This window comes from Parus major, chromosome 3 (assembly GCF_001522545.3).
Source record: "Parus major isolate Abel chromosome 3, Parus_major1.1, whole genome shotgun sequence".
NCBI classification, from domain to species: domain Eukaryota; kingdom Metazoa; phylum Chordata; class Aves; order Passeriformes; family Paridae; genus Parus; species Parus major.
Genome location: NC_031770.1, coordinates 97,323,186 through 97,395,274, shown reverse-complemented (window position 1 = coordinate 97,395,274; position 72,089 = coordinate 97,323,186). Strand labels below are relative to the sequence as shown.

At 38.7% G+C, this 72,089-nt stretch overlaps 1 long non-coding RNA gene across 1 annotated transcript; it reads right to left on the bottom strand.

The window, feature by feature from the left end:
* Positions 1–21,142: 21,142 nt before the first annotated feature.
* On the bottom strand, positions 21,143–50,779 carry LOC117244091. Its single transcript, XR_004496519.1, has 4 exons — positions 50,315–50,779; positions 42,093–42,309; positions 35,551–35,818; positions 21,143–22,773 (listed from the first exon to the last, which is right to left on the bottom strand). It is a non-coding gene; the product is annotated as an uncharacterized LOC117244091 (long non-coding RNA).
* Between the last annotated feature and the right edge of the window lie 21,310 nt (positions 50,780–72,089).

Here is a 72,089-nt window from a genome sequence, read left to right as displayed (position 1 = left end):
GCTTGTGTACACCTCTGCATAAATCAGTGATGAAACAGAGGCCAGCAACAATGAATGCATGGCTCACACTTGATGTAAGCCTATTGCTGAGATCTGTAGCCTTCAATCCAAGCTTCCCTTCACAGTTCTTACAGATTATGTATTCAAAGGCACAGAGGAATATAGTTTTCAAACAAAGATCTTTTTTGGGGTGGAAAGAGGAATAGGAAGGATGCATGGCCTGTTAATAGATCACACGCTGTGAGCTAGGTTTTCTGTGTGGCATTAGTTTAAAAAAGAACTTGTGAAAAATATGCTTTAACAGAAAGCACAGTGTTGGGAGCTGGGAAGCCTGGTGTTTCCTAACTTTCTAGCATGACTACCAGGACAAATATCTTCACTTTTCTGTGCCTTACCTAGGCATCTACTTACCAGGGGAAAAAAAAAAAGGTTGGAGGGGCTTTCTCTCCTCACCAGTTTTCAATTGCCCATGGCATACTTTGGCAGGTGAGAACACTTTTCTGCTTCTTGGCCTACATCCCAGCCTGCTACCATTTTCCATGCCAAGCAAAGCTGGGGAGAGCCATCCCATAACAGGCATCTCCACAGAGATATCCCAGCTGGGGACACACCTCTGAAATATCATTCAGTGTGAGCATCTACAGAATGCATCTACATTGGCTTCATCCTATTACTCACCTCACTTGCTCATTTTGGACAAAAATGCTGTTTGAAACTGGGTCTGTCCCCCACTGTATGTTGCTACTTTAGATACCCATTGTAAATATAAAAAGTGAAGATAAGTTTCCAGGGTCTTTGTGATATGGCTGTGATGAATTGGGAATGGTAAAGTGTCAACTAACTCTAGGGAATCTTTTTTCATGCTTCACCTATGAATTTCCATTATATTTTATTGGATATTTGTTAATTCCCTTATTGCTTTCCTTTGTTTAACAATCTGTATAATCGCTTTAGCTTTCATGATCATTTTACCTCAGGTTTTATATGTTGTATTAGAGAGATTAAGAAACACACATACCATTGTCTCCATCCCCTGATTTGGGGAAATGAATTTTGATGAAGAGATGTCAAGAGGGCAGTGAGATTGTTACCTCCATCAATATTAGCACAAATGTGCTTGTAAATGTTTCAATGCACATGTGCATCCTTTGAACATATTAACAGCACAACATAACTACTGAATATTCAGGAAATAGAAAGTAATTGTATCCATGGTTTCTACTTTAACAAATAGACACAACCTTTTTTAATGCAACATTCATCCAACTATGTTGGATGCATCAAAATACATTTGGATTGTTTATGATTGATGTGGTCATCCTCTTATGGTTCCTGAGGGGTAGATGGAAATAGAAATGTAGGGCAGGAGTCTCCATTATTGTGCAGCTGCTTTTCTCTGCACTGTCAGCATAAACTCGAAAGCTGGAGGATCTGGCTCAGCATAAATTTAATTCTGAGATGATGAGCTGCTGTGGGGCACCTGGAATTCTCTCCCACAGTGTTGCTCAGATAGCATCAAAGGGGTGGCTGCCCAAAGGGAGAAGGCAATGGGAGGGGACACAATGTAGCATTTCATTCACACTCATTCATTTGACTGTTGGTTGTGGTTTGGTTTACAGTGTTATGGCCAAGCAGTAACTGGAGCAGCTTTTGAGCATTTCTGATAGAATGGAAAGCGAATGGCCCATTCACAAAGCAGCACCAAGTTAAGCAAGACTCAGACGTAGCCAGCCTGTAGGTGAGGTTAAGATGTTTTGAGGCCATAGCTCCATATTCTATAAAGAAGTTTCTGAAGACTCATATTACTTTCCAGTAATACCCGGTATTACTTTCCAATAGGGTTCATGACTGCAGACACACATTTCTGAAAAACACAAATAAAGTTATACCTGACTTCTGAAAGTGACCTAGGAGCCTGATTTTCCCTTTTTGGTGAAGCTTAGGCTCTTATTTTCTTGATTTTCAAATCCGGGCTTATCTATGGAACTTAGACTGCTAACAAGCTTAGGAGGCTCTGAAACTGTTGACCTCCAGACTGAAAAATGTTTGTATCTTTCTGTAGCTGTGATACATGCTGTCTGTAACTGTCCAGACCCCAGAATCTGTTCACTTTCTGTTTTGTAAATATATGTATTAGATAAAAATTAAATACTAGATGTATTTCTGAAGTTAAGGAAGAATGGAGAAAAGAAGTAGTGTTGCACTTCAGTGGAAGAAATTTGTGTGATATTATTGATGTACTTTTCACTAATGTAAATGTGTCTAATGGAAATGGATATTGAAGAGTTTTTTGTGCTCCATGACTTTGAATATTTTGCATTAATTAGTTGAGTCTCTTCATAGTTCTTATCCTCAGTAGAACCTGAATCCTTAACCAAAAAGTAATTAGGCTTTTAATGTGATTGTGAAGATTTAAACAAACATACAGGCAGCCACTGCTTTCCTTAATCAGAGTAACTCCTTTTTTTACCCCCTATTTTATGTAGTCTTTTAATCCTTCTAACATTCTCTAAGACAAGCTAACTACTATCTCTGTGTACCTGAGGGATTGTGCAATGCAGACAGAGTTTTCTGCAGCTTCCTTTCACTTCTGCAAAAAATCACAATCCACTTAATCTGACCAGTGAAACCTTTGATTACATTTTACCAACACAATACAACTTCTTTTTATGTTAAGGCAGGGAAGGAAATAAATGCAGAAATATATCTGCTAAATTTCCAAGTTAGCAATCTGTTGAAGAAAACCATGGTCCTGACAGGTGCAGATGCTGGACTCTCGGGCTTAGAGAGTCTCATGAGCCTTTCAGAGGTTTTTCACCTCACTGATCCAAAATAAACTTCAGTACTTAGGAAAAATCAAAACAAACAAAATGTTTAATGTAGCACAGTCTGGTACAGAGCAACGAATAGGAAGAGAGAAAGTCCATAATTTAACAATTTGTGCAATGATTGTCATGGACATGAATCCCTGTACCGTTGCCTTTCTTTACCAGAGGGATAATTTCAGGTTTTGATTCTTGACTAGCTTTTGAGGTTTGTACTGCTGTACATGTCTCATAGTTAAAAAAATATAGAGTGTAAAATGGAGTGATATGCATAAAGTTATATCACATGAGGTGATAGCCTCATGATAGGTGACAGCCTATCTGACAAATTACTCTGTGCACATCTCTTGTCTTTAGGTGCTAGTAGAAACTCTGCTTGGAACTTTAGCTAACAGTGACCTATAAGGGAAAGAAAAAACCCAACTTAACACTGTTTCACTGTTTACATTAAAGTAAAATCACTGATCAGCATCTTCTGCCTAAAAAATGTACTTTCACCACAGTCCTCAACCTCAGCCATCAAGTTTCAGTCATGGTACCACAGAGACATTAATACAAGCTTGTAGAATCATTGTGTATACCAATAATAACAGCAACAACAACAAGAAGAGAACAACAAAACAGCAAAACAGCAGAAGCAACAACAACAACAACAATAATAGCAACAACAATAGAAATAGCCTGCCTCTCTGAAGGGGCTTCTGAGATACTAGTCCAGTCCTGTGTATATCCAAAATTATCTGGGAGATAAATGTGTAATTCTCCCTGCCACGTGTATTTGCATGTATGTATACTCATGCAACAATTGCCTTAGTTTGTCACACATAATACATAAATCTCTCTCTCTCTACCTATGAATTTTTTTTCAGAAGTAAAAAAATATAATAGGGCCAACATACAATACAGAAATAGACCATCTTCCTGTATAAACTAGAATAAATTAGTGCTGAATGCCTAGGTTAATGTTCACTCTGAACTGGGGCCTGCACAGCTGGGATTCTCAGTGCTGTTTGATCTGCCCTTTCAAGCTCTGATGATCCCACTGAATTGCATTTAATGGACACAGGGCTGAAGTACAAAAAAATGAGAGGGCTTGTTATAAAACAGTAGAGACAACTTAGCTCACATGCACACCTGTTCTTTGTACTTCATGAAAGACTGTCCTGATGTGGGGGAAAAGATTCCATGAAGCACTCCCCTGGCATTGTTTGCTTGAACTTCATAAGTACAACAGCAATTTTGGGGTAATCAGATTTATAGTCAGTACAGCCGTGGATGAATTTTATGGGAGGCATTTGTGCTCAGCTAGTCACATCAGAACAGGATGTGACACACCTGCAACCAAACTAGTAGAATGGAAACTGTTTTGAACACTTATTAGATAGACATGTCTGAGTTAAACCAATTGATTTCACCCATGCAGGCTACTAAAGCTAGTGAAACTGCAGTAACGCTCCAGATTTTTCCTGTCCTGCAACATGACATAGAATTTACCCCAGCTGAAAAATGGGAATTTTATATGTGTTTTTTTGACAGCACCCTGGGATATTCATAATAGGAAGAGGTGCAAACTGAAAAGTATAACCTTTAATTTCTTTGAGGATTTCAGTAGATTTTATTAGATGTCTGTTTCTAAATATGCATGACAATTTTTTTTTTACTGGAATGATTGAATGCAATTTCCATCTTTTTAACTTTAGATTTCTATATCTATTAATCTATTCTTCACTAAATTTGTCTGTGTGCCCAAGATTGCTCTTGAGATCCAGTTGCTGGGCCTGGTCTTTAAATTCTGATAATAAAAATGGTCCTTGGCAAATCACTATGATACCAAAATCAACATGGTGCTATATAAATCTGGAAAGACAAAAGGCATGTAGTTATTAGAAAACAGTCATCATCTGACTCATCCATATTGAGTTATAATATAGAAATAACATGTATTGTCTTTCCCATTTTGCACATAATCCAGACAACAACATTCAGTCTGAAAATAATAATCTGAAGACTTTAGAGCTAAACTAGATGCGTATACAGAAAGCCAGGAAAATGTGCAGAGGAAGTATAGACAAATTTATGCTGATGTGCTGATTGCATAGAGACCAGGCCTCTAATATGTACTTGAAAGGGGAACAGCAAAGTCTGCATGTGTCCCTGTGTCACACGTATTGATTTCACTATGTGTGTAGAATTGTGTACACCTGTCTGAAGGATGTTTCCTGTCACAGCATGCTTGACTTTGCTCATAGAATCATAAAATGGTTTGGGTTGGAAGGGTCTTTAAACATCATTTAGTTCCAAGCTCCTGCCACAGGTAGGGAAACTTTCACTAGACCATGTTGCTCAGAGCTCCATCCATCCTCATCTTGAAAACTTCCAAGGATGTGGAGTTCACAGCCTGTATGGGTGACCTGTTCCAATGCCTCATCACCTTCACAGTAAATAAATTTTACACAATATCTTGTTTAAACTTACTCTCCTTTAGCTTAAGGCCACTCTTCCTTGAGTTAGTTGAGGAGAGTTTTGCAGACTGGCTAAGAAAAAAGGCGCTTTTTTTCTGTAATATTTTCCATGTGATAATAACAATGTTGGAGTACTTGAGTGATAGTATACACTGGTGATCTCTGTGGCTAGGAGGTGTGTCACAGCATGATATAATGTCCTGCAGGACAACAGGTTTACATTTTAAGCCTATGATCAGCCGTTATGACAATCCAATTTGACCTTTGGTATATTTTCTCCTTTCTCCTGACCTTGTTGTTAAATTTACCTGAATTAGTACCTGCTTCAAATCTATGACTTATGGCTATGTTGGAATATTAGATAAGTGCCTGTGTCCAGAGAAACCTGAGAAGAGGCTGTAATGAGATGTTTCCCAGAGAGCCCAAAAGTGGAGTTTTCTAGCTAGTCTTTATAATTATCCACCTGATAGTTTCCACTGAGAATAAGGAATAGTGCTCTTAAACTTTGCATTTCAGATCCTTAAAACTCACTCTGGAGAAACACCAGGGTGCTTTACCTCTCTTTCAAGGAAGGACTACATCATTCTGTGGTGGAGTGTTTTTTACTGGGAAGCTAATAGGAGACATGATTAGAAAATAGTCAGCAAAGCTGAAATGACAAGACAGAATCATAGGTTAAAAGCAATTATCTCAGCTACTGTAGGGAGATAATTTTATTAGATGATTCTGGGGAAAACAATTTCCTTTTCCTTTTCCTTTTCCTTTTCCTTTTCCTTTTCCTTTTCCTTTTCCTTTTCCTTTTCCTTTTCCTTTTCCTTTTCCTTTTCCTTTTCCTTTNTTCCTTTTCCTTTTCCTTTTCCTTTTCCTTTTCCTTTTCCTTTTCCTTTTCCTTTTCCTTTTCCTTTTCCTTTTCCTTTTCCTTTTCCTTTTCCCATTCTTCCTCTCAAGAATACAAAGCAGTGTCAGTAATAGGTAAATGCTTTGCTTTCTATGGTGACTGGTTTTGCAGCAAGTTGAAACTGTCAGGCTGAAAAAATTACAAAGAGGGGGGCTAAGGTTAAAAAAGAAATAGCATTGTTCTCAGGCATATTCTGTCTTGAATTTCAAATGTCTGCATATCATGGATTTAGTTTGGCCTATTAAATATCTAACTTTCAAATCTGGATTGAGATCCAAATCACTGCTGAATTTATGCTTCACTGAAAGGAAGAGATTAGATACAGATCAGTGATCAGCAGTGTTTGCTGTGGAGAAAATGCAGGTGTGTTTATTTAATGTATTAATTTATTAATCTTTACCTACTGCTTCCAAATAATCTGTTCTTAAAGGTGATCAGATATGACAATTATGAGAACAATAAGGTGCTCTGGACTGAAGCTTTCTGGGTGATTATCTGTAAGATACTGGTTGCTTAGTAAGACAAACATACCTGCTTCAAAGCTGGCCTCAGGCCACTGAAAGCAATAGAGTGTCTTCTATTGAAAATATTCTAATAAATGTTCAGAATTGTTTGAGAGAAAAGTTGCATGTTATCAATAAGCCACTGAGCCTAAAGCTTTGCAAAACATTAAAACTGATTTTCCTCCCTAGAAAATGATTTGATTCCACTTGCCATTTCTGTTTTGATGGTCACGTTTAGTTGTATAGTATGGAAATTACTTTTGATGCTAAGAATGGTAGGTGACATGTTAGAGCTCTATTTTTTGTCTTGTATTTTGTCTCCTTATTTACTATAATGGATACTCCAGGATGGAGTTTCCTCTAAATTAGAACAGCAATTGTATGCAGTGGCTGTTGTAGGGCTGCCTTGAGAACCTGCTTGGAGTGCTGGGCTTTGGGAGGGCACCTCCATGGAAAACACTGGTCCCTACAGAAGAGTGGGAGGCAGGAATGAAGTGGTGCACTTACCTTCTTTTATCCCTGCAGAGGTTCTCTAAGAGCTACAGGTGGTGGTAGATTACTGGTCTAATCTGCTCTTATGCTGTAAATTACACTTTCTATGAGAGGGACTGTTTTAATAATACACTAATTTATCAGATATTTAAAAGAACAGCAACTGGGTAGTTTAGTAAAGAGCAGTGGTATAACAGTGTAATAATTGTGTCACAAACGATAGTACTTTTACTACAGATACATGTAAGTTTAGGTAAAAACAATATGGTAGTTATGTGAAGTTCATTGTCAGCATTATCTAATTATAAAATATGCAAAAGTAGTAATCTGGATAGGGATCAAAGTACTTAATGAAATTTTTAATAAAAGAGAAGATGTAGTCAGCTTGTTGGGAATCACAATAATCATAGTGTCATTCACATCCCTGTGCAGATTTAGTGACCTTCCTTAGTCATTGAGGTGAAGATTTTCAAACACAGATGAAGTGCTTATGACCATGTTTTAGCATTTAATAAAAGTGGGTTGATTTTCAGAGTGTTTGTGTCTCCCCATCTCCTAATTCCAGTGCAAATCATGATTACTTGCAACTGAGGTGAATTGGCAGCTGGGACTGTAATTACCCTTCATCCTTCCCACTCAGTGCAACTGCAACTGATGTTTGTGGTGTTCTCTGGATTTACGGAGCAATATTTCACTCTTGGCTGAGCTCTTCAGACTAATATTTTCCAAGGCATCTACTGGGAGTTAATGTGCAGATCTCACTGAAAATCAGTATTGATAGTTTATTCCCTTAATTTCTTTTGGATAAAAGAAATTTCATTTGCAGACTCTCATGATTAAAATATATAGTGAAATTTCTTTTCACTCTCCAAGAAATCTTTATCAGGTCTTACTCAGAACTCAGACCTGAAATATTAAAAGTGATGCTGTATTAATGATGATACTATAACTATCTTAGACTCATAGAATGATTTGGGTTGGAAGAGACCTTAAAGATCATCTAGTTCCAGTCCCATGCTGTGGGGGTGTAATGTGATTTACTCCTAATCAAGAAAAGAAGCATATTTTTTTAGGCTAAGTGCAAAATCGTGTATTCTGCTAATGCAGTTCCACCCAGCAGTGGGAGAAGATTTTTTTCATTACCTCTTAAATTGCTATCCCAAAGGAATGAAATTTCATGTTTCTTCAGAATTGGGAGATGCCTTATTCTACAAAGAACTTGGCATTTAGGACTGATTTAGGAAAGAAGGATTGGCAGAGGAAGAACTGCAAGAACTCTGTTTTCATTATCACAGGTGTGGTGCATGTGGGACACCTGATGATGACTCCAGTGAAAGTTGCTGCCGCTCAGTCAACATCATGAGGAAGAATATCAACTCTCTGGTGTCTGTGGGTAGTTTTCTTCTCATTCTTCACCTGAAAAGAAGACAACTGTTTCCTTATCCCAGAGGGGTCTCTAACTTAAGGGTTGGATTTGATGGCCAACAGGGATCAGCTAAATGTGACTATCCTACATTTACAGATGCATGACATCTGTGTCCGAGCTGCTATCACAGGGCAGTTCGTGCAGAAACTTCTCAGAAAATTTCTGGTTTGTATGGTCAGGTACCATGGTCATGTGAGGTGATTCAAGGTAACTGGCTTTCTGGGAGACAATGCCATCCTTGTAAAAGGTCTGTAGCAGAAAAAAATGTGGGTTTTTTTACATTGCTTCAAATATGATATGCGGTTTTTCACTGTGAATAACATCCTTTAATATCTATATTTGGCTTAGCAACTACAATAAATCTGACTCTGGAACATAAGCCTAGAGACCGTCTGTTTCTTTTTGTTGGAAGGACTAAACATTATAGTTCTGTTTCTTTCATAGGATGTTTTTCAGCTTTCTTTGCAAAACTTTTCATTGCCTGTGAAGGGTTTTGTCTGTGTTTGCATCTATCACTGAAGCTTGGAAGTACTTTTACAATATGCCAGCAGTCATTTTCCTTTCAGTTCTGTCCATTTCTAGAAGAAAGAAAGAAAGTTGGCACGCTGTGGAGCTTGAATATGGTATGTTTCCTCTGTCATACTGTTCCAGCAGTCAGGCAAAGATCACAGATTTTTTTTCCTCTCAGATGGCCATAAACCATTTTACATTAGAAGTTTTCAGGTAACTATCTGTCACTAAACCAACATACAAGCAGTATGATTTATCACAGTGAACAGAGCTGGCTTGAAAATATTCATGAGTCGGTGAACGTTTAGAGCTTGATCTAAAAATGTTGCATGCAAGAGAAAAAGGAGAGCATTTAACAGAAACTTCAGGCTTTAATCTCTCTCGGCTTTACAGACATGCTAGCATATGGATTCACATGTGTCTGCCATGTGGTAGAGTTTGTACTTCTCAGAATCCAAAGCAAATAACATTTAAAGCTTTCTTTTTTAGGGGAAGAAAGGGACAAAACATTCACATACTAACAGCTCATACAGCTGAAGAGAAAAAATATGACTTCTTGATCCATGTGTATGGGGGGTGATATCCAAAGCACCATCTGGGGATGTTTAAATGGACTCTCATGTACCAGTGCTGAAGAAAGAGAGGTGAGGCCAGATAATGCTTCCCTGTGAAACCTTTGGAGCAGGAGATCTGGACAGGGAAGGTGAGCTGAAAGTCACTGGGCTGCTCCACTAAGGAGAAGATAAGTTCCTGAAAGGGCCCATTGCTCCAAAGGGGAGCTGGGCAAGGGAAGGCATGCTGCACCAGCTGGAGAGCATGGCCACAGCCCCATGCAGAGTTATCCTAAGCATCCTGTCTGAGACCATGCAGGGCTGAGCTCTGTCAACTGGCAGAGAGTAACTGGCAAATCCCAGTCTGATACATATATAAATATAGCAGTCAGCTCAGAGCAGGTGGACTCTTTGGCTTCCAGAAAGGAAGGGCCTGATAGGTCCGGTTGAAGGACTGGTTGTTCTTTAGTAAGAATTTATTTATAGCTATGTTTTGTAATGTTTTATTATTTAAATGCTGCTTGTGTATTTCAGAAGCAGAAAACAAAAACTCCATACAGTTCAGTGCTGTCTTATAAGACATCAGCTGTAGAAAATGCACCTCATTTGATTACAGTTCACTATTCAAAAAATCCCAGACAGTATATTTATTCCAAAACAAATTACCCTTAGGGATTTTTTTTAGATTATAATGTTCAGGGTGTTCCTATATAAACAGCTGAAGAGTTATTAAAAGTAAATCAGATTCTTAATAATGGAATCACTCCCTTGACTACAAGAGCTGAATGGCATTTTCCAGTTGAAGGATGAAACTTTCTGTCAAGGTGGAGATTCACAAACTTAACAAACCCAGTGAGGCTCCTTCTTCCTCCTCTCTTTCAGGAGAGAAACCCTAGTTAGCTGCCAACAGGAGGTGTATTTAAACCCACAATAATGGCAGTGCAATGGTTTGATAGGTGACAGCTCCATCAGAGCACTCTGATTGCATGACAGCTGCCTGGGGTCAGCCACACACTGTAGGTATAGATAGATGCATTCTCCCGGCGGGACCCTGCAGACAGTCACATTCTTCAAGTCTTGTGCTATAGTCAGCTCACTTTCAGAGGCTTATATTGTAATCAACTACATTCTGATATTAATATGTTATAGCCCTTCCTCCTCAGGGCCGTGTGTTGCCCAGCCAAAGTCACTTGCTGTAATCAATCAGACAGACATAGCCTGATAGGTGTGTGAAAGAGACAAAAGTATTACTGGGGGAGAAGCACATATGCTGGGGACTGCTGTAGCATTATAACCTCATGATATTACCAGACCTGTCCTTTAAAATATAATAAGGAGTCAGATGGCATAACCATATGCTGGCATCCATACATTTTCACTGAAGTCACTTTGCTATTAAGGACCATGCTGCCAGTTCCCAGGGGCCTCTTCTCCATCTGATTGCTGGATTCTCACACCTGATTTGTTGTTTGTCCCTAAGATATACCTCCCTTACTTACCTGCACACTGATGCCTGTGTAGATGTCACCTAATGAGCAACTGAGGCCTCTTAAAGTTTCTCAGTACATTTATATTAGCATCCTTCCCCTCTCCCCTGAATCTTGTTCCTCAGGTCTTATTTTAAGTACAGGAACATCCATTGAAAGAAAAAAGAAAATGGACAATTGCCTTTTTTAGGTAAAACCAAGTGAAAGCCCAGGATGGGGAAGAGCTACAAACTTCTGTGATCTTCAGATTTTAATGAATCTGTTAGTATGAGGAAATGTGCAGTGTGCTGACAAGCAGATATCATTCATTAGGTTGTCTTACTAGATATAGAAAGACATTGCTTAATGTCATAATGTCAACATATACTTGCATTAAAAAGCCAACAGTTTTGGAATTAAGCTGTTCGTTTTCTTCCTTTATGAGTTTATAAATTAGTGGTGGATTGTCTTTCAGACTGGAAGAGTGTTTCACAATCTAATATCGTCCTGCATAACACTTCACATGCTATAGAAGCACCTACAAAAGCCAAATATCTACCAGTGACAGCAATTATAACATTGGGATGCATCAGATATTCCCTAAGATGCTGCTGTATTTACACTGGTCTAACATAAGGGTTGCTGGAATATGAGAGATCTGCTGGAAGTAATATTGCTTCATTTATCTGTTCCTAATTCACCTCCCACTAATACAGTCAGCTATTCCTGTTTTGTCAACCATTATTTTCTTTGTTGTATTTAGGTCATCACTCTCTTCCTTCGAGATGTCAATAGCACTAACTTGCATGATCTTGGCTGTTCCCTTCAGTAAACAGTGCTATGCACCCTAATTAACTTATTTTATTTATCTTTTTTTAAAGACAAGAAGCTAGCCTAAATTTTGTTTAGCACCACATATATTTTTTTACTATATAGATCCTAGTATATTGAAATTTCAATATGTAATATAATTAGTAATTACCATACATACAATTACTATTCATAAGAATTACTTCAGCTAAGGAATGATAGTTCTTTGAGTGAGCAATACGCCTTTAGGACTATTTGCTTTCACCTCTGTGTCCTCACCTTTGTGACACTAAGCAAGATAAGCAGTCTTGTCTATATGGTAACAAAACAAGACCATTATTATGTGTGATCATTAAAGGCTCCAAAGGTACTTCTTACAGGACTAAAGGTGAAGTGCTTGTATACTGCCCAAATTCCTGTGCAGGTAGTTGTAGTCTGCTTCCCTAAAATTCCTGTTGCTTTAATAAAAGGTTTTATTGTTACATGACATTTCTGAGGCTGCTGGTTAAGAACTGTTAAACAGTAGATGCATGTAAATAAATCAGAGCCTTGTGTAGCATATCACTTTTCAGAGAACCTACAGATTCCATGGGGTTCAAAGGTGCTATCTAATTGTAAGCTCATTGTCACAAATAAAGTAGTCCAAGTCTTCCCTTATTTACACACACTGTAACCTTTTCTTACTGTAGCTGCATGTTGTGTAAATCAGACTAGAATCTGTTTCATGAATTCTAATTCTGTTCTGGCTGGACAAACAGACAATGCGCCCAGACAGAATTGTCATTGCATATAAAAGAAGTGCTTTACATATTTTCAAAGTATCATTAAGATGCTTATTTGGGCTGCAGTCTAGGAGCATCTCAGAACGCAACCTCAGTGACATTGCAGCTGTTGCGTTTGGACATTAAAAAGGCAGTCTTTCCTTTCATTGTAATCATTTAAAAATTACCAGTCATGTGCAGACTCTTAGAGCCTGACCCTCAGCCCATGTGAGCTAGGATGGAAGTCAGGGCATGTCTCTCCATTGAAGTGTGCATACTTTGAATCATTCTGTGGATTTTGAGTGCCTGGCCATGCACAACAGGTAGCAGACTGTTAATTGAAATAAGGTTAATATCTGAGACCAGCATTCATGATAGCAAGCAAAACATACATGGGAAAAGAGGCTTTTTAAGCCTTTCTGTTAGTGTAATGTTGGAATGCCTTCTCTCAAGTGAAATGAGGCAACTCTTTGGCACTGTTAGGAGCAGGACAGCCACCCCCACAGACTTCTATTCTTCAACAGCCCTTTGAATCTGCTGGAATAACGTAGCGGTTAATCTGTGATTCATTACAATGTGTGAGTGTGTCTGTGTTGGGAGGGGAAGGAATAACATCTCTATTCCTGAAAACAGCAATGCTGTGAGTGTTACGTTATGCTCCAAGCAGCATTCCCTTCCACCACATGCTGTATCTGTTGTTAAGTTTTGTCACCTTCCATAACTTTGTCAGCCCTATTTTTGTCACAAAGCGGGGATCCCATTCAGATATTACTCCAAATCAGTATTGCACAACTGTTGAACATGGCTGAGAACGGTGCTGTTCCTGGCAGTAAAACCCTTTCCTGCTGTAAAGCCCCAGGAAAGTTGCTTCATGTTCTATTTTCACGTGTGGGCTTCTGCTTAAGAGATGTAGTACAGTGCACAGACATTGCTAAATTGTCAGAGTTGCTTGGGGTTTATCTTAGCTCACACTGTTTTCAATAGATTTTGTTGTGTGGGTTATATAATGAATGATATTATTTATAACTTACAAGTGTATTAATTATAAAGACAAATATATTAGTATTTTGTGTGGAAAAGTATATTAGAGGAAGACAATTCGCATGATCAAGATGTGAGCCCATGCATTACCTCACCTCAGATGGCAGAACTGTAATAACAGCCTAGTAATAACACAGTAAATCCTCAGGTTCCTGCAGGAAAAGAGTCTCCTGTCTCATGTACTGCATCACCATCATGTCTCTCCAGTATCCCTGTAGGCAAACTCAGGAAGTGTGGACAGCGAGGTAGATTGAGAATTGACTAAACAACAGATCCCAGAGGATAATCAGTGGCACAGGGTCTAGCTGGAGTGTCATGAGCCTATGGCATGAGTGATGTCCCCCAAGGTTCAATATTGTTTAACTTATCAATGACTCGGATGAAGGAGCAGAAGCCTGCTCAGCAAGTTCCCTGATGAAAACTAAGCTGTGAGGAGAGGCCAATACCCCAAAGGGCTGTGCAGCCCTTCAGAAGGACCTCAATGGGTTTGAGAAAGGGGCAGAGAGGAACAGTTTCAAATTTAACAAAGGCAAATGCAGTGTCTTGCACCTGGGGAGGAATAACCCTGGGTACCAGCACAGGCTGGGGCTGGCCTGCTGGGAAGCAGCTCTGCAGAGGAGGACCTGGGGGTCCTGGTGGACAACAAGCTGTCCATGAGCTGGCAGTGTGTCCTTTTGGTTTAGAAGGGTGCATTAGGACAAGCATTTCCAGGCTGAAGGAGAACCCCTCAATACAAGAAAGACATGGAACTCCTGGACTGGGTCTAGCAGAGGCTACAAACACAATTAAAAGACTGGAGCACCTCTTACAAGGAAAGGCTGAGGGAGCTGACCCTATTCAGCCTCAAGAAGAGGTGACTGAGGGTTTATCTCATCAATAGATATTTAAGTATCTGAAGGGAGGTTCTTAAGAGGATGGAGCCAGAGTCCTCTTGATGGTGCCAAGCAATAGAAGAAGAGGCAAAGGGAAGAAACTGATACTCAGAAGATTCCATTTCATTTTGAGGAAGAACTTTACTGTGCATGTGACCAAGCACAAGATTGGCCAGAGAGGCTGTGGAGTCTCCCTCACTGGAGATATTAAAGAACTGTCTGGACACAATCCTGTGCAATGTCCTCTGGGATGACTCTGCTAAAGCAGGGATGGTGGACTGTATGGCCCCTGTGATCCACTCCAACCCAACTCATTCTGTGATTCTGCGACAGATTTAGAGCTATAGCCTTCTGAAGTCATTTAGTCCAATCTCTGCTTTACAGTTTTCTTTGCCACTTGCTATACAGAAAGTACATTCACAAAGGCAGAGTGGATCTGAAGTAGTTTCAGCAGTGAGTGGTGAGGTTTTTTCTCCCATAGTGATGCTTGGCAGTGGCTTGGTTATTGGGCAGTGGCTTACTTGTTCTGCAGGAATTAGTAGCCTTTAAAAGGACACAGCACATAAACATCTCTGTGACTGAACATAGAGATGACATTCTGGATATAAATATATGCAGAGAAGCCTACTGGTATTATGGAAAAAGTGTCTGGCATTCTTCTAGGATAAGTTCTTCAGAAAGATAAGTGATGTTTTAGGTTGTGAACAACAGCACATACAAAATTCTCTTTCTAATTCAATGCATCTGGATTTTTTTCTGACATGCATCTGTCTGAATGAAATATTTCAGTGTTTTCTCAAATATTTACTGTGTTCAAGTAAGGATGCAGAAGTACTTGTTGTAGGAACTGAAATCTAAGCTTTGCAAAGAAAAAAATGTAGTGAGTGTTACTGTAAGAAAACTAACCTTTCAATTTTTCATTTTGTCATATATATAAGGTTTATTAGGCATCACAGAACAATGCTTAAAGTCCAAATGTGCTGCTGTGCTAACTGGTTCAAAGAATTTCCACTTCTGCCCATTACATACACAGCTTTTTTTTCTTTCTTCTTCATCGATTTGCAGTTGAGGAAAACCCTGTAGGATCTCTTTTAGATCAACCAAGAACAATTAAATCATGGATCTAGAGGTCTACAACTGGACTGGTTGCTTTAATTTCCTGAGAGCTGATGGGTGAACCAACTGGGGAAAGTGCCCTTATGGACCTTATGTTTGTGAACTGAGCAGGACTAGTGGGTGCTGTGATGGTTAGAGGCTATCTGGGGCACAGCAATCACAAAATGATAGAATTTTTGATTCTTGGAGAAGTAAGGAGGAGGATCAGCAGAACTACCACTTTGGCAGACTGTGACCTGTTTAGGAGCCTTTAGGTTGACAGATTCCCTTGGAAAGCAGTCCTGAAGAGAAAGGAGTCCAGGAAGACTTTCTTCAAGAAAAGATATTCTTCATGAAAATCCCACAAGTACAGGACCAGGCCATCCCCATGTGCCAAAAGATGAGTCAGTGGGAAAGAAGATTGGCCTGCCTGAACAGAGAGCTTTAGCTGGAACTCAGGTAAAAAATGAGAGTTTATGACCATTGGAAGAAAGGGCAGGCAACTCAGGATGACTTCAAGGATGTCATGAGTTTATGTAGAGAGAGAATTAGAAGGGTTGAAGCCCAACTAGAACCTAATCTGCTAATGATATAAAAAACAACAAAAAATGTTTCTATAAATAGGTGAGCAACAGATGGAGGGCTAAGGACAATCTCCATGGGTTTTAGATGCAGGGGAAAACATAGTGACAAAGAATAAGGAAAAGTCTGAGGTAATAATGCCTTCTTTGCCTCAGTTTTTAACATAACACCAGTTGTTCTCAGGGTTAACCAGGTCCCCAAGCTGGAAGACATTGATGAAGAGCAGAATAAAGCCCCTTAATGCAGTGGAAAATAAAGGTGGAAATAGTTAAAAAACCTGCTACACCACTTAGACACACAAGGCTCAACGGGATCCACCCAAGTGTACAGAGGAAGCTGGTGGAAGTGCTCCCCTTCAATTATTTGTGAGCAATCCTGGTCAGCTGGGGAGGTTGCAGTTAACTGGAGCTCAGCAAATGTGGTCCCCATCTACAAGAAGTGAGGGAAGGAGGATATGAGGAACTACAGGCCAATTAGCCTGACCTAGGTACTGAGGAATATCATGGAGCAGATCATCCTGCGTGCCATCCTGTGGCATGTGCTGGACAATGAGCTGATCAGGCTGCCTCATGAATGGCAGCTCGTCTTGACCAGCCTGAATCTCCTTCTATGACAAGGTGATCAGCTGATGAGGAAGAGGCTGTGGGTGTTGTTTATGTGGACTTAGTCAAAGTTTTGACACCATTTCCCAGAACATTTTCCTGGAGAAGCTGTCTGCTCAAGGCTCAGATGGGTGCACTGACCACTAGGTAAAATCTGACTGGACAGCTGGACTCAATGAGAGGTGGTGAATGCAGACAAAACCAGCTGGTGGCCAGCTGCAAGCAGGTATGATGGTGCCATATGTGTCTGTGATGAAGAATTTGAACTGCACTAACTGTTGGTAATGGGAAAAAAGGCGGCTGGACAAGTTGCCTCTTCCCCAGGGAAACCTTCCCATGGTTCTCTTCACTTACAGCAAAGGTGACCATTGCTGCTTTCAGGGAGATACTTAGCATTTGATTGCCTAGAGTATTGGTCTTTCTGGAGACAACAAAAGGTTTACTTCTCTCAGTAAGTAAAATTCTGTAAGTGAAAAAAAATTCCATGTGCAAGTAATATCTGATCAATGACATGTGTCTGCAGAGGCCTCTTGTTTTTTGTCTGGCATTTCTGCTTACTGATTTAAAGTCGAATTCTACAACTTTATATCAACACAAGCCCATTGTCTCTGGAGATTAAGAACAGAGTTTGGCTCTGTCAGAGAGGTCTACCACAAACCATGTAATTCCAGTGTATGTATGATGTGTCACTTGTAACCTTGTTCACTGCAGACTAAGTGGTTTGTACATCTCTTATGAAGACATGGTCAAGAATTCCAGCTCTGAATCTGAAATTCATTCTATTTTAAATTGCCCTCCTGCATATGCAAACAACTGAGTTTCGCTTGCCCACTTCTGTATAAAAAATGGTTGTGGTATAAATACTCTTCAATACTTTGTAGACTGAGTGTGGTAGTATGAGTGAAAGGTCAGAATGAGTCTGAGAGAAAACACTAACCAAAAAGGATAAAGAACACCTACACAAAAGCTGTGTAGTTAAAAATAAATAGTTAATCTCATTCTGCATTGTTGTCAACTACTCTTAAGGAAGTGACATGTGAATTCCAAACTTGGGCTGCAAATTTTGAAGCTTTCCAGTTGCGAACTAGTATTTTGAAATATCAGTGCATGATACTTTTTTCAATCAAAGTTGTTTCAAAGAGTTCAAACCCCAAATTCCAATTATTTTAAACATTTTAAACATCTGTGCTGTTTATTAGAAATGGCATCAGATTTTGGCAATCCAGACTTTTTTCTTTTATTTTTTTAAAATTTTTTTTGGTAGAGCTTGAAAGAATTGCACCACTCCTTTTACAGTGCAGTTGTTGGGGTCTAGGGATTTCCTAAAATTGCTAGTAGAACATAATCCTGGAAGTAATTTATCCTTTCTTTTTTTTAAAAGGGCAAGGACATAAAGGAGAAGAAGGTATCAGATATGTTCCTGATTTGTGCAGCATTAGACACAGGGCAGAAATTGTTTGTCACTTCAGTTCTACTGCCAGTTTCCCATTTTCTTAGGGCAAAATTGTAATTTTGTTAAAAAATAGCTGATTTATAACAATTACTGTAATGCTACCAACTGTGATTTTTGAGTAGCCTTAAAAACATTATATCTTAAGCCTTCCTTCTTCTTCAGTTGGGTAAAAAGTGAGGGAAGATATTGTTTTTAAATTACCATTAATTTAAAGCAGGAAAGCCTCACTGGGAGAAGTTTAGTTCTGCCTGCAATAAAAAGCACTGTTTATGCTGTTCATGAAATGGTGAGACACAGATTGTTATACAGAGACAAGACTCAGAAGAAAATCAGAAATGGATACGAAAACTGCCTTTACTCTGTCCTTTATAGTGCCTACAGTTTAAATTCTATCCTTTTCTTGAAAAATAAGATGCAAACCAGATAGTATGTGCAGAACATGTCAACATTTTAATGCAGTTTTGTGTGTTTTATGCATGCATTCTGCAGAAACTAGAAGAATCCTCTACAGGGTATTTAATCCCAGTATTTCTAGTGATCTGGCTTAAAGTACACTTTGAAACGTTTCTTATTTCTCTATATAACCCACTTACCCATCCCACACCCCTTAACTGAACTGTTAGGATGCATTGTTGTGCTGCCTTCATTTGAAAAAATGAAAGTCTTTGGGCTGGAGAAGTATTAGCACTTTTCAGGTGCTCAGCTTCTAGCATAACCAGCCCGGGGAAGCCTCCTGTGGTATGTACAGCTCAGGAGCAGAAACCCTGGGAACAGCTGTCCCCTCATGAATCATTCATGGGGGGAGCTGTGATGATGAATGATCAGCTGCAAACAATGCATAACATTTAGAGAAAATAAAGGCATTTCATTGTAATTTCATTTTTTTCCCCAGAGGTGGGGCAGACCCCAGGTGTCTTCATAGTAAAAAGGGATAACTTTAGCTAAGGAGGAACCTTTAAGTCCTGGAAACTGTTTTCCAGTGACCCCATAGGTCTTCTTATGACCCCTTCCCAAAAGGAGGCAAAATGCATTAAATACAGATTAGAAAGCAGAAACATTTGTTCCTGCCTTTAACTTTTGCTGTATTCCCAGATTTTGGAAAATTCATGAAAAATTAAATGGGTGACTATTTTCTGGCTGGCTGGGGAATGCCAAGTCACATGTTATTGCTCCTGCTCTTTGACTGGCTGCCTTCTATAGCTAATCAACACAGTGTCATTTTGAAATTCACATCTGGGAACTCTTTGAGCTAAATATGCACTTTTCATAAGCTCTGGCAACTGTAAAGCACCAAATGCTTGAATATTCAAGGAAAATAAACACACATGCTAAGAACGTGACAAAATGGAAATCTGTGTCAAGTTTGAAAGAACAATCTAGGATATCCTCTGCCCTCTGCTCCTTGCTCTCCGCTCAGCTGTGCTCAGTAGCAGGAGTAGATGGCAGAAACGTGTGTCCCTTATGTAAGATGTGCTCACAATATCCCTGAACTTTTGGCATCAGTTCAGAATATAGTTAACTGGATCGTGCCAGTTTAAATATATCTGGTCATTTTCCAGTACACTGCTCAGCTGTCTACCTTTCAGCGCCCTTGCTGGCATCTCAGTAAGCTCAATCTGCATTTCTGTGTTTGTTAATGCTACTGGGTTCTCTAGTGGGAAACAGGATATTATTATGTTGAGAACGAGGGACTGCGAACCACGAGATCTGGAGTAATTTTTGGTGGCTATTATGATTTCCTGCAAACTTCTGCAGATATTCTTCTGGCTTTTAATATTTAAAGAAGAATCACAGACACCTAATGAAGCACTCTCCTAGTTTTGAGCATAGGAGTGGTCACATAGCTGTTAGAGGAATAAGGCTTTGATTTCATTGGAGTTCAGTTTACTGCGTGTATTTCACACTGTCTTGGGATACTGATGCACAACAGTATTTGAAAACTATACGGAGGATTCATACAGTCATGGGTCAAAATGACATGTTTAAAATTTCTAAAATATCTGCAGACCTTGATATTGTTTGTTATTACTTGTACCAGAGACAAGAAGGTCCTTCTGAATGAAGGAAATGTTCTCAGGACCTGTTGCTGACGACATCAGGCTAATTCCTTATCCTGTCCAATGGACCCCATGAAAGAGATGATTCTTTGCTTATATCTATTTCCTCCCTTTTTACTATGTCCCAGTGTGGTTGTATGGAGATGTGCACAAAGGCAGTCTTCAGTGATGCAATTGAGATATAAAGGTCACTGCCTGCAAAATTTCTCTGTCCTGTGGAGAATAATTCAAATACCAACCTGCTTGGTCCGTCTCCAGTTCAGCTCTTCTACTGTTCTTGGAAAGGTAATAAATAAAACTCATTAATAATAATCATAAAGTACAAGACAAACATGGCACCATGATGGAAATGGTTAAACCCAAATTCCTTGCTGTGGCTCAATTGAAGTGCCTGTCATGCCTTGACACATTCTGAAATTAGGCTGAATAACTTAATTTCTAGTTGTGGATTCTATGGATCCTCCTCGTATACTGCAAAAAGCCAAACCAGAAGATTAAAAGATCAGTGCCAATTGTTTGGGGAAGTCATTGTCCATCTGCATTTAGCAAGAAAGGGACACCATTTGGCAGCACGGGGTGCCACCGTGTTGGTTCCAGCTAACGATCACTGAATTGAGCTGTAAGGAGAGCTGCCCATTGACCAGCATTGATTGCTGTCCTCGACAGGTGCTAATGTTCAGAGGGCAGATCACAGCTGCTTGCACAGGGTTCCCATTATCCTTTGCTGGGTATTGATTCTCCCTGTGGGATGTTTCCTTCCTAACTGTGTTAATTTTCAGACCACATATTTGCATTGGTCTGTGCTGAGAGGGGCAAGCAGAGCTGCCTTGCCTATGTTTAATGACCTTCCTTGTTTCCCTGCTCCCCACCCTCCCTTGCCAATCTCTCAAGTCTTTAGAAACCATGTCTGTTGGGATCCAAGTTTCCTCTAATTATGGTGCACATTAAGGGACAGACTCTATGAAGAATACCAGGACTACCCTTGTAATTGCTTCAGGTGCACTCAAAAATTAATCAGAAAGTACACAATGGGGTTTTTGTTTTGGTGTGTTTTATTTTGAATCCTTTCTAAGTCTGAAGACTTGGTGCCTGTGTGTAGAGCCCACACAAGTGTAACAGGGAAAGGATGGAAAAGTAGTTGTGAAGCCGCCAGGGCAGGGACTGTTGTGTCCCTCAGCACTATTTTGATGCTGCACACAATTAATTTGCTGATGGACCTCAGTTACCATCAAACCAGAATGACAGTATAATACATTCATTTTGCACTGGTATAAATATCTTTCAGGGTTGAGTGGGTATATGGATTTGTCTTTCTGTAGGTGTCTGTATAGTGCTTAGAACTGTGTTGGGATCTTGCCGAGTCTTTGTACTACATAAAGCTGCTTATAAGAATTGTGCCCTAGGTCTCTACTTCAATAAGTCAAAGAAGTCTAATCCAGAATTTTTTCAGAGGAGGGAATGATAGCATATGACAGAAAAAATATTCGTCCACTGAAGATTTTTCTTGTTTTGGCAAATGTTACCACATCAGTGCAAATGCTGCCTTCACATATGAAGAAACATTAATAACTTTTATCTCTGCAGCAGGGAAGTGGAACAATTAATTTAGATTCTCTGAACAAATTATATTTTTGCACAGACAAATAGACACCAATTTCAAGGTATTCCTTAAAGCATCTTTGTTTTCTGTGGTCTGCATAGAAAGGACAGGGTACATCTGAACCTAGTTAGCCCTAGGGTGAAAATAGGTTGTGGTGTTTCTGTAATCAATAACAACCGGAAGATGTATGTAATTATATTCAGCTCCTCAATTTAAAAGGCCAGGTAGTAATTTATAGCTGAATATCAGAGTGGATGCAACACTTGAATTAAAACCTCTGTAACTGTTTTGCCAAAATTTCTGAGTTCCTTGTGGTGTCAACAAATGTAGCATTGTTATAAAAGTAACTCACATTTGAGCTTCATGGTGGTTACCTCACCCTGGAAGCATGAAGTCCCAAAGACTGTATTCCAACATTTGGAATTTTTTTATTTTTCTAGAACATGTTTCCAATACTCTCTGTGCATGATTTTGAAATGATGTAGTCTACAGACATGAATTTTGGGTACCCTTTTTAACTCTGGCAGGTTCACAGTCCACCTTACAAAAGTGAAACATGGGTGGGTGAATTAAAAAAAGACAGTATACAATTGAAAATAAAATGGTAGGGGACTTCAGCAGCATCTGAACAGCAGGGAGAGGATATGTTCCTTTTTTCATTTTTCTACTGCTGAAGTTGCTTTACCTTTAATGCACGAGGGCTTCTGCTCATCTTGGTTTCCCAGGACTGCAATCGCTTCTGTGGTTGCTGGAGTGAGTAGCTTGTGCTGCAGTGCATGCAGGATTGAAAAAGATGGTTTAATCCTCAGTTGCAGCACATCAGCTCATTTAAGCAGCCGTAGTGATGCAAGTGTGGACAAGGGTACAAGTCATCTCATTAACTGATAACTGCTGTATATTGGAGAGTGCAGACTTAAGCTACTCCTGAAATGAAAAAAGCCATCTGTTGAAGATCAGCTGGGACATCAAATTTAAAAAGTAAAAGAAAAAAAAAAGGAGAAAATCCCAGCCCAACAGAGAGCCTGAGTCTGCTCTTGCTAACGCCTGAATAACTCAAGAGAAGTGAACAGAAATTAACACAGTGGAGACAGTGTAAAAGCAGTAAAAACAAGATCAGAATCTGTGCCCATAAGAGACATCATATGTGAACTTTGTAGAAAGGAGTGGGAAAATAAATGTTTGTAGGGAATAGATATTTATTACAATAAATATTTATTATACAAAGAATATTTATTATCTGCTTACTGCAATGCTCTTCCCCCTTCATGGAATCAGAAATTTGAAATTTTTTTCTATTATCTGTCATACTTTGAACAGTTGCTTCCCAGTGAGTTCAAAAGGAAACATCTCACTTTTCTCAACTGGGTTTGCTCTGTGGGGCTGACTCTTCTCTACACCACAAGGGTACAGATCTGGTATTGCTCATTTAGGACCCACAGAATTACATTGATGTAAGGGAAGCACAAGGGGGAAAACCTAGGCTCTGTGTCTGGGACGGAAACTCATGAGTTAAAAAAGAATTATTGGGGGGAGGGGAATTAGAAAATGAAAAAATAAATTAGAGTTGAGAATTCAAAGAGGCAGGTGAAGCTGAGAGACAGAGCTTTATTGAAGGGGGTGGTGAGATAGTGCTCTGTGTAAGACAGGAGTTAACTGAAAGAGAAAAAAATAATTAAATTCAAATAGAAAGCTAATTAAAAAAATAAGAGAGAAAAGAATACATTAAAAATGGAAAAAGGAACTATAAGGAAATATGAAATAAGAAAATGTAAGTACTGAGAGGTAAGAGATGAAGAAAAATATCTTTATCTAAAGCAATTGTACAAAATAAAAAGCAGCAGCTATTTTATAAAAGCCTTTACCTTTGGATTGACAACCACCCTAAAAGATCTCCAAGAAAAGCAATTCAATTCAAATTTGATTCTAGTTAATTAAGACACCAAAGTAGATTACTGAGTTGGGCAGCAATTCAATGCAGTTGTAGTTGTAGTAGTTGAAGCTGTCAATCAGTACAACTGCAATCCAAATTAGATAAAAAATAAAACAAAACTCCAAACAAACAAAAAACCAAAAAAAAAAGAACCAAAAAGAAAAATAAACAACTGGATCTTATTTCTCATTGACTTCAGTGGGACAGGAAGAAACCATTGTAAAGAAAAACACCATTACTTAGAAAGAGAGAAAATGACAGAGGTTAGAGTCAAAGAGATGATTAGGGCTACAAGCCATGATGTGAAGGTGGAAAGTGAGAGCTTCCTTTGTACTAGGCCCTTGTTGGTTTCTGGCCTGTTCTGGCATGCTGCCTCTAGATCAAGTGGAAAGTTGAGGATGGGGCTGTCTGTAATTTCATAAATTTATAAAAGAACTTGAGTTGGAAGGGACTCACAAGGACCATTGGGTCCAACTCTATTCTGCACAGGGAAACCTGAAACTTAAATCAGGTATGTAAGTGCGTAGTTCAAATGTTGCTTGAATACTCAGTGGGCCTGGGATGATGACCTGTTCCTGGGGAGTTTCTTTCAGTGTTCAATCTCCCTCTCAGTGAAGCACCTTTTCCTCATATCCAGTCCAAGCTTCATCTGATGCAGTTTGCAGATGCAACCTGCATGTGATGTGTTCTATCATGAGACACTGGGAAAAGAAATCATCTCCCTCTCTGCTCTGCACCTTGAGGGGGTTGCAGACAGCAATGTGGTCACTGCTCAGCCTTATCTTTTCTGAGCTGAACAAACCTAGGATCCTCAGCCAGTCCTCATAAGTCTTGTCGAACTCTCCTTTCTCCAACTCTGTTGTCCTCCTTTGGGCACTTTTTAAAGTTTTTATATCCTACTGATATTGTGAAGCCCAAAGCCACACACAGTACTTGAGGTGAGGCCTCAGCAGTACCGAGTATCGTGGGACAATCACAGTTATCTACATCATACTCAGTGCCCTCCAAGTATATGTCTGGTCCTTTTGACTGCACACTGTTGGCTCAAATTGAGTTTATCATCAATCAAAAGTCTCAGATCTCCTCCTGCAAGGCTGCACTCCAGCCTCTCATTCCCTAATCTATCTGTGCATCAATTTCTCTCTTCTTTTCAAGGCAACCAGAATGGATAGGACAGTAAGGAAAACAGGCCTTCTCTCAGCTTGACACACACACAGGAAAGAGGTTTGACGATACCTTAGAGGAGTGATGCTGAGCACAATACTTCCTCAAGCTACTTCAAGGATGGTGTAGTTTACTCAAAGCCCCTGTTCCAAGTATTTCCTGAAGATGCAGTGTATGCCTCAACATTAAAGGAGCAAAGTCTTGCAAATTCATGAACATGCAAGTTATTATCCATGGATTAAAATGGAAATAATCACCTATAAAATAAATAATATACTAATGTTCCCACTGGTTACATTGGTAGTGGGTCTGTAAATCAGTTCCTAGTCAGGATGCTGCTCAGGCCGCAGCCTGCTGAAGGAATTTGCTATGTGCAGATCATATCGTCTGTAGGTGCATCAGTTTAACCCCAGGGAATTAAGTTGCTTTTTTTCTTCTTCATAAAGGTGTCGTGAGAATAAACCTTGGACATTTTAGGATAGAGTGTTAAATGAAGCCATTCCAGCTTGTGGCATAGGCACACAGTAATGCTCTGTGTCTTTTGGGAAAATCTTGCTCTTGTGCAGATGGATATAGCACGGACCATGCTCAAAACCTCCTGTTAGTCATTACCTGCAGCTGCTGAGCTTTGGTCTTTGTCCCCTGCTAGCCAGGGGAAGCAGGGGCACACTGTATGACTCAGGTACAGAGGTGTGGGAGAGGCCGTGCTGCTCAGGGGAAGGGGGTGTCCAGGTGTAATTCAGGATGGTAAATAGCCCAATGAGTTTAACAGCACTGTTTAATGACATCGTTACCATACTACACAAACTCCCATTGAAATTAATGGTATTTCACATAATAAAGTACTGTGCAAATACTCAGTTATGTAGAACATTAATGTGCCTTTAAAGAGGTCATAAAACCAGAAAATCAATTTAGTTTCTGTAGTTATATTTGAAGTGGAGGCTCATAATAGAAACACCAGCACACCTAGAAATGGAAGTCCTCAGCTTCTGAGGCTTGTAGTCATTTGTTCCCTGTCACTTTAATCCACTTAGAGATTTTGAAATAAGAATTCTTTCCTCTTTGTTTTCTTTTTTTTGCCTGTCAAACAGAATTTCCCCTTGTGTTTCTCCAGTGCAACAGACAACATAAATCTATGGTTTTTTTGTTTTCTTGTGTATATATCTGACTCGCAAGTGATGTTAGCAATGAAGTATATTTTGTTATTGACTGAATTGGAAAACACAAAATGAAACATTTGTTCTCATCCAAAACAACATTTTATTTTTGTTCCCTCCACTAAACAAAACACCACCTCTTTAGACTTCGCAAATTTAAACATGTTTTCCTAGAAATCACTAGTGGCAAGTATGTGAGCACACTATTTTATATTTCAAGTCTACAGAGTGGCATGGGAATATTTATTAATACTAATAGTACTTAATTAATACTGGGTATATTTATTAATACTATCTCAGAGGTCTCTGCCCAGGTTTTCTTTTACTCCTTACTTACTACCATAAGATAAATGTGATAAATCCTATATACATTTTTTTGCCTTTTCCTTATTCCTCTGGTACATCATTTGTGTTGGAAGCAGGCACTCTTGTATAGATATTTCTTTTGGTGTTTTGTGTAAAGACAGAATTTCCACATTTTGAGCTGATCCATTAGTTAAGTCAGATCCTCCCCATCAAATGAATGTTTCAACATTTCTTTGTCCTATGAGTTTTTGACCCTTCTCCTTCATTGCTTTTATGAATGTCTCTAAAATCCTTCTGGGATTTTTTATTTATTTTATTCCTCATTTCTCTTGACAGGCAGTAAAATCTGGTTCATCAGTCAGTCTCTTCAGCCAAAATCGGTTAAATCATGCCTGTTTAGCATTTCCTCAGAGTTCCTTATCTTGTGAGAACCCATGAGTTGAATTCATGGAAACATTTCAGAACCCAACAATTTTCCTTGTAGCTGCATCAGTGAATCGAATTTGTCAGTTTTACTGGGGCAGAGTCTCCAACTCTTCACAGGTGTCACCACCACAACATATTTCATAAACTCATCTATGGAGGTTTTTTAACAGAAAACTGAGGACTGGTCTGTATAATGAGAGAAGCTGATGTCGAAGGAAGTGGATTTGCAGAAGTATAAAGTGACATGTACTACTATCTAGATGCAGAAACAATTAGATATATGAAGGTTGAGCTGATATATGAAGGAAAGCTGGCATTGTGTCATTCCTGTGACAGGGCACCTGTCTGTGATGCAAGACAGTAGTCCCAGAGATCTGGACTGTTGCACAAATCTGCCCTGTAGCCTTGTGAGGCAACTAATTCCTGACACACATAACTGTAAGACAAATAGTAAGGTCTGAAAAATTGTATAAGGTGCACTGAGTGCTCAGAAATGCTTCCAGGAGAGCAGGTAGTGATCCTCTGTGCTTTGTTTGAATGTAAAGCTCTAGTACATGATTATTGTATTGCTCTTTTTTCAGTTCTATAATCATCACCACAGACAACCCAAATTTGCACGAAATCAAAGGCAGAGACAGGAAGAGTATTACAACAGAGAGGGAAAACAGACTGTAGGGAGTTGAGGAGAAGAGGGTTAGTGCAGGGAATGAAGCAGTCAGTGAAGATTGAAAAAGTGTTGAAGGAAGAAGTATCTAAGTTAAACTTTCTCTTGCATGGCATACAAATATATAGTATTTGAAAACAGTGTATATAATGTACACTGTTACTGTGGTACGGGTCTGTGGCTTTTTTGTTTGTTTGTTTGGTTTTGGATTATTTTATTTTTATTTTATGAATAATCTGAAGCATATATTTATGAAGATATATATTTTTTAAAACTGAGCTCAGCTGAGTAGGAGTCAGTACTCTGTAGCTGCTCCACAAACAACTAGGAGACTGGTAAGATTATTGGATATCCCCACGGAATTTGGGAAATGCCATGCATCTAGGACCTCACAAAAGGTCTGGGAAATGTGTTTGCATTCCAGTTCTGATAAAAAGGTTATGTAGTCTCCTTCAAAGTATATGCAGCAGTGTCTCCCAGGGCTGTATCCAGAACTCCAATCATCATTGTGCAACTAAAGACAGAAAATATTCTCCAGGGAAGAAATTTCAGGTGTCCTTTGCCAGTGGTAAGAACTGGACTCTGGTTGCTTTTAAATGAATCTGAGTGTTGGGTAACAGGGACATGAAATTTCCTGTGTCTTCTGTGAAGAACAAACTTTCTTCTTCTACTGGACTATACTGATTCTCATTTTTAGTATCTTTGACACATTAGACACTGGAATCTGAGTTTAACCTTGTAGTACAGAGGAGTGTTCCACTTTTTGTTACTGAACTTCAAGACAAAGACTACTTTGATCAGCACTTTTGAGTTTTTGATGTTTTAATTACATTTTGCATTCTTATTTCATTTTACATATAAAGCTCACCATAGGTTAACTTGGGGTTTCTCAGTTTTTTTCAGTATTTTTCTTCTGGGATTCCACAACAACTGCTCTTTTATCAGTTAAATACTACTAATTCAGATTCTCAGATCAGTCACAAAATCTTCCACTGCTTTGCTTCCTTTTTTTTTTTTCCCACTTCAGATCCCAACAAGTTTTACATATTTTCTTCCACTGAGCATGCTACTTACTCCTGCAGTAAGCCTGCCTTTCCTCACTTCACTGAAAACTTTAAAAATTGTCAAGTGCATCAGGGCTTGGACTTGATCAAGGAAAGATAGCCTGGGTGTTTTTCTTCTTGTTGGTACCTGGTGCTTTCCAAAACCAAATGAACTGCTGTTTAAAAGTCACTTGTTTTCATTGTTTCTGAGTGAGTTTCATCTCCATGGAAACTCTTACTTTGGTGTTTTTCTTTCAGAGGATTTTGACTTCTTATTACCTCTATTACCTTGCAGTAGTCAATAAGAGCTTTGGGCCTGGAGTGATTTAAACAACTCTTATTCAAGCACAGGATAGTAAATCGTTCTGATTAACAGAATAAAAGCCCCAGAGATATCCTTTTGCCTGGGTTTTCCAGTGTCTGGAGTAAAAAGTACAAAGTTACCAGCATATTTGGTCTTGTGGGAATGAGAAAATTTTCCCGTCCATAAGGCTGGTAAAAGTTGGGAAGAAAACTCTGCACTCAGTAAAATAAAGGAAATTACAGTAATCTGCCTGAACTGTAGCCCTGTAGTGTTAGCTGGGAGTTCACAATCAGCATACTCCCAGGTTCCAGCTAGCCCACGTATTTCATCTAGAGCTACAAGGAATGGCAGCAGTGATGGCTTTTAAGAGGAAAGAAGTGCTGGTAGAACTTACTCTGGTGGCTAAAAAATGTGCAAGTTCTTAAAATCCTTTAAACCAAGTTATAATCATGATAACACCATTCATCAGAGCAATGCCCACCCCCGCCATCCCCCCCATGTCAAACCAGCCCCTTCAAACACAACTCTTCCTGCTGTATAAAGTTATTCAATGAAAGATTTTATTACTGCTGTCTGTACTATTTTTCCAGGGTGCTACCATAATAGAAATCAACACAGTGAAATCAGTAATAATCACACATGTTTCATATTGGTTCCCATGTGGAAAACATTTCAAAGGTGTCAGTGCCTGGAAAACCTGATGGTTTCATTGAATACCAGAATGAAACTCCAAGGCAAACCCTGAGGAGAGATTAACACTTGGAAGTATAAAATTCAGGTAGTAATGAGAAGCCAGGTGTTCACTGTCAAGGATTCCAATTTTCCCTAATTATGGGCAAGTATCTGACTTTAACTGCCTCTCTCAGGTGAGCTAGTAATCCTTTGTTGACAAAGATTTATAAAGAGAAAAAAATAACAATAGGGAAAGAAAAAGAAATATGCCTCTGTTTCCTGCTATGGAGAAAATATTACACAAGCAGCCCTATTTCTAACTAAATTAAGATGAGAGAGGGAGTTGGAAGTCATGCTGCACCCACAGTGATCATTCTGCAAATTGCAATATGGATCTAGAATTTCATGTTAATTACATTTTATTTGAAAAGTGCTGCACTACCCAGTATTTTCCACAGCAGTGGAGGCTTGATTCTGCTCTCAATTATGTAGGTGTAAAGTGGAGTATCTCCAGTGAAGCTAATGAAGTTAGAGTAGTTTAACACTGAAATGAGGAGGATTACAATAAGGCCCTAGAGTCTGCAATATTGCTACTGCAGTTAATGATCATTACTGCAGAATGCTGTAGTCTGGTAATTATTTCGTTCGTGCAGGTAGACAGATACACAAAACTGGCACCAGTTGTGTCTGTAAGAGAAAGAGTCCAAAATTTTCCAACCTAATATTGTCTCTCCAAATTGCATTGCTTATTCCTTTCTTGTGTATATTGCGGATCTGTGCAGGGTGGGTTTGGATTTTGAGGAGGCTGATTTGAAAGGCTGCAAGAAAGCTGAGTATCAAAGTGACAAAACTGTACCTTCTGTCTCATTAATCCTTTAGGCTGCTCTGACATCTATTGCCATTACGTGGAGACCCCATTACTTTTGCCTCTTTTGGAATCTCTTGATATGCACTTTAAAATATAACACCTGAGACAGTCCTAGTTCTAACCCCTTTCCAAGTCTCAGTTTACCAACCACAATGTTAAATGCCACCCAGGTTTTCATGAGCACCATGTGTGAATGAGTTTAGGGAAAAAAGTGGACCCATTTTTTTTTGGAATATTGAGTGGAGCAGACCCCAGTGAGACTTTGTGCTGACAGCCCAGGACAACAGTGGGTATCTTGGCAGTATCTCTCCCTGGGCAGCTGAGGACACAGGAGCAACATCTAACCTGGTTTAACAGTGTATGCTCAATTACTGATATGTGATTATCCACACATAAACTGCTGAGCAAGGCCCCTGTAATGGATTTAACCATCACATATCTGGAGATGGATGGAAACAGAACATGTAACAAGAATTATCCCTAAAAAACAGTTAGGATATGTCCATCCTGTTTAGGTCTTGACTCTGTTTGAATGAGGGCTGAGCCATGATGGAGGAAAGATCTCTAGTGAGAAAAAGGTGTCTAGTTTGCTTGTATTTGCATAGCTGTAGCATTACACAAATACATCTGGAGCAGAGGTCATCACCAATACATTTTGCTTTTTCCTTGCAGCCCTGTAGAGCCAAACTCTGGTACCAGCCTGATAGCCCTGAGGTAACCTAGTAGTTACCCCTGAAGACCTAAGATCTCAAGGGATGAATTGTATGCTTTAGGGCAAAAGGATACTCCAGATGGACAGGTCTGCATGCTCTGTACCTGGTGATAGCATCCAGCTGTCCCAGTGTCTGAGCAGCTCTGAGCCACCAGCTCAAATGTGCTGCCTAGAAAGGCCCCAACATTAGGGAGCAAAGTTGCAAGGGAGAAGTAGGCAACCTGATAAAATAATTGATGTGAGTTGAGGGTCTCAGGACACTGACTTTTGCCTGTTCCTGGGACTGAGAAGGTAAGATACAAAATCATGTAGCCTTGGAGTAACTAGTGTCAATGCAAAAAGCTGGATTGAGGCACCTAGCATTTTAAATAATACTTCAACACAGTCTAAGTGTACATCCAGTGCCAACCTCTTTTTTAGTCTGGCTATCTGGATTGTATATTACCTATATATTAATATATTTCTTTTTAAGAGGGTTATTTTTTGTTACTGATTTCTTAAAACTCCCATGCTAACCTGTTTTCTCCAGCCAGGTGACACAAACTTAACATCAATACTTATAACAAATTTTGAGCATATGACAACATATCAATGACAAGAGAAGAACAGATAATTTGAAAAGTTGTTATTAAAAGATTACTATCTACAGATAATCTGTTTTCAGCAATAGTGCAGTCCAGGTGTAGCAGATTTCATAATAACTCTAACACCCACTCCATTTGGAGGGTAAGTTTTCAGAGGCATAAGAAGTGAAAAGGTTCCCCAGATCGATCTGGCTGGGAAAAGGGAAGCTGTCATGATGTGTCTTTCAGGTTCCTTCCTGATTTTTCCTGTGATATCCCACCTTCATACTTTACACTGAGGATGGGAAGTCCAGAAATTGTTCTGTAGCTGTGCTTTGACAGGCGCACTTCTGCCATTCTGTGTTTGGAGGTGTTGAAATGCTGCTGACTTGTTTGTCACAATATTACTCCTAATGCCTTTTAAAAATTACTGTGTGTTGTCTGCTCTTTCTTCTCTCTCAAATGATGGTGAATTAGAGGGAAGCAGGGAACTGAGGTGGATTTGCCTTTGCAAACAGCTTTGGAGGAGGCAGGCAGGGACTGTGATGGTTTTACATCATAAGGCTTGCTCCTTTTCCTTTGTTTTTCTCTGAAGGGAAATGTACTACTTCACCTCTCCCCAAAGAGAAAGACAACACAAAATCTCATCATGAAAGGGGTTATGAATCTCTTCTCATTAGGCACTCAGGTACCTGAGAACTGAATTCTGAGTGGCTTCCCCTGAAAAGATAACCAGCTTTATCTGTGAGATAAAATGCAGCTTTTCTTCAGGAAGGACATCACAGTTCAGTTCAGAAGCACAAGCTGGAAAAGGCATACTGCACACGTTCATCATGTAATCTATCTCTGAGGATGCACAACTTGAGAAGAGTTCGTATGTCACCACAATATGTCCCCTTGTTTATCTTCCAGACAGACTTCATGCATCATGTTGATAAATTGGGCAATGCACAGGGCCAGTTCCCTCCTACTGAGGTGAGTGGGAGCTGCATGGTGCCTGATACCAAGGCTAGGGAATTATTCAGATTGACTATCATAGCTGAGTGCATACCAGGCTTGTTTTATTTTCCTTGACAGATCTATTGTGGACTTACGGATCTGAGGGATGATTGAGTTTCCACAGCAGAAGAAAGGAAAGTAGTACCACTTGTCCAGTAGCACCCCACATATCACACACATGGGTGGCATTTGCAGTTTGGGGAGCAGCTCAGCTGCAGGTGCAAGAGGCTCCAGGTTCAGGGAAAACAAAATCTTCCTTGCTTTGATGGAGCGATTTCTTAGGGCTTATCCTTTTTAGTGTTTGTCCTGGAGGGTTGCTTAAGGCATTACTGTTTACAAACCTAAATTAATATAATTTATATTGATTATAAACAATTATTAATAATGATTCAGTAACTATATTACCCTGTGTAAAAGGGTGTGCAAAACCAAATAAGGCAAATCTTTTGCAGTACCACTTGCAGTTTCCTACAGGGACTGTTATTTATCTTCCAGCCATAAAATAATTAAATTATACTGCTTTCCACTTGTGAAGGAGCTGAACACAGAGTATTGTAACAATCCTCACATGGCTTGTATCTTTGGGAGACTCTGGGTCAAACATTAAGATAATATATTACTAAAATGACTTTTAGTTTTATTGTTTGTTTGAATACTCAAACAAAACAGTTTCAAATGTTTTGGTTCAATGTCAGTGCAGTGAACAGCATTCATACACCTGGGCTGTGCTGCACTTGTTCTCACATTTGTGGAGTGAAACAGTGACCATTTTATTCACTGGAATCCAACAGGTAGCAGTGATCAGTGTGTCCAAGCAGCTGCTGTCCAGTGCACATCTTTTTGTGTAGCCCATCTGCAGCACCCGTCTGTATCCACGTCTGTCACCTCTCAGGGAGAAGACCTCACCTGCAGCCTCCTGCTGAGGGTTTCTCCCCAGCACCTGATGTTTCCTCAAGGAGTGATCCCTTTCCATAATGCAGGCACAATATGGCCTCATGTGTTATATGAATGATTTGCTCTTTCACTGATGGATTTTGTGCTGTATTGGATAGAAATGTTCTAATGTAATGAATGCTGCTGATCAGTGAGCTCTGCAAGATTCTGTCTGGGACGGAATCCCACTTACACGTTTGGGAAAGTGAGGGAGAATAAATCTGGGTGGGTATGGGTGGAGAGTTATAGGGGTTGTGTGACTGTCTCTTTTGTCCCTGACAGTGTTCTGGTACCACAGACATACCTCTAACTTCAAAAACTTCCCTAGTGTCTGGCTAACAAACACATTTAATTTTGCTTCAGTTCTATCAGGAAACAAGAAGGAGTTATCACAAATGCTGTCATCACAATTGTAAATACAACTTGGAGAAGGAAGCAGCTAAGTCACTAATTCCTTCTGAATTCAGCTTGGTGATGCAGAGAGAAAAGTGTGTGGCCAAGAAGAAAAACACTGTATATATCAAAACACACATGAAAAAATTATCTTGAGAATGGGAAATGCTGAAGATAAAGAGAAAAAACCCAGGAGAATAGAAGAAATGAAAATAAACAGCCACAGCCAGACTCAGATACTTTCCCATTAGAGATGACTTTACCAACATGTATTACCTCACTGTAAAGGCATGTAAACAGGTGGGATTCAGGATCAGTCCAAATGAAGCCAATTGTTTTATCTATATTAAAATACAGAAGTGAATAGTTGTTTATGGTACCTGAATTAGTAATTGCAAGGGACTGATTCCAACATGTCTAATGGTTTTGGCCATGGAAATTCAACTGACCTTCAGTAGCACCTATGCACCTACATTCCTTGGGCGCTCTGGAAAATCTGTGTGCATGTACTGGCTCCAGGGAAAGGTCCACTGCTATTATTATAATGTGACTGTGATTTTGAGACCCTGCAATGTACTCAGCTTTATACAAATTTACACAGTAGTATTTGTCAGGTCAGGGTTGCTGACATTGAAGTGGAAAGCTCAAATTGGTGTGAATTACTGAGACCTAACATTGTACTTTGAATTATGACTTTTTATATTTACATGAGATTGTCCTTTGAGTCACATCTGGTTTTTGTGCTGTTTACAAACTGCTCTAAAAAGCTGAGCTGAGAATATTTGCAGTTAGTTCAGCATGTCAAACAGAGAAATAGAATTTAGCTCTATTCTTAAACCATGATTATTTATGTAGCAGGCATGTTGGCCAACAAAAAGAATGAAAGCTGACGGGCATGAAAATAGCCAGTCTGCTCATACATGAGATTTGCATGCAGTGATCCCAGCAGGAGCTTAAAGAGGACTGTGTAAATTGTGAAACACAAGGGTGTATGGTTAATATATGCCAGAATGACCATTTGTGGGGCTACTTAGTGCTACAAATCCCACATGGTGATGAGGCTGTGTAAAGAAGAGCATAAATCACAGACTGGATAGGGTTGGAAGGGACCACAGTGGGGCATCTGGTCCAACCTCCCTGCTTAGCAGGGTCATCCAGGAGCGCATTGCATAGGATTGTGTCCAGATAGTTCTTGAATATGTCCAGTGAGGGAGACTCCACAGCCCCTCTGGGCAACAAGAGTGCATGGTTCTAGTTCATGGTTCCTTGCAAAATAGAGTTCTTCCTCATATTGAGGTGGAACCTCCTGTGTACCTCTTTCTGCCCATTGCCTCTTGTCCTATTGCCCAGCATCACTGAACAGAGCCTGGCTTCATCCTTTTTTGCACCCTTCCTTCAAATACTTACAGACATTGATGAGATCCATTCTCAGTCACCTCTTCTCGAGTCTACAGGCCCAGCTTCCTCAGCCTTTCATTGTAAGAGAGATGCTCCTGTCAAGTAGTCATTTTTGTAACCTTCACTGGATCTGCTTCAGGACTTCCATGTCTCACTTGTATTGAGAAGCCCAGAACTGGTCACAGAACTCCAAGTGTGGCCTCACCAGGGCTGAGGAGAGGGGCAGGATCACCTCCTCCTCCTTGCTGGCAATGCTCTTTCTGGGCATTCCTGGGCTCTGGAAAAATAAAGAAAGAGCTTAGAAAGCTACAGGAGCACGTATGCTCATGTTCTGGGAGCACATGGCTGCTGGTACTGAGTGTGGGCTGGTGCATCAAGTTACCAGTTTAACCTAAAAATGCAGATTAAATATAAGAAGACATGTAGCTATATAAATTACGCACACTCAAATTAATGGAAGATTACATTTAAAATGACTTACAGTTGGGAAATTAAGTAATCAGGGGTGTGAATGCATTTGTATTGTGAGAGTCACAGGCCTTGATCTGATTCCTGCAGACATATCCATTGGTGGCATGTATGCTAAGAAAACTATTACTTGTTTATATTATTGAATGGCATGGACAGAGACTGCTGGATGAGACAGATGATCAACAATTACTTTTAACCATTTTTTCTTGAGAAATGAGTATTTTGGTTTTTTTCTGCTGGCCAGTCTTCTCTTTAATGACTTTAAATCTATTGAACCATCTAATCTAAACTTGATGTGGGGAAGGGGGAAATAGTGTATGTCCTCCAAACCTTGCTAGCTTGGCACATCCAGCATATGAGGCATCAGAGAATCACTCTCTCAAAATGAAGCAGACTCACTTAATACTGCATTTCACTGTCTATTTGTCACTCTTGCTGCTCCTCATATGCAGTCCCAGCAGCAGGTATGCACCAGATAAGGAATTTTCACAGTGCCATGAATTTTCTTTTGGCAACTGCAGGTCTTATCAACCAAGTACCTTGCAAATACAAAGTAAGCTTTACAATGATAAAGGGAAAGATAAGTGTTATTATCTATATTCTATGGAAAAGGATCTAAATATACAGTGCCACCAATTTTGTGTGCTTCTATAGTCATTTGTGTAAAATGGGACACAGCTAGATTTTTGTGATGTTCTAAGAACTGAACATTCTCAGAGAGAGCTGAAAAAAGTCAGGACCACTGACAGGGCCATCCATCCCGTGACCTTGGGGAGGCAAATCTGTCAGTTCTGATCTCCTGCACTGTTCTGTCGTATGTATTCTCTGCTAGAACATGTACGGTTTTGTGTGACTTGTCCTTGTAAACTTATTTGTCTCTACATAATACAGTGGACTCAGGTGAGGCTGGAAACTGAAGGAATTGGGAATAAATTACTGCTTTTTCAACACAGAGTGTAAATTGTGGAAAGGTGAGAATCTTGGCATTGAGAATGTGAAGAATATCTTACTCCACTTAATAACAAGCTACAATGGGAAGCAGTTTGTCCACTGCCAGTATCTGACAGTCTCTTGCTCTCTCTTTAATCCACCTTTCTCTAGCTCACATTTCTGAAGCCCTGCAAGCTCTTCAGTCTTCAAGATCCATCGCACAATCCCAAGGCTGGCTGATGGAGTAAAGCAAAACTTTTTCCTTTAGCACCTATATTTCTCTTACTGTGTTCTTTTTTTCCCCTTTTCCCCATGGCAAAGAATCTATGTGATGAGTATTTTTCAGACATCTCTGATGGCTGTGTCTAAGGGAGAAAGGAAGAAGGAATAAAACAGACAAAATATGAAAACTTCTGCAAAGACAAAACCAAGAGGGTACTTATTACACTTAAAATGCTGCAGGATGAGCAGAAGTATAACTCTGGAACAGCATGCTGGTATGGCTGTCTCCTTGATGATGGAAGTTTTTATGGGATCAGAATACAAAATCTTTCTCATATTTTATTTCTATTAAATTGTCAGGTCAAAATTGTCAGAGTTTATAATGTAATTTTTAAGTGGTTTAATTTCATTATATATACCATAGTGTCATCTATAAAAACTACTGAAATATATAAAACACATAAAATCTTTGTCTGAATAGGCAATTGAAAGCTGCATTTTACAGCTTATCTATCCTGTTTCCTTACCAGAAGGAAAGCTTCTAGTTTATCGTTCTTTTCATTACTTACATAGCATTCTGTAAGTAATATTGACTCAAATCAGCAAATTCTTATACAATGTAATTCTGCATAAAGTGGGAGAAAAGGAGAGAGAAGACTGCAAAGGTTTTGTCAATATGTGATGAAACCAAAAGTCTTCTCACAAAGCTGATATTAAACTATTTTGGGTTTTAGATGTACATAATTTTATGCAGCCAAAATGAAGGTGCCTTTTCCCATATTGAACTGTTATTGACATAAATAAAATTTTTGTGCAATATTTTATTTAATTTCATAAAACGAATCCAACAGCAAAACTGCATAATTTTGTATGGCAACATAACTTTGTATTCATGGCTGATTTTTTCCCCTTTACACAGAAAAATAATGTGGGTTGATGCAGTGTCCTAACACAATAGGGGCTAATGAATAGAGCTTGCTGTACTCAAGAGACTGCAGTTCAATTACTAGTGGTGCCAATCAAGTCAGAAATATTAACCATGGTAACAGCAGTTTTGAGTTACATGGAATGAGGCCGTGGCTTCTTGGGGAAGATCGCCTCTTGGGAGGGATGGGAATATTCACAGTAAGAACTGCAGAAGGTCAGAGACTGCTTCTTTATGGCAAAGGAGAGCAAGACAGCTCATGCCACAGAAAGGTTTCTGCTGTTTTGTACCTTTTAATTGCAAGTGCATCTGAGAGTTCATAACACGTAAGTGTGACTAACTATGTGATCCATGCATAACCTATAGAATTGGATTTCCTATGTATAAGTGTATAGCAATTACTTAATCATATGAAAGATAAATTATAAATCAGATTAGGTCCTGAGTACGAGTAAAATGTTGCTGAAGTCAGTGTGACTAGGCTGAATTACACCAATCAATTCTGTAGCCTTTTATGAGGATTTATTTAATATAGTGCATTTGTTCTGCTGGCTGGTGATCAGAGTGAGGATCCCTTGATGTGATACAATGGCAGTGTTATGTATTAGTAGCATGAACAGGAAGCAGCTGGCATCCTGTTCAGAAAACAATCTCAGTTTTTATTGCAGAGAAGAATATTGAAAAACAGTGTGTGTGTGATAGGCCTAATCCTTAAAAATGTGTGAGTTTGGATAGTGTCCCTTTTAATTAACTAGTCACTTCTGGACTAAATCTAGATTTGTTTCTTGTCACAGAAAGATCTTCTGCTGTTTGTCCTTTGGAATATAGAGAAAAACAGCTAGAGCCCCAAAATGGGTTTTTTTGCACCTGCCTTCTGCCTCTCTGTCTCTTCCAGCTGGTGAGTGTGCTCAGTTGTGGAGTGTTTTTCCCCTTCTCTTATTCATGAAGACATGGCATGTCTCTTTGGTCAGCATCACTGAAACATTTTCTATTCTTTGTCTTGGATGCCATTAAAAGCCAGCTGTTAAGGATGGTTACTGTGTTGTTGGAACTTAGTCTTTGTTAACTGAAACTTCTGGAAAAATTTAGGATGGGTTTCTTAAGTGTTGAAGAGTAATAGGAGCCTATAAATTAATTTGAATCTGACTGCAAAGTGGTGAAAATAGTGAGTATTTGATATCTTTTCTGAAGATTTTGGAACATGCAGAAATTAACATGACATCTCTGTAGGGTAAACAGGTGTTGTATGTGGACAGGGCAGCTGGAATATAGAGGTTTCTCTTGCGAAGTTCAGACATCTGAAATGAAGCCATCCTAATTCAGTTTCACCATTATAGGCCATTCTTTTAGTCAAACACGGCAGTCTGGAGGGTTGTTTCACCACAACCATCTTAAAACATATCTCAGATTAAGAGGAAGAAATGTCTCCAGAAATGGAGCTTAGGGGCAATTTGTCAATGCATGTTTGGGCTCTAAAGCCAGCTGACATGAAGTGGCTTGATGAATGTGTCTGACAACGTAGGAAAACTGGCAGCGAAAGAAGTGAGGGCAGGCAAGGCTTTGTAGTAACTGAGTCTGTGTTTGGCTAACAAGAGGTTGAATTTTAATTCCACTTTTAACCTACTGTCTATTTGACCTGAGATAGGGTTATTTTCCATTATTATCTCCTTTTTACCCCTCTTCTTCCTCCGTGCTTAGTCTGTTTTAAGTATTGATCATTTATTTATTCAGTGTGGGAGACATTCCTTCTTTTTTCCTAGTGAAGACTGAATCCTGGTGTCTTACTCATAGTAAAAAATGTGAGCCATCTGGTTAGGATGTCCTGGCAAAAATGCTCTTAAGTCATTACTGTTTCAATTGCATTAATGACTTTATCAGTGGAAGAGGATGAGAAGCCACTTTCATGTTTCTTAGAGCAATGCCCTGACCACTGAGCTAAACTGTGATTTACTCGCTGGATTGATAAATAACCAATTAATGTGAGACATCACCAGAAACAGATTAGGAGGAGGTTAGTGTTTAGATCAACTGGCAGTCTCTTGTTAAAGCATTTGCTTGAAAGAATGAAAGATTTTAACATAATATTCAGGTTGTGTTATGACTGGTTCAGAACAGTGCCTGAGGCTAAGGTAGTCTACAGGTTCAGTAGCCATCAGGCTACTGGGCTATTTTCTAGTCAACTCAAGGAATATAAAAATAACAGTAGAGAGTGTCTGAATAGTCTAAATGCCCAGTTAAATGTCTTTGGAAATTCTCTGGAGAAAAGTGATTTGGGTTAAAATTGTGTTTAGTGAAGGACAGAATGGGACCAGTCCCATGACTGAGCAGAGCCCTAATAACTGGAACAGAGTAAGTAACCAGAGTGATAGTTAACAACATTATCAGCATCTAGCTCTCAAACCCTAATTGTACTTGTTCAGTGTAAATCCAGAAATAATTCCAGGATTCCTGAAATTATACTTCTTGGCAAATGCTGTATATTATTTCACCTGATCTTGATTTGTCATAAAATCATCCCACAGCACTTCTCGAGTTCCTCATAATGGCTGCTTTAGTAGGCAATATGTGAAAATACAGGAAACAAAAATTTGGAAACTATGTACCCTAAATTGCATCCTTGGCTCTATTTGTTTCAGTGGAACATTCTGCATTATCTAAGATCTTCATTCCTTTAATTTCTATTTTACTTCTTCTCTAATGAATCTTTATCAGATAATCTCAGCCATTTTGGCAGTATTCTCCACAGCAAAAGTTGTTAATTAGCAAATTAAAAGGCACCATCTCAATTTTAAAATTTTTTCCTCCAAAAAATTGCAGTTAAAATAACCGGTGTTTTGGAACCCTTCCCCCTCCTCTGAGTGCAAGTGTAGGAAAGGAAATCTGTTTAGTCCTTACTCTTATACTGTATTGATTTACCTGTAATCAGGTGCTTGCTCTGGGGAATTTAGGGAAAAACAGTTCAGCATGGCAGATGAAAATTACAAACTAAGTTTTATGCAATGTTTTAGGATGAATGAGACTCCACTTTTAGTGTCCCTCACTATTGCCTCTCCTCAGCTCCTGTCTGCCATATGAAGAAAAGTGCTAGCAAAGTATTTGTGCTAGAATATGGATTTAATAACAGGGTAACTGTTATTTCTGACCTTATAGAGAAAGTTAGTTGAATGATATTCAGGCCAGATCTACAATCAACTTTTTTATTAACAATATTGCACTCTCTGCAGGGAAGGAAATATCTCCATAACAAGCAAAAAAATCTCAACAGGCCAACCAAAAAAAAAATTGAGGGCCTTGAGTCTAGTAAACCTCATAAATTGTTTAACCTACATTTTATTTTTTCTTATTTAGAAAAGTTAGGACAATAGTTTCTCTTCAGAAAATGTTTGCTATCAAATAATATGAACTAGTCAGTTATTTCCTTGCTGAAAACACAATTCATGATGTGCAATATGATCTTGATGGTCCTTTCAAATGATTGCAGGTTACAAGATATCAATAGTGCACTTCCTTGTAAAATATACTTTAGCTTCAATATGAGGTTTATCACTGCCTTGTGTCTGAGTAGTCACTGGCAACAGTCAGGCCAGAATGATAGCAATGTTGTGCTTGGTTGAAATATACAGGATGTTCCCATGTATGGAGCAAAGTTATTCTTTTAACAGGTGAAAGTGAATTCTGTGGTATAAACAAAAGAACCCCAAGAGCTTCACAGAGGTGATACACCATAAGCTAAGAGGCTGGTGAGCCTGGCCCTCAGATGGCATAAAAATGAATTACTGTCTCAAATCAGCATAAGGAGCTGAAGTGAGGCAGAGGCAGATTAGAAGAGTGTGGAAATGGGAACTGCCTTACTGCTGTGACAGTAATTTACCTGCACTGCAGCTATCTTATGAAAATAGGATGTCAGCAGCCCATGTGTTCAAGATGCATGTCTCTGCAAGGGCAAAGCACAATATCTGCTTGAGGCAGGAGTGGGAGAAACTATGAGCTGCCTATGTCTTACCACATGAATTTCAGCTGGAAGGCTTTCTGCTCCAGAAGAAGCTCCTTGTTTTAGAAGACTTCTTATTTTCTTGTGTCTCTGTCTGAGTGGCTGTGGAGATGACATAGACTTTATGTCCAGTCTGGTGCAGAGAAACTGGGAAGCAGAGAGTTGACACTGTAGCCCAGAGGAGGAAAACTCTATAGCAGACAAGGAACAGCCAATGCATATCAGCAACCTGAAGAAGATAGTAAATGATTCCATTACCAAGGTAATCATATACATTAACACAAGTTTCAACACCATAGTCTTTCTTATTTAATAGCTAAGAATGGAATGGAAGATAATTATCTAATTCACTTCAGGGCAGTGAATTAGATTATGGAGAGTAAGTTCAGAGCAAAGAGTAAGTGCAATCAGACATCCATGTGCATGAAAATCTTTCTGAAGCAGAATGTAACCTTGTTAGCAAAGAGAAGATTCCTTAGTGCTATTATCCTGCTGAACATGAAGAGTTATCCAGGATGTTATTTTGTTATCTTCTTGACTAGTTGTTGATCTTTCCAAAGAGACAGAGCCACAATCTAGGCCTTGAACAACTCAAGAAGTGTGGTTTGAAGAATTGTGGAGGTGCATAAATATGTTGTAATAAACTGATGTAAATGGCAGGGGAATGATTCCATTTTTAGAAAAGAAATGTGACTGCCATTATTATTGTTTGTTTAAGAGTCCTGCAGTTTCTTCACAATTTGTACAGATGTGTTCAATTTCAGCCATTTGCCCTGTCAGTTTTTCTGATACATGGTACATCATTTTCTTTAAGATGCCTAAGTGGTGATGATTAGTGGTGTGTGATGAATGAACAAGGAAACTTTACTTTAAAAGGAAGAATTTTCTATGTGTTCTATATGTGAAAGTAAAATGTAGGCTCTTCATTGTAAATTATATGTTGCTGTAGCTCCTGCTTCATGTTATGTTGAAACACCACAGCCCAAACAACACTGAACATGTGCGATGGCTGTAAGATGTTAAAGTAGAAGCAGAGAGCCATATATCAGAGTGTCAACATCCTTAACATCCAGTCACTTAATCCCTAGCAGCCTCTGGTACAAGTTAGATTACCCTGGAAATACGTGTGCAGGCTCTCTCTTTTAGCAGGGTGTCCATGTAAGTATGAGCTTTCTGATGTAAAAACAGAAAGCAAACTGTATTTTAAAAGCATTAGTACTGACGTTGGAATGCTTTGGCTCATTTGGTTTACTAAGTTTAAAATTATGGCTGTTGAAATGTTTAACTCTGCCATCTCTTAGTGACTCTGCAACGGAAGAGTAAAGCACAATGTGCTCTTATTTTCATGTCTTCCAAGGTGCAAGGACCTGGATGTGAAGAGCAGCTAATCACTGACCTGCTGAGGCTGGAATATCAGGTTAGAGGGACTTTGAAATTAGCTTCTCAGCCAATTCAACAGAGCTGATCTAGGAATGCTGCTAGATGCACGTGCTTAGCAATGCCTCATTTCCATTCTGAAAGGTCTGAGAACAACTATAGCTTGTAGATGACTTTAGTGGTGATGCAGCTGTAGGTAAACACTGAAATCTTTCTATATTATGTCTCTGGAAAAACAAGAGTGACCTGTACTATGGATAAATGAAGAGAGAAGGCAGACTTTGACAGGCTATATCCACTAATGAAAGGTGGATAAATTCCATCAAAAATTCTGAAGATCCATACTGGACTCCTATCCCTTTCCTTGGTTTGCTTTGCCTTACTTTGATTTCCTTTCTATTCATAAATGAAGCAATATAACAGAGGATGGAATCACCATATCTACTGGAGTCACAAAATCAGAGCAAAAGACCTATCTCTATGTATAGTGCTGGACTATAGTTCTATTCAATGAAACAAGGCCGGCCCAAAATTTGAGAGGAGGTGACAAGAGGTAAAGCTCCATCTCTTGCCTTTACCAGGAGTTGAAATAAATATAGAAGCATTCCAGGACATATAAACATCCAGCTTGTTTCTTCCCTAAACACAGAAAAACGTAACATTGATAAAATTAGTGAAAAATGAAGCAATATGACCTACTATAACCCACATGGCTACTTTCTCTGACATAGATGCTTCCAGGATGCAGATGATGAAGAAAAAAGGTTGCCAGTTCTCCACACAATAGATCAGTAGATTTGTATTCACCACTGACTCATGGTCAGTCAATGGAGTCATGGGAGATTATCTGCAAATGAAATCTGGAAATATATTGAGAATTTTTCTATTACCTTCAAGTAGATTATAAGAGTACAGGGTAATTTTGATTAATTTGAAGGACAGCAATGATGCCCTGGCCCTAAATGTTTGGGAACCATCTGCTGAAAGGCAGTTTGTCCCAAAGAAATGCTGCTGACTGCCTCTAGAAAATGACCGAGATTGTGAGTTTGTATTTGTTAGGGTTAAAAATTTCATGAATAACCAAGAAAGTGAAAGAAGGGAGGATTCTGTATCAGAATTTCTGTCTGTGGGAGTAAAGAGAAAGAGAATTAGAAATACGGTCAGTGAGGGTAAAATTCACTATTTGAGGGACTGGATACTACTAATAGTACTGTGTCATTTTGGAAAAAATTATGTCAGTTTCGGAATCCAGACAATTAGTCAGCTTTTCTGGCATTGTGATATTGTTTCAGTCACATTACTTTTTGGGAAGGAGCTAGATTTATGGCGTCAGCATCCATTTTCTTGGACAACTAGAAGAATACTCATATGTCATTTCATTTTCTCCTTTTCTTTTTCTGAAATGTCAACATGTCCCTAGATGAAGTGCTTTAGAGGGAGGCCACTGTGAGGCTGCACTGTGATAGTAGACACATATGTGGAGTTAGAACCACAGAACACCCATAATTGCAGCTACTTGGGCTTCTTTTTTGAGAACTAAAACATCTGCCTGGAAAGAAGAGATAACTCTGGAACATGCCCTTAGCTTTCTTGTTCTCTTTTTAAAAAAACAAGATAGAAATAGTGTTGGTGAGCAGCTCCTCCAACAACATTATTAATATGTTTGGGTTTTTTTGTTCCTACCATGAAGAAAGGGATTGTGTGCACCTCTCTTTCAGCCTTTTAAAACTACTAGCTTTTCTAATAGTAAGAAAAAAATACATCCATCATTTGTGATAAGCCAAATTTAGGTTTAATATGAGTTCCTCCTTGCAATTAGAGACAATATAAAGGTATGTAGAACTATAAAACTGCCATGCACAGCATTGTAGTCTGGCTTCATGAAAATCATGTTTTTCTTGCTAAACACTGAGTTATATTGACAGTGGAGTTGATATGCCTTGCAATCAGGCATTATTTGATCAGGCAGTTCTTGTTGTACTGTACATAGATACAGAGTTTCTTTAAATACAATAAATAAAAGTAAAATCTTATACAAGGCAGCACAGCTTAGTAATTGCTGTTTTGGAGCTCACGTCGCTGCAGTTATTTAGCTCAGCATTTCATCTCCAGCTGCAGCACAATTTTTGCCAAATATAGATAAATGAAGTTAAAGTTATTGGCAACGACTAGTTCTGTATCCCTGTTTCGAGTTCATAGATTTCATAGGAGAGGCCTTCCTTTATTTTTGTAGCAAGCAATTGTTTTGAACTCTGAACTTCTTCACGTTCCAGCACAACACAGTGTTTTCAGTTCTACTTTATCAGGCAGATACTGGTAAACAGAGAGAATGAGCAGGTTCCCTGTTTGAGAAATATACCACATGAAATATGAGGGAGGAACAAACTCAGAAACTGAACCTCACTCAGCATATTTTAGGAGTTTAATATAATCTTGATGTTGAATTTCCAGTCAGGGCCTTTCAGAGTGGGATGTCTAACTGGGCAATGAGCAAATGTCATCACTCTCTATGTTGTATGAGGTGACCTGGTAGTATGATCTGCTGATCTGCTGCAGACCATCACTGCAAAGTCACTACAAACCACATAAAATTTCTAGTTTCTTTAGACCTTCTGTAGAGTAAAATTTGTTTCATTTGAATTTAATAAATGAGACAATACAAAAAATGATAGAGACATAATATTGAACTTATTCTAAATCACTATAGCACAAACTATTAAACAAACTCAAGACTTTCAAATTTAGACATATACTTCTGTTTCTTTAGATTTATTCAATTATATTTCCTTCTTGCTGTTGTGAAAACATATTGCCACTTTTACAGCTGTCTAGTGTTTATCTGTAAACAAGTAATGGGGGTCAGGAATTGCTGGTGTTTCCCTCTGACCCACCTGGCTCCTTTCCTTTGATCTGTGATCCCTTCTGCTAAAAGGGAAATGAAATGTCCTACTATCCAGAAAGCAAACTCGTGCAGCTTTTACTTTGAATGGATATGCACGACAAAACACATCTCAAACACTGCTGTGAAACAGCACTTCCTTCTTTATATCCAAACACTGGCCTGGAGTTTGTTTCCACAGAGTTTCTATACTAAAAGCACATGCAATTCTTTTGTCATAAGCTACTTTTGTCATGATAAATTCACTTGGGACCCTAGATTCAGAAGTAGCAAACTCTAAATTTACATTGGGAAGATGCCTGAATTTTTCCAGTGAGATTTCAAAGGAAAAACATATTTTTCAAAATTAGGAGAACAAGCAATTAATTTTTTTTGTCTGTGAAATTTGCCTGATTCTTTCAGAGTGACTGGTTTCAGTTAAAGAGTACGCTTCTCCTTTTTGTGATTTCTCACCAGCTTTACTTTTTCTTGTGAGTTTCACTTCACAGATCCTATGTTACCCCATTTTCCAAATGAAGTTATAGGCTTTAAAAAAAAAAATACCCCAAATACAAAAATCTCTAACACAGCAGCAAATGAAAATCAGATATTTGTATTTGCTTCCGTAAAATGGAAGAGAGCAAATGTTTCATTAGCTAACACAGAAGGATTTTGAATAGATGTTATGGAATGATCCACTTTTCAGATTGTACTGATTGAGATATTCCTTTAACAAGCTCAGTTAAAAACATCTCCTATCTCTTTTGAAATTCATGGGGTCTCACAATGTAAAACTTCTTATCATGCTATTAATATATTATTTTATACACTGCTTTCTTAACTAAAAAAGTCTGAAGCATATTACAATTAGAAATGATGGGGGGGTTTGCATAAGAAATGTTGATGAAAACAATATTTTTCACTTTAAAAATATGCTATAAAAAAATAAAGCTTATTTTAAAGACAACATATTTTTCCTTGACCGCTATTTTATGGGAAAAGGGTACTGTTTCTCATGGATGAAAAGAAAAAATATTTATCCTTCAATAGATGCTTATAACACAGCAGCAAAGTTCCAACACAAAATTTAGGATTATTTTTATTAGAAGCACTGTTTAAGCCTCATGTTCTCCCTGTAAAGTGTGAATAATATGTATTTTACAAAGGAGTGGATAGAGATATTACTGGTACTCCAAGCTTATAGGGTGAATTGTGCAGTCAAAACAGAACAGCATGTTTTACATCCCTATCTCCTGTTCACAGTACTGAAACAGCTGAAAATTGGAATTTTTCAATATGGGAAGAAACTGGAGATTTTCCCAGTATGATTCTTCCTTCTAATGAGAGCAACAAGTAATAGCAAATAACAGTTTTGATGTTCCAGCCAATATCTCAAGGATTGTTATTTCTGTTACTACTATTGGTGAAACTTCTCACCTTTGGACAAAAAAAGCTTTTATTTTCTGAACATGTTACATGGAGTATAACTCCAACTAATGCAGCTGTCTCTAATTTATACCAATAAATGAGGTATACAGGGATCGGGCTCTGTACTAAAGAGGAGATATTTCTTAGGGCTGGATGTGTATCTCTGGTTCCTACTGTCTCTCATATGCTGAACTTGACTGCTTCAGATAACTGTACTTTCTCATGGCTGCTCATACAGATCACTACCCATGTGATCAAGAATATATTTTGTAATATTTGAGTATTTCTGGTTCTACTGAGGAGGGCATCAATCCATGCTGTTTGTGCCTCTGCCAAAACCCATGTATGGCCAGGCCTAGCTTGGTCAGAAGGCAAATATTCACAGTCAAATGTAACCATTTTTCATCCTGGTTATTTCCCTCACAATTAATCAACCTGACTAGAAGGCTGATCTGGTCTCATCTGCTACGTAGCTGGGAAGCAGAGAGCAAAACCAGAGCCTTTTTGATACGGAGGCTGCATTCCTTCAGCATGTCCCTCCTGAAGCGTAGTTTACCACAGCGGCTCTTGTTTGAATGTACAGAGCTCACCTTCCCCTTTGAGTGACATAACAGCAGCATGATGTGAAAATAAAGTGAAAAACTCTAAGGAATGTTTCTCTTCAAAGCACACATGCTCATACAAATGTACACAAATGAGCTCGTTTGCACACTGAGGCAAATGCAGGCATCTGCACACGCACAGACTCACACCCTGTCACATTTGGCTCAATAGCCAGCGTGGTTAAATAATGTCAATAGCAGAAAGTCTTACAGTGCTGACACTTCCTCTGGCTGTAAAATATTTACTGTTCCTTTAAAACTGTGAATAAAAAAAGGTCAGTCTGTATACTGAGCAAGGAGTGAAAAAAAGAAAAAAATTTCCTTTTTTTTTTATTAGAAAACACTTGAAACTTATCATGTGCAGCAGATGGGAGTAGAAAATGCAGCTTGAAGACAGTTATATAAATATATCCTTGATGTCTGTTTTGCTTTTCAATTTGCAGTGAAAAGTACAAAGGTAGAGTAGAGCGCCAGTCAGGGCTGCACTGTGTCTCTTGATATCCATTCCAGATGTTGGCTAGACTTTGTGGAGCCAGGCTTATGGCACTGAGGCTGGAGCTAGTTGTCTTTTCCTCCAGGTGTGATGCTTCATGCTGATCCCCCCACATGCTAGCCTGTCTTATCCAAACAGTCTAAGTTCTGTGACAGGCATCTACCACCTTTTTGACCAAAATTCACCTCCCCCCCTGCCCCCACCTCAACACTGTCCACCCACCCCAACTTCTTTCAGCTCGATGGGCTCTGCAGACAAGCCCACTTGTCCCTGCCTATCATTCTGTCACTTCAAAAGCAAGCCCCCCTAAAAAAATGAGCTCTGACGTGGTTCTCAAATAATGCTAGTCAGTTAGTAGCTGCTTTGAATATTCCTCTTTGTGTTTTGAGAGTGTCTGGAGGTACTATTTGACACCGAGTATGTCTGCCAAGCCTCTAATGGTAGTTCTCTGTTTGTGCATGCTTGTAAAGGATTTTACACTGTAATATTTTAACTCCCTGATTAAACATTGCTAAGCACAGAAGTATATCATAAATCTCACAGGCGCCAACTCCATTTATCTGAATGTTAGTTACTGTCTACGGTGGGTAAACAAATTACAGCAGAGTTTATTACAATATATGGGGCCACGATGTAGCTCTATTAATATCTTGTACCCCCTGGAAATATATCGTTGGCTCACAGTCTGAATTTTTTCTATTGAACAATTAAAAACAAATTCTGAATGGAGGGTGGGAGGGTGTGTGAGAGGGAGGGGGGAGTATCAGGCACTTCCAAGGGGAAACTTGCTGGGAGTAACAATAAAGAGCTGCAATATCAAATTACTACTATCCTGGGTTTGAGGTCAGTACATATTGAGTTAGTTGTAAGATATTGAAGTAGAAACTTTTCTAGTTTGGAATGCATTAATGCTGCTAAAGCTGCCAGAAAAATATCTAGAAAACATTTGAGTTGGAGAGGGCAGAAACAAAGAAGAATGTTAACAAGTAAAAGCACTGGAATCTTTTCCTTTCCTAACTACATGCAGCACATTTGCAGAGACCATTCTCATTAATGCTAGAATGTTTGAGGTGCATGGAACCTTCATGTGTAGAGAAGGAGGTCAGCACTGGAGAGGTTGGAATATTTCCACGTCCATTTGCAAAAATAGTCACTTCTAATTTTTTATCAATTTTCTCACCCCACAAAAATAATCCCAGTGAAGCAATCAATGGAAGCTCTGTTTTCTCAAAGTGCAGAATAAATGACCAAAAAAAGTAAGAATTCTACTGGGAGGCTTTTGGAGGGACAAGTTTAATGCCATTTAAAATGGTTTGTGATATGTTTCAGTATAGAAATAAGAATAAAGAAAGAAGTGCTGTAAGTTTTAAGAAAATTCATAACAACTACTAAAAGTGATTTCATCACTAAAAGAAACATAATCAAGATAAAAATAAATGTGTAAATCCATGCTTACTTTTGATATTATAAAAGCATCACTGCTACTTGTCCTGAAGCATGAAGTTGTGAAGTTGAGGCTGGAACTATCAGGTTGTAGATTACTTGCAGTAGTGTAATCATGATGGTAAAATAAAATAAAGGGATGCTCCTCCCCTAATTCTGCACTGATGCCTGCAGGGGCCTGCAATCTTTGATACAAGCTGACAACCCTGACACCATGTTCAGTGGGAGCAGGAACAGCTAGCTGCTATCTCCCTTTCAGGAAACCACAAACAACATATTTTACAAACTGGAAATGAGTTCATTACTTGCAGGGGCAGGGCAGGATAATGTTCTGATGTTCTTAGCTGGGCTCCAGTGGACAATAACACAAACACTATCCTTCATAAAAGCAACTGAAGCTTGGTAAAAATAGAAATCCAAACATTTTTAAAGTTTTTCCATATTGCCAGTACTGTAAATCATCATATAACATTGTATAGCAACGGATGAAAATATGTCTGCAACTAATAAAATTAACACCACAGACTTTCACTTAAGGAGTTTGTCTTCACATCAAAAAAGAAGTAAGACTAAATTAATTGCTAGCCTTTTCCTACTAAAACCAGTGCATTTAGGCCAAGGCTGAACTCAATTATGAGATTCTTAAAGAAATCCAAGCACCACATTTGTGTCAGTTTGTAAAGATCTTGTTTATATACATACTCATAGCTTGATTCAACAATGTGTTTGGCGCTCTGGCCTGATCCACCAAAGCATTTAATCACATGTGCAGGCATGCAGGCGATTTCTTTCACATCAGTTAAAATATTTATGTGCTTAACCTTAAGCACATTGAAGGGCCAAGCCTGCAATGAAATTCCTTTTTTTAAAAGAAGGCCATGCAATGAAAGCAATGCAGTTTGCAAAGGTACTGTCAGGACATGTACCATCTCACCACAGCAAAGGGAGCATGAAGGTGCTGGGCTCCACTCGCCCATGCTCTGGCTCCATGCAAGTAAGGAGCTCCAAGGATTATCTCACAAAGTGTGTAGGACACAACTCTTGATTACTGAGGTGGAAGGTTCAAGTGAAGTGTGTCCTGACTTTTAAAAAAATTAGGAACGTTTTAAGAATAAAATTTGATTCTGCACCCTGAAATATTTTGGGTAATCAAACCAAGACTCTGGAAAGTGTTCTGATCCTGGAAGGACTCACCCTTTACAATCCTATGAAGTAGAGTAGTGTTTGTCAGAGGGATGCCAAATAAACCAAAATGTAATTTCCTGTAGTTGAACATTTGCACCTCAACTGGAACTGATTAAGAATGTTGAATCTAATAAGTGGAAAAAGAGGGGCAGGATGGTCACAGGCTAGAGAAATTTTTTTGAAAAGTTTCTGGTGAGGGGACTCTCTGGGGATATCAGAAGATATTTTGGCAAAATATGAGAGGTGGGAGAGTAGGATAGGGAAGATAGGAGAAGGAATGAACCCTTTGAAGCTGACAAGGGAGAACAACAGAACAGGACAGTTAAGTGATGGAAAAGGCTTGAAGCAGGATGGTGGTTATACAGGCTTGTCCCTGGAAGAATAATTGGATGAATCAGAGGGTGAGTTAGCTGCCATGCTGGCATCCTCAAGAAACTTCCCATTGCAGGCTACAAAGAGTCACTGAAGGGCTTACATCCTCTGGGTCCTGGAGAGAGGAAGGAAAATGTGATGGTGAATACTGAGGTGAGCAAGGAAAGATAATCAAGGTCTTGAAACTGTCTTAAAATAAGAGCTTAAAAGGAACTAAAAAGAGCTTCAGGAACCAAGCAGAAAGAGCTGACACTGTGTTGATGTACATTCTGGGGTATATAAGGGCAGATCAAGAAAATGGCTTTGTTCTGAGACTGCAACAGCTGTCAGGCAAAGGAAATGAAATGTTCCCAGTAAGGATGGCTTCATCCTATGCTATCTGATCAAGAAATTTTGGAGGAAATAAAGAAAGGGAATGACAAATAGCAATCCTGTTGGACAGATCAGTTGTGACACAGATAATTTTGACCCTATTTTCAATGATGTGAAAGTCTTTTAAGACTGATCCATCTTGTGAACTTAAAGTTTGGGTGTCATTTATGGTAGAGAAAGCTGATCTCTTGATTTCATATTTACAGACTCAATGGCAAGAGAAAAATCTATCAAACACTCAAAGATGTTTGAATGACTTTGTGTACAATCAATGATTCTGCTATTCTTTCCACAATATTGAATGGCATAATCATGGACTGGTGAGATTGATGAAGTTATCAAAAGGGACTGCAATGTTTATTGGTACTATAATATTAAGCTATGTTCTGGCTATATACTGGATTTTTATGAACATTCACCAGTTATGTTAATTGGCAAAAATATTTTGATGCACATTGTTTAAATATAATTCCAAATGTCATTGTCAAATTAACAACTGTTTGTATGCAATGAAAACACTATTGCTTTAATTAAATCAGGGAACAAACCCTGGTAATAGAGGACCTCAGGTTCAAATCCAATTTATATCACTTCTGAGTTTTCAAGTGCCATGAAATTTTTCTGGCATCTCTCTCAACAAAATCACATTGTGTCAAATCATGGTAGAGTATATCTGACTCAAATCTATATTGGTTTTTGCTTAGTCAGCAATGGGATTTTGTATCAAACTTTTGAGCATATGCACAATTTGAAAGTTACATTCTTTAATCTTTTTATTGCTACTTGCTTAGAGGTTTCCTGGAGCAATACTGAGTTTCAAGATGGGGAGAATCAAATGAAGTAATAGGCAAAAGTTACTTCAAGTGTAATGGCCTGCATGATAGAAAGCATGGAAATGCTCATGAGAGAAGGAAATGAAATGAGTCCATGGTCTGAACCACAGATGTAGTGACCAGTTAAAATCCTGAGCAGAAAATCAATCAAGCAGTGTTAACCACAAAGTTAGAACATCTGGCTTATGAAGTCACTTATCTACACGGCACTAGAAGCTGGAATGATGTAATAGACAAAATATCATATTGTTTTCCTAGCACTTGTGCTTTCTTTAGCCATTTACTTTTCACTGCTCTTTAAAGAAACTCCTAGATGGACCTTGGGTTTGATTTCTGTGCTATTGTTGAGGTGTGTCCTGGGAAGTCCCTGTCACACAGATCTCTTCACAACATTTGGTGACAAACATATTTGTGGGCAATTGCCCACAACTCCTGGAACTCAGCAACAGCTTAAAAAAAAGTTACAGAACAATTTACATAGATTAATTAATGACTAATTAATTAATTAATTAATTAAATGGAATGCTTCCTTTATTTGAGAATTCATTCAGTGTTATTGTGACGAATTTTCTACAGATTAATTTCTTTTATGGCTTTTGTTGGTGAAGAAGTTCCACCTGTGTTTTCCAGGGGTTGTGGTCCTAAATGTTTGTAGTCTTAAATCAACATCCTTTTATTATTACTTTTTTTTTTTTTACTTCAGGATTTTAAACTTTAAATTCTATGCCACCTAAGTTCTGCTTGTGCTGAATGCTAAAAGATGACATCTTGACTGCATGATACAAGTCTTCCATAGCTTCAGTAAGTTTTCAGAGAACTGTGTCTTTCTCTGAAGATACAGAGCACTCCAGGCACGTTAAGAAAAACATACCTCACCCAGCACTGGTGGAGAAAGGCTTAAAATGCCGTTCCTCTGGTGCCATAGTGACAGGTGTCCCCAGTGCCTGCAGCCACACCAAGGGATTGAAGCTGCCTGCACCTGTGATCCATCTGGTCATGTTTTCACACAGACATGAAATGCAAAAAGTTGCACTAGGTGGTTTTCCTGCTGCACTCAGGAGGTCCATGGACTGCTTGGGTTTCTGATGGATGCTTTAGAGAAGGTCAAAAAGGCCCCTCTCTCCATCTATGGCACCTTGGCATGATTCACAAGAGCAGTCAAAATTCGGGCCTGTGTGAAGACTGGCTGTTTAGAAAGGGAGAGCCTGTGACAGAAATACTTTTGTGACTTATAACAAGGGGAGCCAGTGTGCTAAGAAAGGAACACATAGCTGCAGGCTAGATGAATTAATTTTACTAGGACTGTGTGTGTCACAGCCTTGATAAAGCTCAGTTCTCTTTGTACATTCCAAGCTGCTGTGTTTGGGTAATATTACAAGATATCTAAATGTTTTAAGCTTTCTTATGATTTAGTTTCAGTATGATTTAGCCACTTTCTGGCAGACTTCTTTGATTTGTTCTTTATCTACTATTGTTTCAGAAAAGGAAGACTCCTAGAGCCCATTGCCATCTCCCCTACTTCTCAAAGCCTATCTTTTCCCAGAACTCCACATTATGGTTGACACAAACCCACAGTTCATTTTCTCAAAGATGAAATAGCTGAGGTGAACAAACGTGTGATAAAGATTATGCCATTTTCTGTCAGCTAGCATTAGAAGCACACATCCATGGATAAAATATTTCCACATTCAGCCTTCTGCTTAAGTTAGTTTCCTTTTTATCTTGGATGGTTCTGTCCTTTGGTCAGAAATTTCTGGGTTATTTATGACATTTCTCCAGTTTCAGGTCTGAACCACTGATCTTCTCTCTGTCCTGTCTGCTTCCTCTTTCTTTCTTCTGAAGCAATCTCAGAGGAAGCAACTTTAGGTCCCTTGCTGTACCTCAGGTATCTTTAGATAAGGTGTACCAGATGATCTGCTTCTTGGTAACTAAACTGTTGTTCAATTACTATCTTTCCTAGGAATCAGACTTGAAATAACCATTTGCTCTGGATAGCTGCCATCTTTTATCCAAGTGTGCTTCATTTAAATGGAGGATCATCAAAGTTTAATGGCTCAGTATTTTTAGCCATGAACCAGGTGCAAGCAACTTTTTTGTCACCTACTGTGGGTTTTATGTCAATATGGAAGAAAAGGATCAGAAGGAGCGGAGTGTGCCACATTCCTGCTGGAACTTACATCCTGACAGATGTCCATAAGATTCCAGTGTCAAGAAGAAATCATAGTAGAGAAATTCCCCAAACTGTCTCAATCTAAAATGCTGTTTCACCATATGTCTGGTTATAATTAGCGCTAGTAGGATGCATGTATTCCAGGTCTGAGTTGATAAAATATATTCATTTTGATAGGATGATTTTATAGAAATCTAAAATATTTTCTGCCTGAATGTGGAGTGCAATGAGTGTGGAATGCAACTGTCCTTGCCAGCGATCTGCAGTCAGTCTCTTTGAGATGCAAGCACAGCCACAGGAAATGGTGCCTAACTTCACCAAAGATTATGATGTCCTGTGGCTCCACTGTATTCCCATCCTTTCCAGCAATCTACAGGTCTCTGTCTAGGTCCATGAGCCAGGAACTGGTCTGGGTCCCTTCTACTGTCGGAATGAGAGAGCCTGTCTGCTGCAGAACCGATTATCGCTTGCTTCACAGGAACATGCCTGTTCTTTATTTATCAGTGATATGAACCCTACATATCAAACTATAATTATTTCTGGGTGAGATAGGAACAGTTTCCAAATTAAATTATGAATTATCTAATCATCATATATGCCTTGCACTTGAATGTGTGCAAAACATAGATGCAAGCTGGACAGACAATCTGTGGACTCTGTAGGATTGGAATTCACATATTTTCACATACAAGGTTTGAAAGAAATGAACTTCAGAAATTCTAGTTCAGCAGGTTCGAATTCTGAAAAATATTTAATCTAGGATTGTAGTGGAAACATATTGACTGAGGAGACCAGCTAATTGTTATCACTGTCATTCTTATGTAAGAGGTGCCTTTGGCTGCTATGTGAAAGGAATTAGAACATAAATTCTTGACAACTTTAACACATGCTACCTGAATACCCATCTGCTTAGCTTAAGAACTAAAAAGGGGTTCATTAATGTAGTATTGAATAAATTAAACGTGCTGCTATATGTGTTGAAATGTGTTACAATATTTAGCTCTGCTTCCTTTTTTTCCCTTTTTAAAAACTGTATCTTAAAAAGCCGGCTGTATTTTTCATATGAAAACCAAACAGCAAATTGGATCTGCATCTAACAAAAGAAATTCATGTTTTGAAGTTTCCAAGTGGTGGCTGACCACTCATACATACGGACTGACTAGAAATGTTGCTTAGAAACACCACGTTATCAAAGAGAACCCAACATCAGGTTGGAGTGCTTCCCAGACAGCCGGTTCGTGGTGATAATTTGCAATGGAAAATTCTAATATCTGTTCCAACAATTCTTTATTTTCTAGATCTTCTTACTTTTCCCTCTTGAGATTATTTGTCATTAGACTTTACAATTTTCTTCCAAACTCTGATTTGGAAGATAGCATAGAGGTATGTGAACTACATTTATGGATTGGTAAGTCCTTCAGCAAGTGTTAAGAAAATGTTGTTCAGCTGAGTAAAATATATGGAAAATCCATCCTGAAGGAGCTGCAGTGTAAATTAATATTTCTGACATGAGAACTGACTTAGCTAGATTTAAATATATTATTTCTCCAGTATATATTAATAACTGCTGCTCATTGTGGACTTTTGTTTCTAAACATAATAAAATAATTAAAAAATGCTGTACAACTACAGAAATTACCAATCTAAACCTTGCAATAATCTATGTGGAACAAGAGGGTGAATTTATAATTTCAAACAGAAGTTATCCAAATAGGGCAACTAAAGATCTGCATTCATCATGTTCTATGTAAGCAGGAGGATTTAACAGATTCCCCTCATATTCAAAAGCAATTTTGTTTTGCAATAGCCTGTGGTCTGCTCCTCTGGTCCATTCCAGGCCCCACAGCATCTGTTACTCCAACCACCACAGCTGGAGTTAGAAGGAAATGGGTCACACTGAGACATATGGAGAAAGGTATCTGCAGGCAAGTTGGTCCTAAACTGTTTAAGTTTTATTCATATTTACAGCTTGAATATAAATGTCTTTGTGTATATGTGTATATTATAATCCCAGATCTTATAGAAGACAATTTGACCCCTTCCCCTTAGAAGAACAGCATCTAATCCATATCTGAGCCCCTGTGTTGACTCAGGGGGAGGAGTGCCATCTACTGAGTCTCCCTTGTGAGTTCACACTTCATCTGCCAGGGCTCCTGTCAAGATCCTCAGGGCAAGTGCCCAACCAGAGTACAGCAACTCCTCCTTTTCTTAAGAAGAAACTTTTTTATTAAGCATACACTGTAAACCTTTGGTTTTCCCCAGAAGCCCTTCTTACTGCCAAACCCAAAGTTTTGTGTTTACCTATTTGCACTATTTATTTATCTATTTATTTTTATTTAAAGGGAAACATGCAAAGTAGTGCCACATTATTATTAAAGCTGGTTCCCTGATCAAATCAGGGGGTGAGTCTCAGTGACACTTTTTCTTTCTTATTTTAAAATAAGACAGTTCTCTTCCTTGAAGTCACCACTGAATCATGTCTGCTCTCTTCTAGGCCTTCATTTGCATTTCAGGTTTGTTCTGTAGAGCAAAATAAAAGTTTGAGTTTTATAGCCAAACATGAACGTAGAGAATGGCAGAACTGTGTACTTGGGGGGTTTAACAGAATGTAGGTCCCATGTACATTACATTGTGTTTTCAAGGCCATAGAGGGCCGTGCATTTCCCCATTGCTATAAGACTTCTGACAGTTTTAGTGCAATAAGTGCAAACTCAAACTTTCAGGTTACTTACAATATAAATGTCCCTTGCCAGAGATATCCTGCATGTGGGAAGGTGAAAATGAGTTGTGAAAACAGAGCACAGAAAACATAGATGACAACAGAATGTGAGTGAGAGAGGTGACACAAAAAAATATTAGAAAAATGTAAATCCACATTTAAGATTTCTGTATACTCTAGACTACTAAAATGAAGTTGGCACAGTCTATATCCTAGATTAAAGTATTTTAATGTTTCCAAATGTAGCAGGGGGAGATGGGTTACCTGAAGGAGAACAATCAAAAAGCTATATATCCACGCAGGGCAGGAGACCCCACATTTTCCATCCAGCTCACATTTTGTCTCCAGTGTCTAAGTGCTGAGTCCCATGCCAACAGAGGAAAATAAAGTCTTTTAGATTTTTTATTTTCCTATTGCCACATAGGTCTTGTAGCCCACTGTGGGTACCACAGCATAAGCAGTCACTGCCCAGGGACCTTCTCCTGTCCTTGTGGAGCTCAGCTGTAGGGTGAAGAGCAACACTGATATCATACAGGAGCCTCTATCTGGCAACAAGGTCGATTCTGCTCCTGTAAATGTCACAGGAAGAGATGGAAATTGCAGTAGAGTTGAGGATACTTCTTTTCTCAAAGAAAATAAAGCAACTGGCATATATCTGAGTGGAGATGATTTCATGATATAGTGCTGTATAACCATGGTGCAGGTCAGGTTGAAGCTGCAGGATTCAGGATAGGTTCACAATTTCATGTACTGCAGCAGTCAGTGTGGTGTGGGTCTGGGATTAACAGGTGTGCCAAGTAGTGTGGTGCTGATTCTGTTTTGCTTCTCCCAGATGAAGCATGGATCCCTTTGTAGTGCTGTGCTGCACTGAAGGAATTTTCATCTTAGAGCAATTTTAGTTCAGGTCACTTTGTCCTGGCTGGATGTCATGATGTAACCATGTCTTAGGTCTTATTGAAAAGGGGTTATCCACTCAGGAAAGAAAAACCATTTCACATGCTTTAGAGCACCATTTATCCTGCTCAGGTTCTAGTTCTTACCTCTTACCTCAAGGAATTTCCAGTGAATCTTTGGAATCAAAAATTTCAGTTAAAACAAAGTAAACCCCAGACATTTGAAATAATGCAGAAATGCAGAGGGGATAATTGTGATATATGTAAATGAAAATCCTAAACAAAGATAAAGAGACAAAAAGTCAAGCTGATGATAGCCTTGCTCACAAGAAGTATTGTGTGTGGCTCAGTCCTGAGCACAGGAATGCAGCAGCTGTGGATGTGAGAGCTACAGCCCTGCACTTGCCATGGCTCTGGCCCCATCCGCTGGCATTGAATAGCTGCCTGCTGCTGCTGCAGATTGATCTGTCTCTGATGAGGGTTAGAACTGCTGTCAAGAAGTAGGGCTTAGACATTTCCATTTTTAAAAAGGTTAATCTTAATTATTTTTATGCTTATTAGCACATTGTGGCATGCACAAATTTTGGAGAAACACAGGATTCCATTTTATGACCATCATCTATCATCATCTTATTTTTAGAAATCCTGATTTCTTCTAAGGTCACTCTGCACTTTTATACACATACCCATGGAAAGAAGTGTACATATGCATATGTAGGGATAGGTAGGCACACACAGACATGTTTACATGTGTGCAATTTTTGGCCTTAGTTTGGTTAATGGAGGTTTTCCATTGTCATCAGCAAGGGAGGTCAAGGACTTAGAACCTATCAAATCTTTATGTTCATTGATGTTAACCTTCCTTTTAAAAGTGAAATCTCGTGTGTTCTATATATGCCCAAGTTTTGGCACATCTGAAGTATTTATATCCCTAAGGCCACATTCAAATTGAGACATGTATTGTGTAAAATATCCTTGTACAGACAAAAAAAAAAAAAAATAGTGCTCAAGGAATAGCTAAGATATTTCACTACTTGGAGTGTGACATATTAAAAAAATGTGTATTTTTTGTTTTTGTGGGAAGTTCATTCCCAGCAATTTTTGCTAACCTGGGAACTTTGTGCTATGTACAATCCTACCATTTTTTACATTCATAGAATGCATGTCATTGCAAAGACTTTGCTCAGAATCAGGCCAAATTTATCTTAAAACATATTTTGTTTTTCAATGAAATCCAAATCTTTTTGCTGCAAGAGACTAATTTAAAAAATGATTCTTTTAGATACTTTTTCAACTAAGTGATTAAAAAATATCATATTCATTTTAAAAGCATCAGTGAATCTCTTAATAGTGCTAAAACCTTCTTTTCAATATGTTCAATTCTGTTTCAAAAATTTGTTTCTCCCTTGAGCTTACTCATGAATCATTGAAAGAGCAAACTATTCTAAGAATAATTAATTTCAAAACTGTATGCAAACAATTTAAGTTGTAGAATAGTTTATATAGATCAGCATCAGTGTTTAAGGTCTTGAAGTGCTTCTCAGATAATTTTAGTTCTGTAACACCAGTGCTGGGATAGCAGGTGGTTCTTGCAGGGAATCACCAGGTGGTGCTGTTGTACACGTCTGCCAAGTTATTTTTCCATGTTTGAGCAAATGTTCAGTCTTGGGAAGAAGTGCAAAGCCCACTGTACCTCATTGGAGGGAATGTCAGGGGTGAAAGACCTGTTTGCTTTATGCTGCTGCAGTACCCTAAAGTTTTCAGACAAAGTTGGTTCCAGCCAACCATGCTTTGCTGTCACACGAAGAACTCTGAAGCAGAGATGTACGGTACCTATATCCAATCAACCACTACTCATTCAGTGTTTGTTCATGTATGGAAGTAAATATATAAACTCTAACTTTCTTAGATTATCCCTGATTTTTTACTTATTCACTAGGAAGCTGGCCTACAAAGCCCTAAGATACAAAGGCTTGGGAAAGGGAAACATCAGTATCTCAGTGAGACACTGGTGGCCATTCTTAAATTGAGTGCTCTGTTATAAACATACGCACTCAAAGTGAACATGGACAATATACATTAGCAAGGCATAGATGTCTGTCCTCCAAATGATATCAAATTCAGCACATAGGACATGGCAGGCATGTGCAGATGCCTTTCATTTTCCCAGAAAGGTGCTGAGGAGAAAGTTCTAGCTCAGGCACTGGCTTGTTCAGTTACAGGAACCACAGATAGAAGAAGATTGAAAAAATGACTCAGGGCTGAATGGTTGGACTGGCTGAGTGGTGGTGCTTAGGAACATGGTTAGTTGAAGACTTGTTAATCAGGTTTATGGTCGGACTTGATGAACACAAAGAAAAATAGATTATTTACTGTAATGCTTAGTTACCTGTTTGGCTCAAATGAACAATTTTGTATTGTGGACTTGTCAAAGATCATGTTGGACAGATTTAGTTCCATATGATAGTATTATTGGTTGTAATCCTATCTGTGGGACATGGAATAATTTTAAGTTAGTGAGTAAAGGTCTGAAAAGCAAGAAAATACCATTTTTAAGGTATTTACATAATTTTAATTCACTTGTTTTCCAAATGTTAATTAAGACAATTGACTAGAAACCAATTACCTATCTCTTATAAAGTTACATCTTTTCAAACAGAAGTTTTGAATCTGGTGTTCAAAGATGCCCCAGTTACAGAATTCTGTAGAAAATATGTTTACCATTGAGACATGCGTCTTTATCAGGAAATTGTTTTTCCAAATTGGGATGTAAAATAGTATGAGGGAAAAGCTTGAGAAGTGGGCCCACGAGAACATCATAAACTTTAACAAGTCCGAGTGTCAAGTACAACACCTGGTTTGGGGCATTTCTAGACAGGAGTCCAGACTGGGAAAGGTTTCCCAGAGATGTTGTGGCTGCCCCTCCCTGCAAGTGTCCAGGACCAGGTTGGATGGGGCCCTGAACAAGCTGGTCTAGTGAAAGGTGTCCCTGCCTATGGAAGGGGGGATGGAATTGGAAGATTTTTCCAACCCAAGCATTAATCTGGTTCTATAATCCTGTTTAAATACAAGGCATTTGTATCTTCTATTTTAAAAATATTGCTGTTTATTTAAACAAATATATAACTTAAAAAAAAATTATTTTGCCTCATCATTGCTTTTATTTAGTGCATCAGATAGGTTATGCACTTGCTTGAAATGTATTTGTTAAAGAGCATTCTCTAAACAACCTAATCTTGTAAGTGTGCATGGACAAAGAGCCAAGGAGTTGCAAGAGGAACAATGTTCTAGCTCAAGAGGTGCAAAGTAATGCAGTTTTACTCTGTGATTGCAGTTCTTCACCAAGTTCTTTTGTGCCTAAGCAAGCATTGTTTAAACCTACAGTTTTACTCTTGTCTATTGTGTAGGCCATTCTTGGCTCTTCTTGTATAGAGGGAGCTTAACATAGGATGTTACAGGTTTACAGGAACGCTGCCTGCCTACAGACACAGCTAATTGTTGCTGCATTTGAATACACAAAGATCTCTAAAACATTTGTTATTCTGAGACATCTGGTTCTATATGTCTTAAACTAGATTCTTCAGCTGACAAACTCTTCTAAATTTCTTCTAAAGAAAATTTTAGCTTTAATATGTCATTAATTCCTATTATATAGCAGTATTATTATTGTTATTTTTTCTTTTCTTTTTAATATTCTTGTGGTGCCAGGCAGATATATTCACCCATGTCTGAGAATAATTCAATTACTCTGGTGACAGGATGACCATAATGCTCAGAAAGAAGTTAATCCTATAGCCAGCACGACTTCATGCCATCACATACTGAATGAAGAAGGCAAGGAGAATGAGTCCAGGTCTTAGGCAAAAATAGGGGGTGGTGCAGTTATCAAATCTTGTACTGTCTCATGATATATGTGTTCCCAAAGGGAGGATGAATTTAGTTTTCACGAACAATGATAGTTCTGCCATTTGCTATTTTTTTAGTTGTAGGTTGTGTCTTTATGTCTTTTATATATATTTGAATATATATATTAAAGGAATTAAATTCTGAGACTACATTATAGTGTATGAGTGTGTTCAGACAGATGTGTGACTGTCTATATTACATAATGCAATGTTGATTCAGAATTACATGGAAAATCTAAGCAAAAAACATCCCAAGAACAGTAATGGTTTAATTCCTTTATCAAAAATCTAATTTCCTAACAAATGTTTTCTGATCAAAGAATGTTTTTAAGAGAGAGTCACCAAGTATAATAAAAATAAAATAAAAATAAAAATAAAATTTTAAAGAAATTAAAATAATAATAAAAACCCCCCTTGTGCTTAGGATGCAAAACCCCATCCCCCTTTCTTTGCATGGAGGAGGAAGAGATCTCAGTTAGAGATCCCAAGATTTCTAGCTTACTGAAGCAAAGGAAAAAGGTTTCAGACATGACTCCCCTCCCAACACACCTTATTAATTTTTTTCCCAGATGCTGGTAATGGAGAGGAAAAATGAAGAGAAGAAAGATGTAGTTATCTAGCTCAGAGAAATGTGGGTAGCTGGTTCCAGATTTTTCTCATTTCTGCCCTTTCACTCTGATAACCCTTGCACATTGATTTGTATTTCACACAGCCTTTGTAGACCTGTAATAATGATATGTACATTGTGCAGCTGCCTGAATTTTTTTGTGTGAGGTGCCTTTTTTTGTCCTGCACAAAGTGAACTCTGTTCAAACAAATGTATCTTTTAAAGTTTTCGAGCCACCATCAACTTGACTGAATGCTTAAAATTTCTTGCTTGTCATTGCTGCTATTATACAAGACCACATTTTCAGAGGTTGGCATTTATTAGTCAAAATATTAAAGACTACATTGTGTTATGAGGAGCAACTTTAATCTGTTATTGGGGTAGGCTTGGGAGGTACTACTATTTAGAGAGACAGTTGTGAGGTGGTGTGTCTGTGCTCCTTCTAGTAGCAGTAATTAATTGCTGGCCTTTATTTAAATGGGTAACTGTGCACATATGCTTAGCTATTCTGGCATGCAGGTGAAAAATGGATTCACTGCTTGTCTGTATGCTCCACAAAGGGAATATGGAGCGTAGTCATGTTACAAAACACTCTGCATCTGGAGTTAAGGCAATAGCTGCTCACAAAGGGGTGCAAGTCACACAATAGGCTACTTTTCAGTAATTACTCTTGAGTTATTTAGGCCCCAAGTGCATATAAAATGAATTAAAAGAAATAAATTTGAGTTGAAGGTATTATATGCCTCTCCTCTTAATTTCTGTGGAAACCTTTAAAAAATCCCAGCACCCTGCTGTTTTGGAGAAACAAACCTAGCAGCACCGAGCTAATATACATGAACCAGAAAGATTGGCTAGTTTCAGTTCAGTCACAGGCTGAAAGCTTTGCAAAAAACGGGATGAAAATAGACCCCAAAAGAACATAACTGAAAACATGGAACATTCCAAAATGCTTTCTTTTTGTGGCTGTAATAGGTGGGATTTTTATCTGTTTTTTTTTGAAATGATGATTTTTATTTTTCTGTAAAAAGTACCAAATCCAAAGAGCAATGTCTAAAATTTTTTGTCTGCTAGCTTGCTTCTTACACCACATAATCTGTCTTGAGCCTATACTTTTCATTTAGATTATGAACCTTTAAAACAAGGACTTTGGTTTTTAATAATTAGTAAAGTGTTCAGTGCCCTGTAGATATTACACATTTAGAAAAAGATTTTATAAACAATATTGACTCACTGGAGTATCACAGTGACATAACAAAGTGCTTCTGGGTGAGTTATTCTAAAATTACAGCTAGAGTTTCATCCTATGGTTCACTTCATTTCTGAAACATACATATCTAACACCATCGCTGCAAAGGCAACACATGGAAGTGCTGCCTGACTGGTGAAAGAGAACAGGCACAATCCCAGAAGTGTGGCTTTGCTGTGTGTCTGTGTGTGCCTCAGTGTGCAAACCTGAACCCCAGGACACTTTGGACATCACACTTGAGGCTTACTGAATCAAAGAAGATTCCTTAGGGACTGGAAATCAAGTTAGTGGGTTTTTTTTCCTTCTCATAATGTACTGCCAGTTGTGAAGACGCAGAAGTACGTATGCCAGCAGGTCCTTTTTTCTAGGATCCCACAAAAATGATCTCAGGGATGGTTAGAGAAAGGAGGCCTTGTCTCTCCCCATAGATCATGTCTACACTGAAGCAAATTTTGTCTTTTTCTACATGTACTTCTGGCTATGTCTCTGTGCTTCTTCTGTGTTGCCTGTTCCTGTCAGAAAATCATGTTTACTTCTGAGATGTGTATTTTCATTTTAAAAGCAATTTTTTTTCCACGGAGATATATTAAGTGACCAGAAATGGATGAAACCTATAATTTTTGATGAATGCCTTTTCAGGTGAATATCTCATGTTATCATTTTCTCCTTTGCCCTTCCTCTGCATTTCTTCTGTCTTTTTCTATTCATGAATTATATTTGTCCTGTATTGTCAAACAAAATATTACACAGATTTTTTAGGGGTGAATTTTCAGCTTTACTCAACTTCACAGTGAGCACTGTATTCTTATATATGCAATATAAAATTGCATTATGATAAAAATTCTATGGCATTTGTTCTCACTAGGGCCAAATTTGGTACAAATATGAACTTTTTTGAATGCTGGTATGTATGGTGGAGTGAGAACTCAGGCTGTCTGTTGCATGCTGTCATTTGCTGTGGTCCTAATGCCAGAAATGCTGGCTCAGTCTCTGGCCAGATGCAAAGGGAGAGGAGGATCCTTTTCTCTCTTACATTTTCCATTTCTCTTGCAGATATTCTTACCTGAATGAAAATTCCTTACTTAGGCTGCTATGGTGGTTAGCCAAGTTGAGAAGCAAGAAAACACTTTTTGTTTCTTCAAGGACTGTTAAAGATTTTTCTGAGGAATGCTGAAAGCAATTGTGTTACTCTGGACTTCTGTAAATGTTACTTAACAGTACTCCTGTGAAGTTCTCCACTCTCTCCCTCTTTCTATGTAAGTGGCACTTTGTGGTAGATGAGTGATTATATTTTTGGGTAGCAGTTACATACCCACATTTAGTTCTCCAAAAAGACCATCCAATATGAAAGTTTATAAAAATTATCACTGTTTTTTATCCAATCAGGTGTACCTTGCAGGGCAATCCTTAGATATACAGCCCATGTAAATAAACTAATCTTTAGCCTGTGCTGGTTTTGGAGAGGGTCAATGTGGGCTTTTCTGATCTGTATTCCCTTGGAGCCCTGGAAATCAGTGTTCAGAGACACCTGTGTGGGTCTGCATGGAGTTGGATGAGGTCCAGGTCTGGAAAGGCTTACATATTTAGATTTAATACTACCTTTTCCACAGCTGATAGCAGAAGTGATTTAGATAAATAGAAGGCTTTGACACCTGTGGAGCTGGGGAGCCCCATGAGGCACTGAAATAGCAGGTTTTCTAAGTGAAGCTCCAGAATCAAGAAGTGGGAAATGCTGCTTTCCATGATGTAATGCATAACAACTGCAAGTCATTATCCATTTACAATGTTTCTCTGTACAGTATTGTGATTTCACAGTATATGCTATGAAGTTAGGGTTAGGAAAATAATAACATTGAAATAACTTTGATTTGATCAGGACAAATCTAAAGGCAAATCTTATGATTATAAAAAAAGAGTTTCAAAGCTTATAGTTAATAGTTTTATTTGAATTAGAATCCCCTATGATTTTGTGCAGAGGTGTTTATATACATTAAATATGATTGATGGCTGATGTTCAACAGATTATAAAAGGAGAATGGGCTAGTTTCTGTGAGCTCTTTTAAACAGAAATAAGAAATTTAGCACTAGAGAATGGATGGGTTTCCACATTCGCATATCGTGCGTTTGATTCCTGCTTATCCAGGCAAAGCACTTCGTGCTGTTGGTAAGACCCTTGCCTAAAAACTTCCATGGCAAGTCTCTCACTGCTTTTTCAAAGAGAAAAAATGGCAGATTCCAGGTCTGGCCTGTGACTAAGGATGTCTTTGTTTCCCAGAACAAACTGACAAAACAATTCCCTATGAATAATTATACATGAAGCTTCTGCTTCCTAGTGAATTACCAGCTTCAGCATACAAAATCAGTTACCAGAACTCAGTTAGTTACCCATGCTGTTAAATTGTTAGGCTGATCACAGGCATGGATTTTGCCAGAGCAAACTGTCATTCTCCCAGATAATTTCCAGATAGGAATGCAGCATTGACTTTACCCACAAAGCATTTTAGATGCAACCACCTTGCTTTGGTTGTTTGCTCCTGTCCAAATATGGACACAGACCATTCCAAGTTTGTCACCCTCAGTGCTCAAAGGTCCAAAGCACATTTGATTTTGCAGAGATGTCAACTGAGCTAACAAGAAGATCTTGTTTCCTGTGTTGAAGCTGAACTTGGATGTCTTAATGCAGCTTGAGAGATCACATCTCCTGATATGCAACTTATGTTATGGCTTTAACATCAAAGAAAAGCATGACTAACAGCTTCACTGCACATAGAGTGGGAACTAGAGGTGTCTGAAGTATCATCAACCCTAAATGATAGATCTCCCTTACTTAGTATCCCAAATTGTGAGGTTATATAGTGGCCTATATTTAGTTCATACTGAGCTAAACTCAGAAGTCCTTTTTTCAGGGGCAATTCCAGGCTTTTTTTTTACCTGGTATCATATTAGATATGTCTGTATTCATGTTTTAACCCTTCCTCATGTCTCTTTTCAAAAGACTGTTTCAGCACTGTTTCTGGTCAAGAAACTGGCACAAAGTGGTTCAATAGGAAGTCGTTGCTTACTTTCTAGAGCAATTGCAAGAGACTTTTATGCCTGTTCCATGAAAGACACCCTATACAAGAAGTCATGGTAGTATTCCTCCTGATGTGATTTTTTTTATCAACTATACCCTGTAATTCATTACAAGTAAAAGCTTAATGAGTCTGGAATACTAGTTCTGATGCCTTTGAAGAACTTTGAAGAAGTTCTCATTTTCCTGATGCTGTCAGGACACTCTAGAATAAAAACCTCCCTGCAGAAACATGCAAAGTTTGGGAAGAGGGTAAAAAAGGCAATGGAGCTGAAGTCAGATTTGAATGTTTTGTTTATTCTACCCCACATAATGTGCAAATTAATATCTAAAGTCCAAATGCCTCTACACTTTGTCAGAGTATGAAGCGGGTCCTACACTGCTGTTCAGACATATCTCTAGTTAAGAACACAATTTATGCAGGGAATAGTGTGTATGAAATCACTTTTGCTATATGAAACAAAAATCGAAGGAAAAATGCATTATTTTAAATGCAAACTGAGCAGAAAATAAATTGTTCCTGACCTCTTCTCTATTAAGGAGCTCAAACTTGATTAATTCTTGGCCTGGATGTTCCCTTTCCTCTAGCAATTACATGCCACTATTACAGTGATTATTTTATAAAAGCTAATAAACACTATCTGGAGTTAATATTTGCTCCCGAGGAAAGTTTGCCAAGAGCTTAGAAAAAGTTTACAGAAGATTTTGCCCATTAGGGTTGTGTACAACATTTGAAATGCCAAAATCCTTTTAGCATCATTAATCACAAAAATGCAATGTAAAAACAGTTGTACCTAATAAAGCTGTAATCTGATACAAAAATAGGCAAACCCTCAGGAATTTAACACAATAGGCCAAACATTGTCCCTTCCAAATGAGTTCCAGTAGTACCACTATTGATTTGGCTTTGAATGGCCTTCTGCTCTTTTAAAACAAATATATATAGATAAAATAGGATTTTGTTTTCTGCTGTATAGATGCATCTGTTATTAATAATTTCTTTCACAGAGGATTTTGGCTAACGCAGTCCAGGGAAGTTCTTTTGACCAGCTTGCCACAGCTTCTTTCTCTTTGCTAAGCTTAGATCTTCCCCTGTCCTTACGAACTCATTGGGGGTCCCTCTGTCCCTGACTCTTGAGCTGCTCATGTTTAGGGGTCACCAGGGGCTGAGACTGTCTGGCCATGGGGAAAAGGAACCGTCTCTGACCATGGTGCAGAGCAAGTGCTGTGGGGGACTGACTGTTGTCATGCCATGGTAGTGCCAGAACAGGGAGCTGGGGTGCTGGAGCGAAGGAGCAGGAGCAGATGTATTGCCTTCCTGCAGTTGGATCTGCTGCTCCCAAAAACCTGGAGCACCAAATGTCAGAAGAAGAGTGACATTTTAGACAACAAGGCATCAGTCCCTTGCTTACCACTGTACTCAACTTTCTGTGGCCATCTCAGTTTAACTGGATATTTATTGCCTGCAGTGATCATTTATTATTCTGAATTGTATTTTTCAATTTCACATGGATTTGCCTATTAAACAAGCACAATTACCCTAACAATGGGTTAAGCTTTCCAGAAAAAAAAATTGTAGAGACATTTAGAAAAGGTAAATAAAACATTGGTTTCTATTGCAGAATACATGCATAAGACTGTTCTTACTTGTTTAATCCCCCTCATCTTAAGCTATGTCTCAAAAGACCACTGCTTTTAACCTGGCTATCTTTCATTCTCAGATTCTGATTCTCCCAATTCATCTTCTCCAAGTCTTCAGCTGAAGTCTTAATTACTTTTTTTTTTTTTTTTTTTGTGAGGATAGTTTAAAAACTATCTAAATGAAATTCCATGAATTAGATATTATAAACATTATTATTTTTGCCATACTTCTGTTATTCCCAAAGTTCAGATACTGGAGACCACACACATCACATTAACAATGGGAATGATGGACTGTGACAACAATGTGCATTGTCCAAGATAATTCCTTCCATGTCTAATTTTCTGCCATAAGGATTTTCTGTCATTTTAAAAGATGTGGAAAGACTAGATGCCTTTCCTTCTGATACTGACGAGAACTTGGGGGCTCCATTGCCAGGTTCTTGCAGAACCTAAGTGAAAAACTCTTGTTTGGCTGAGAAGACTGATAAAGGCAGCTACAACTCTCATCCTTGTTCTTCTTTTTCACAGTCACAGTAGAAGATACCCACTCTGGAGAGCTTTATAGCTCTCCTCTCCTGATAAACATAAGAAACTTGATGCATGGGAAAATGGGACTTGATGATAGCTTGACACTTTCACACCTTGAGACTCAAACTCAGATCTGTCAGAGGCGCATGCTATGAATATGCTGATGAAACATAACCCACACAGAACACATCACAACCCTAGTTGAGAGGCTTTGTATTTGTCTACTACAAGTTATTCTTTCATCCAGCCCGCACTGAATTGCATCAAAGAGTTCTATTATAAGGTTCTGACCACATCATAAGGACAGTACGGAGCAGATGATTTGACACGTGAGAATATGACAACACCTAAAACCTCCTGCCATGTTGCTGGCCTTGAGACAGCACTTAACAGCACTGACACTTGCATCTCCCACAGACTCTACCAGCATTTCAGACTTAATAGTGACAGGTCTTCATTTTTGGGGTTATAATGAAATCTTTAGCCCACCTGATGTACACACAGCTAACTGTATTACTTGTTCAGCTAGAAAGGCTATCCAGTAGTCACCAGTAATTGATGCTTGCCAGCAGTTATTTAAATTCAGCTGTCAGACACAATCAAAAGTAATTGATAGAAAGCTGTTTCATTATAATTCATTCCTCCATTTCTATCATTTAACATTCTTATGTGGGGTTGGATTTGGTCTGGAACAGTGCAGTAATGTGAGTTGATAGCAAGCTGGGAATGAGCCAGAAAGTGAATGCTTAACCCAGAACCAGCACCTCTGGGAGCAAAAACTTCAAGAATCAGATGTTTTCCATTTGCATTGTTTCCAACTTCATATTGGAGGATGGAGAGAGGTGATGGAAACCATCAATAAGATCAATTTTAATTTCTTCTTTAACATTTCTCTTTCCACACTTTATCCAGTTGGGAATTTCAACCAAAATCTAGGTCTGTGTTCTTAGTCTCATAAGCTGAAGACCAAAAAGTTAATGAAATGTAGCTCTAGTTTTAGAAATATCAGTTCATTTGGAGTCTGTTTGACAGGGACAATGATGCTAGGAAGATACAAGTGGAACAAACCTGAAACAGACAGCAATGATGCTTTCAGTTTTCCGTGTGTGTGACTTGAGATTTCAGGGCTGCCAAATTTCACGCATTCCCACAGCTTAACAGTCACACATTGAGCCAGGCTTCAGGGATTGATCATGTTGATCATCAGGAGATTGCCTGGTTCTTGCCCAATTTTATCTGAGATATGGTTTCTGTCATATTTTTTAATAGCATCAATCCCTTGGGACAGTATTTTCTCTGAGATTTTGCTGTCCAAATTGTAGGCAAGAAACATCTTGTAACCTCACTTAGACATATTTCTTTCCCCCTCTGTAATTTAAACCAGAAACCCTTTGATAATGAAAAAACAAGCTTGCTTTTAGTGCATGACAACATAATAGAGAAACAGTATTGTTTACTTTTCTCTATTTGAGTTCCTTGCTCTGTGCAGTTCTGCAGATGAAGAAATACTGTACTGTTTGTTATTTGTATTGTTGTGGCACCTAAGAGTGACAGTTCTTGACTCCATCATGCCTCATTGCAGGAGAGAACAGCAAGATGTCTTTCTCTCAGAGCTCGATTGAGAATTCTGGAGAAATGAGTATAACATGCTGTTGGGAGAAAGAAGGGAATGTCACAACTTACCCAGTGCTTAACTACTGTTCAGATTTTGGTTTCAAGGAATTTAATGAAGTGAGTTTTGGATGTTTACTGGGAGACCCTTTAAACAGAAGTTAAAGAGAAATACAAATCAGGCATCAGAACGCTTCTGTAATTCCATCATTAAGATTCAGATTGTTTGTCTAACATGATCATACGAACCACTTAATGCTTTCTGAAATCCATGGTATAACAATGATGAAGCCAATTTGGAGGTGGTGTAGTTGACTGTAAGGGAGTATTTTCATGGCACACTTGTTGCTCTGTGCCTCACTCTGTGTAGTCAACAGACAAAGGAGAGATGCTCTAGGGAGGCAAAGTACCCATGTCAAATGTGTAAAAACAACTTGAAGTAGAAAGCATGAACAACCCTTGGAAGAACTCATACTAAAGGATATTGATAAATACTGAAATTTTCCTCACATTTCACTTTCAAATCCTTCTAGCAATATCTCACTAAAATATTTATAATATGTTCAAGGGTTTAGAAATGAAGCCATTTCTAAACCAAATTAGACTATTTAGGTTACCTGGAATACGTATATT